This window comes from Dermacentor silvarum, chromosome 11 (assembly GCF_013339745.2).
Source record: "Dermacentor silvarum isolate Dsil-2018 chromosome 11, BIME_Dsil_1.4, whole genome shotgun sequence".
NCBI lineage: Eukaryota > Metazoa > Arthropoda > Arachnida > Ixodida > Ixodidae > Dermacentor > Dermacentor silvarum.
In genome coordinates, this window is record NC_051164.1 from 50,595,664 (window position 1) to 50,659,831 (window position 64,168).

General features: G+C 48.7%; 2 protein-coding genes across 5 annotated transcripts in view; both read left to right on the top strand.

The window, feature by feature from the left end:
* LOC119432577 (putative ferric-chelate reductase 1) overlaps nt 1-23,217 on the top strand; it is a 365,279-nt gene extending 342,062 nt beyond the window's left edge. For all 4 annotated transcript variants that reach the window (XM_049659387.1, XM_049659389.1, XM_049659388.1 and 1 more), the window contains one exon: nt 22,961-23,217. In XM_049659387.1, coding sequence (XP_049515344.1) covers nt 22,961-23,068 — 108 coding nt within the window. In that variant the 3' untranslated portion in view covers nt 23,069-23,217. The remainder of the gene's footprint in view (nt 1-22,960) is intronic.
* Nucleotides 23,218-33,997: 10,780 nt separating this feature from the next.
* Nucleotides 33,998-51,438, top strand: LOC119433003 (defense protein l(2)34Fc-like). Its single transcript, XM_049659397.1, has 6 exons — nt 33,998-34,175; nt 36,854-37,041; nt 38,724-38,851; nt 41,614-41,708; nt 44,311-44,386; nt 51,011-51,438. Exons 2-6 carry the CDS (start codon nt 36,858-36,860, stop codon nt 51,152-51,154), a joined length of 627 nt encoding a protein of 208 aa, XP_049515354.1. The 5' UTR covers nt 33,998-34,175; nt 36,854-36,857; the 3' UTR covers nt 51,155-51,438.
* Nucleotides 51,439-64,168: the final 12,730 nt, after the last annotated feature.

Consider the following 64,168-nt stretch of genomic DNA (forward strand, 5'->3'; position numbering starts at 1 on the left):
GAGGGCAAAGTCCCGTATCGCTTGTGTATGGCCCGAGCCCGGGCCTCCCTTCGCTGTGCGTGGTGCACTGGGTGCATGTTGCGAGGTAGAGGAGGTACGGTGATGTTGCTCCGGATGGCATGGGGTAAGCTAACAGTCTGAGGCGGCGGATGGCTGAGAGGAGCAGATAGCCCCAGGCGTAAGAGGATGGACCTCCCCGCTTCCGTAACAGCCAAACCTTGTTCGCTGGCTGGATAAAATGTGCCTCGATCAGCTCCTCGGCCGTGTTGTGCACGCCTAGTCGTAGTAGGCGTTCTGTGACGTACTGATCGGCAGGCCCTCGCCTGCTTATATGCTTTCTGATCATTGTGTTGATTTTTGTGAATTCCGTTGCGTTCAGTAGTGCGTATGGAATAACGTAAGTTATTCGAGACACGACGAAGGCTTGGACAAGCCGAAGCGTGTCCGCCTCCCCCATGCCTCGTCTTGGTGTTATTCGCCGGTCATGTGGGTAACTTGGCTTTAGTATTGGTGAAGATGCATATATCGTCCATATACACAATGACGTGTCCGCTGTCGATGAGCGGTTGCGGGCCTTCATCCATGATGCTCTGCATGGTTGACGGTGCTGTGCACAAGCCGAAAATTATGCGTGTCGGCTCATAGTGTCCGTCTTCGGTCAGAAATGCTGCTTTCTCGGTGTTGCTTTCGCGTATTGGGACATTGAGAAACGCTTTCTTCACGTCAATTTTCGAGAAAAGTCGCGATCCTGACACTTTGCGGAGTAGTGTGTCGATTCTTGGCATTGGGTAAGCCCGTTTCACAGTTTTCGCATTTCAGAAAACGATAGTCGACGCACATTCTTTTCGGTGTCGATTCGCGGTGTGGCTGGTCCACAACAATCACAGGTGAGGCGTATGCTGACCTCGACTTGCGGATGATGCCCTTTTTGAGCAAGGCCTCGCCCTCTTCCCTTATGAACTTTCTGTTCATATCACTCGTCGTGTATGGTTGCATGCGAACTGATTTCTCGTCGTTGAGGTCAATCGTGTGCTCGCCATGCGTGCATAGACCTAGTTCGTTGCCGGGATTGGTAAAAACATGAATGTTTGCATTAAGCTCTGACCTCATCCTTTCTGTTTCATCCGTGGTGAAGTCTGCCGGTTGCACTTATGAGATAGCGCGTCGCACTTCCTCCGGTGAAGGAAGCTTGGGACTCCATTGCTTGTGGCAACTGTTCGCGGTGACAATTTCCGCACACTGTTGTAGCATCTTCCTCGTTTTGATTCTTGAGCAGCGGTTGTTGTGGGATGTCGTTTTTCTCGCGTTGCATTTCTGGCGCTTCTTGTGAACCGTTTTTCACTATCCATTCAAGCGTATGTGTTCTGTTGGTGTATCGCTCAATGTAATCAAATGTGATGCGCTGTCGCCAGTCAGTCCCTATGACGGCATCGTGAGGCAAGTGGTTGACCACTTTTACATCGATGGTTGCACTTGCGTTCTCGAATTCGATGTGCCCTTGTGTTGCTCCGACGGGAGCTGTTGAGTCTCCGAATGGTCACTTGAGTATGCACTCCGTGTCTGGCACAACATCGAAGTTATGCTGTTCTGCAAACGCTGACGATATCAGAGTCGCCGTTGATCCCGTGTGTCCCATAGTGCTAGCGTCTCTACGCCATTGATCTTCGTGGGTACGAGGATTACGCTATCATCCGAGCGCGCCGTCACGATTCGGTTGGTGCGCTGCTCTCGCGCTGCTCGCTCTTCCTTTCGTCGTGCGGCGGCTACCTTCTCTTCCTCGGTGTGTTTGTCGGGTCTCGGGCAATCCTTCGCGCGGTGGCCCCGCTGCAGGCAGCGATCGCGAATGTCCCCGGGAAGTCTAGTGGGCTTGCTTTCCTGGTGATCATCTCTCGCATCATTTTTTGGGGGACTCGTTCTGTGGGTATCTCTACGCGTATGGGCCGTCGCTTCTCGTCGAAGTCATGCGCCTGTCGAATTGTCGGGCGTAGTTGATGAATTCCGACCCGCTCCCTTTCCTCAGGTCGTGGAAAGCCGCGATCACGGGTCTTGCACCTTCCAATCGCACACCCTGAATTAACCATTCCACGATGTCGTCGTCACTTAGTGCGTACTTGCCGCGTTTTATGCGTTACAGTCGGCTCGGCAATACCTGTAGTCGGTGATGGTTTCGTCTTCCTTCTGTCGCCGTGCGTTTACGTTCTCCACCCATTCGCAAAACAGTGGTTGTTTGTCAAAATCCTTTCGTAGTGCCGCTACCCAAGTCGTCCAACTTTTGAGGCTTACGCCGTCTGTGCGATGCCAAGCTGCTGCCCGTCCACGAAGTCTGGATATTGCGGCGTTTAGCATAGCCATGTCCTTCCATGAACATCTCTCACGCATGCTCTCCACTGAAGTGATCCATTCGCCTACGCTCTCGTCTGTTCCGGAGAAGGTTGGCAGAGTTGCTGTGAGGTCGGGTATTGTAGTGATCTGGATTGCAGCATTTTCGTTAGCCTGTCGCGTAGCGTCGTTGCCGTTTACCGTGTTTACTGGGTTGTCTTGCCATTCCATTTGTCGTTCCAACAGTCGCGCCATCATTTGCATCGTCGTCGCGAGCATCCTGAGTTCCATTGTGCCGCTCGCGTTTGCAGTTCGTGTTGTCGTGGGTGTTTCGGGGAAAAGTCTGCTTCGTTGCGCGTCTCCGCGTGGCTCGTCACTCCCGTAGTCATCGTTGAGTGTTGAGTGCTTCACTTCGCCGTCTCGATCCGCCATGGTGGTTGTTCGGTTGCACGCTGTGCTTCGTTTCGGTAATGGGACGTCGTTCCCTGACACCGTGGAGGCCAGGGACGCTCCGATTTACTTTCGTCCCGCGTCGTTGACCTCGTTCAGCTTTGTCCTCACACCGTCGTTCCTTCAGCCGTGCTGCATGCTCGTCTGTGCCTGTGCCGCCATGTCACTTGCCATTTCAGTCGTTGTTCGCTCGCGTTGAATCTTGCATGTGTCGGGAACCGAGGGGTCGCAGCGGAGCGCCAGAACAAGAGGACCAGCTCAGCAGGCTTTCAGAACGGACTAGCGCGTGCCGTGCTTGCGCCGCTGGCACGCGCCGCCCAACTTTATTTTTCTCGTCAGTCGCAGCCGGCCCCAAGGCGCCGGCCGAGAGCGCTCACCTTAGCGTCCCCGTTTAGCAACGTCGGTGGGTGCTACAGGGCCCCCCGCCCAGACGGAACGGCGAAAGGTACCCGTCGACGAGGCAGAGATGATGCTGTCTTGGTGTCAAGCAGATCTACGGGTGCGCCAGCGACATCCGCGGGGAGCTCCTTGGGAGGCGTCTCGACGTAGGCCGGTTTGAGGCGGTCCAGCGAAACGACTTCTTCGCGGCCATTCAATAGGATGGTGGCGGACTTATGCGTTTTTGTGGAGGACACGGTACGGTCCGTCGTAGGAGGGTTTAAGAAGCGCCTTTATAGCGTCTCGTCGGAGGAACACGTTGGACGAGGACTCAAGGTCCGGGTGCACAAAGATGCTGTGGTCCGATGGTCGAGGTGGTACGGGGCTCATTTGCTGAGTGCAGTCCTGTATAGGCTTTGGAGGTACTGTAGCGGCTGGTGCGAGGGGGCCGAAGAAACGAACAAGTCTCCAGGAAGCCGCAGGGGTGCGCCGTAGACGAGTTCGGCTGCTGAACAGCCAAGGTCGCGATGAAGGACGGCACGTAGGTCGAGAAGCACCATAGGAAGGTGGTCGACCCAGTGCTCTCGATCCAGGCGCGCAGTGAGTGCTGCCTTGAGCTGGCGATGGAGCCGCTCAACCATGCCGTTGGTAGAGGGATGATATGCAGTGGTACGGCAGTGCTTAGTGCCAAGCAGGCGGTTGAGCGAAGTGAAGAGTGTGCAGTCAAATTGCCGGCCGCGATCAGTTGTCACAATGCTGGGGCAGCCGAAGCGAGAAACCCATGCTGAAACGAAGGCTTTGGCGACCGTTTCCGCAGTGATGTCCGGAATGGGCACGGCTTCGGGCCAACGGGTGAAGCGGTAGATCATTGTGAGAATGTTGCGACAGTCATGAGAGTGAGGAAGTGGTCCAACCAAATCAAGATGGACGTGGTCAAAACGGCAGCCAGGGGGCAAGAACGACTGTGTGGGAGTCTTCGTGTGGCGGGTCACTTTGGTGGTCTGGCATGCGAAGCACGAGCGGGCTCACTGGCGAACATCGGTGTTAATGCTTTGCCAGACATACCGCTGTGTAACGAGGCACTGCGTGGCTCGGATGCTGGGATGGCAGTTGTCACTGAAGTGATTGGAACACCGCACGACGGAAGGCAGCCGGAATGAAGGGGCGAGGTGTAGCCGCTGACATGTCGCACCAGAGGGAGCCAGGCACAAACGGGTGAGGAACGAGTTGTAGACGGAGGGAACAGGGATGGTCACGCAGCGCTTGCAGCTCGGGGTCTTCCATCTGCGCACGAGCTATACCTTCCCAATCCACAGTCGATGTAGAAGTGCCGAGGGAGGTGATGCGTGAAAGTGCGTCAGCTGCCTCGTTGTCGGTGCTTTTGATGTGCCGGATATCCGTTGTGAACTCCGATATATAGGCCAGTTGACGAACTTCACGTGCGACGTACTTGGAACAGTTTGTACGGAGACATACACCAGAGGCTTATTATCCGTTAGAGTATTAAATGGCTGGCCCTCCAAGAAGTGCCGAAAGTGCTGGATGGTGGAGTAGATGGCGAGCAGCTCGCGGCCAAAAACGCTTTAGCGAGTCTCAGTAGGTTGGAGCTTCCGAGAGAAGAAACCCAGTGGGCGCCACTCGGAGTTGATTTTCAGTTGCAGAACAGCGCCGATGGCCACACTGGAAGCATCCACCATGAGGCGGGTTGGCACGTTAGTTCTCGGGCGGATGAGAAGTACCGCATCGGCGACGGCTTGTTTAGCAGCCCTGAAAGCAGCGACAGCTTCGGGAGACCAGGAAATCGCAGATGAGGAGCCCTTGGTCGTGCGAAGAAGGTCAGTCAGTGGGTGTAGAACCTCAGCGCAGTGCGGAATGAAACGTCGGGAGAAATTCACTAGGCCGAGGAACACACGCAGCTGGCGGAGGGTAGTGGGTGCTGGGAAGTGTTTCACGGCCTGGACGTGAGAGGGCAACGGACGACTTCCCAGCTCCGAGATGTGGTGGCCCAGAAACTCGAGCTCGGAAGATCCAAATACGCATTTCTGGGGGTTGACAACCAGGCCATATTGTTGAAGGCGTTGAAAGAGTTCCCGGAGATGACGCTCACGATCTTGTGGATTGGGGCTCACGACGAGAATGTCGTCAATGTAGGCAAATACAGCCGGGAGGCCGCGCGTTACCTCGGCAATGAATCGTTGGAACGTATGAGCTGCGTTGCGTAACCAAAAGGGCATTCGCACATACTCAAACAGGCCGAAGGAAGTAGTGATGGCTGTCTTCGGGATATCGGCCGGCTCAACGGGGATTTGGTGATAGGCCTTGACAAGGTCCACCTTACTAAAGATTTTGCATCCCTCCAAATGGCCTGTAAAATCTTGGATGTGTGGAAGGGGGTAGCTATCGTGGACCGTGTGAGCGTTGAGCGCCCGGTAGTCACCGCACGGACGCCAGTCACCCGGTTCTTTCTTGGGTACCAGATGAAGCGGGGAGGCCCAACTGCTGGACGACGGGCGAATAATACCTAGCTGGAGCATGTGCTCGAATTCCCGTTTAGCAATGTCGAGACGCTCACCGAAGAGGCGGCGCGGACGGGCTGCGACGGGTGGACCACGCGTGACAATGTGGTGGGTGACGCTGTGCTTGGGTGGCTGATTTAAATTGCAGGGCCTCGTCACTTCAGGGAAGTCTTCGAGGATACGAGCATACGGGCATGAAGGGATCAGCGTGCGGATGCCGGTGGGCGCGACAGCCGACAGAACGCCAGGAATCGAGAGGCGCGTCTTGCTGTCAATCAGGCGATGGCGGCGCATGCTGACGTCAAGGTCGAAATGAGTCAGGAAGTTGGAATCGAGGATAGGCTGATGGACGTAGGCCACGATGAAGACCCACCGGCATGTGCGCTGCAGGCCAACGTCGAGAGTGAGGGACCGCAGACCATACGTGGCGATGGAGGTAGAGTTTGCCGCGCGGAGTGTAGGTCCATTTGACTTAGAAGCGCGGTCACGCTTGGAGGACGCTTACACTGACCTCGGCACCCGTGTCTACAAGGAACCGCAGGCCTGAAATGCGATCCATGACTATGAAAAGGCGGCCGGGTTGTAAGGCGAGGTCACATGCCGGAGTCAGTGATCTCGCGGTGCGTTTCCCGACCATTCGCATGGGGACTTGCACTGACGGGCGCGGTGCTGGAAAGTGCGATGGTACCAGCAGATAGGCGAGCGTCGAGGACTGCGCGAGCGGCGACTGGGCGGGGAAGAGGGACGGCGGCCGGGGCATGAGGGGGAGCCGCGCTGATCATGGGAGGACGTTCGAAGGGTGTCGATGGAAACAGCGAGCTGGTCGATCCGGGACTCTAAGCGGGCCGTGATTGAGGACTGTGCCGTTGAAGGGAGGGCGGCGACTGAAGGAGAAGTCGCGTCGTGGACTCGATCAGCGAGCTGGGCGAGGCGGTCGAGGGTCAAGTCCTCTGTAGCGGCCAAGACAAGGCGGGTGGACTGAAGTAAGCGCTGCAGGAAGAGCTCCCTCAACAGCGCACTGTTCGAGTCGACGTTGCTTGTGCCCATGAGCTGTCGCATGCTGTTGAGCAGCTGGGAAGGGCGGCGATCTCCAATGTCCTCGGAGGTGAGCAGCTGCTGGAGGCGCGCGCTCTCAGATGCCGTGGTGCGTTCTAAAATACTCTGCTTGAGTTGCTGGCACGGGGCATCGTTCAAAGGTGCAGCGATAACGTCCGCCACTTCTTGAGCCACCTCAGGAGGCGGGTTGCAAAGTAAGTGGCGAAACCGCGAAGTCTCCGAGGTGATGTGGTGCTGATCGAAGATGGCTTCGACCTGGGCGAACCAAACCTGCGGGTTCTGGCGCCAGAACGTGGGCAGGTGGAGCTGTAGAGCTGCGACGTCCCGTGGGCACGAGGTAGCGTCAGGCGGAAGGTTACCTGAGGGCGGGAGGTTGCTGGGGTCGGTCATCTCTTAGGCCGGGGTCACCACTGTCAGGAACCGAGGGGTCGCAGCGGAGCGCCAAAACAAGAGGACCAGCTCAGCAGGCTTTCAGAACAACTAGCGCGTGCGGTGCTTGTGCGGCTGGCACGCGCCGCCCAACTTTATTTTTCTCATCAGTCGCAGCCGGCCGGCCGAAAGCGCTGACCTTAGCGTCCCCGCTTAGCAACGTCGGTGGGAGTACACGTTTTCCAGTTGCTTGTCCGCGTTCGTATCGTTAACGAATCCTCATCCCATTGTCAGATGATGGCACGATCGATGACCAAAAGCAACTTGATTTATTAACGATGCATTCGGATTACATGATCAGGCTCTCGGCGGGCGCGTCTTCGCGCGTCTCGTCAGGTAGCAATGTGTATCCTGTACGTTCATGCGTGCCGCATAAGTAAGTTAGACGCTGTACTATTCAACCGCCAAACTTGCTCAAACCAGATCTTACGTTCTGTACTGAATTATTCCTCAAGATTTTTGATAATGGTAGCCCGCAAACAAGTTTAAATAAATATAACATTCACGCCGCATGGCTTTTATATTAAATATTTTCGGTTTAATAAAGGTTAAAATTGAAAAACAATATCACTGCAAAAACCTAAAATGATGTGATTTCACTGGCGCGGCTATTTACGGACAGCGTCGTGGCACCTGTGCGATGGCATTACAGGTAACGCTATACCTTGCTCTCTATGTAAGTGCTTCGGCGCAGGAATGTCCCCCTTCACTATGACCTTTATCGATGTTGAGACGCTAGTTTTCTTTCACGGTTCGTTGAACATCTTTCTCGCCGTTCGACTGTCGGCTTTGGACCTTCTCATACAATTCGTACGCCTGGTAAACTTGCACGCAGGCACCTTCGCAGTGTTTCAACGCGCTGCGATAAAGATTCGTGTAGTTAGCGCTTTTGTCACCCCCCCCCCCCCCCCACAAAAAAAAAAACTGAACGACAATTACGATACTCCCTAATGCGAAATTCAACCGCAGCTCTATACTCGTTTTCATTTCGCTATATATTGGCTGGCGCGGACAATATGTCTCGTGTGGCACGTTGCAAGCGGAGCGAAGTGTGGCGCGACTGTCTCGCTAATCTGGAGATAGCGACATCCGGTACGTGGGTGACGCGTGGGCGCGATTCATAGCAGCCGCCGCCGACAGACCTACCAGACGACGCACGCTACTCTGGCGCCATCTCGTAGCCATCATCACCACACTACGTTTTTCTTCTCACGCTTTCGCCATACTCTCCTCCGCTTTCCGCATCATGGTTCCGCTGCACCCTCCTCTCCGCTTTCCTACTCGCGTCTTTCATCCCCCGCTGCGCTCCGCGTCCGCTTTCATCTTTTTCTGTGCTCGTTCGCTCGGTTACGCCGCCGTCGACGCTCGCCGTAGGAAAGGGCGCCTAAGAGCGGCGCTCTAAAACCAAGTTAAAGAGCGATGCCTCTTCATGGTGCACGTTTCCGTGTGCGCGACCATATTAAGAACGTTCTAACCTCGTATTGTTAAATTTCTGACAGTCTGGTCCCCAGCGCGCGCATATTTTTACACGCCAAAGCCAAACAATATTGTAAACACAGCGGCCCATCAAGGTACTTGAACTTTTGCCAGCAGTAGTGCGGTAACGTTCTCACTGTGCCACCCATAAATTGCGTTTAATACCATACAATTCTACGTTGCGAATAGCCACTACTTTTTTACGTTAACGTGAAGCATTTTTTTACTGAAGTTAGTTAGGCTAAACATATTTTTTCATATCTCTAATGATGTAGTTCTTGAATTTAGCGCAAACATTTAACTAACACAGAAGAAAGCAACGCGTCGCATTGCTAAACAGCCAGTTGCATTTTTAAAATGATTGTGAGGCATATAAGGAGACAGGAAACGTAACAAGAAAAGCGGACATATGTATTTGTTCTAAAGATATACGATAGTCGATCACTTTTCATGCGGCAAGCATAAGGTTTAATCCAGACAGGCGAGTGCATCAACGATAATGCACGGTAGCCTGTAGCATCCTGAAAAGACTCTCACGTAGGTTATTTGTCATTCGAGAATGATTTGCGTATTATTAGAAATAGCTTATTAAATGTCCATTAAGCAATGATTTCAAGATTAAAACGAGAACCTCAACACCAAGAAACAAGACGCACGACAATCAGTAGGCACCAACCCGAATCTAAGGAACGTTGTGTCATCAGCCTCTTCGGTAGATACGTAGTCATAGCCTTCAACTTGAGCATGCTTCTCCTATATAGTAAAAGGTAGGCGCTCAGGCAAAAGTTGAAATCAATATTCTCACAAATATAAAAAAAATAGCATGCTCTGAAAACTTATCGCATGCGTACGTGATTGACAAACAACCCCTTGCAGTTATTTTTTTTTCGGATTTCTGTCATGGAGAGGAGTTCTGTTACCGCAGAAACAGACCTTTCTGTTAAAGGTTAGGTATTTCAGAATTTTGCTTTCGTATGGAAAGCGATGATAATTTCTTATCCTAATTCATCAGAAGCATTTTTTTTTTCATTTTATGGAATACTCTCCAAGTGACCGATTTAATTTTACGATGTATTCCAGCCGCCAGCATTTTTATACACCTTTATGTTTGAAATCTAGAGTTTTTAACTGTAAAAACTTTTAAAAAATTCCAGGACAACTAAGCACTTCCACGGTCACTGGATAAAACAAAAAAGAAAAAAAGTCACAGGCCTGCGCGGTACATGCCACATAGTCGCAGCGTAAACTGGTGGAGCGGCTCAAGACTAGCTGCAATTTCGGCACCACGCACAACAGGGTCTTCGCGGCAAAGTCTCTTCGCCTCGTTTTTAGCAGAACGATCTGAACGGTCCGCCCCGCGTCGACGGTGAGCTGCGGCTTGCTCTCTGCAGAGCAGTCTGCCGAGCCCAATGATGCCTGGTTGTCGCCGCGCCCGTAGCTCTACGATTCGCTTCTTCAGCAGCGGTTCGTACCTTGCGACGAGACGCCATAACGTGTACCGAAGAGGTATCCAGAATACGTGGTGCACATATGACATCCCTTGACCCGTGGCACGGTACGTTGTTGCATGATTGTTTGTTGACCTTGACCGTGGCATGATTGTTTATTGGAATATTCAACATGAGCTGGTGACAAATAGTCACCTAGCCTGCTTGAGTTAACCAGGTCCACTTACATGCAGCATGCAATTGCTATATGCAACTTACATGTCGGGCACGCTGCGTTTGCAGTCACCTTCAGGCGCGGATCCAGGGGGGATGTCCGGATGTCCTGACCCCCCCCTCAGATTTCTGCATCGCCCCCTCGCTGACAGGGGGATGGCCCTGTCGCAAAAAAATGGCCACCAGCATTCTTCAAAAGTATTTTTCGCGAGTACCAGTGGTATCAGCCATGTAGAAGTAAAGCTAGCTCGCTCACAAGCTTAGTTGTATTCCTTAGGAGTGTGGTGTCGCGAAGTTGCCGTAGTTATTTTTTCTCATGAACACCTTGGACCTCCTGGCGCCTGCCGTGCCTTACTCGTCCCGTCGGTGGTGTCGAATGAACAAGGGGACGTCCCTTTTGCCAAGCACGCCAAGGTCCGCTCGAGCGCCTTCGCGCCTGATTAACTTAGTTTCCCCTTGGGGTGTCAACGGTTGCCTTATTGGCTGTCATCGGTTCCGCGACCAACCCGCTTAATGAAAGAGATCTCTCACTGAAGTGTTCATATATAAATAATAACAACTAACAGCTAAACTAAGAACTACGCATAGGCAACTTTTCTTTAAATGTAGCACTCATTGTCATCACAGTTACACGTTGACAATATCAAGTACGAGCACAGTGCCGTTCGTACGCTACAAGTTTTTCATTGTAACTTCGCAGTTTTATTGTCCTACATTAAGCATAGGAGGCTCAAGCCCGGCGGATCCGTTTATCTGAGTGAGCCTAGAGCCACGGCTGCGAAGTGGGGGAGCGTGACGTCAGCGGCCAACGCCAGTGCGCGGGCCTAGGATGGCGTCGCGTGGTTAGAGAAACGGGAGCAGATGCGCGCCTTGTGTAAAAGGATGACGCCGCGTGGGAAACAAAACATGAAGACGCTGGCTCGCACTCTCGGCTAATACGCCACATCGTTATTCTTGTAGGTGGCGTCGTGAGTCTTCATACGCAGTGATTCGCATATCGTAAACAACCAGCGTAGGGGTTGCTGTGTTGGAGCGGAGCATTACGCCCGTATTCAAGAACGTTCCTCTAGTCAACACACAACCACGACTCAAGAGAGAAGATGGCACCGCCATCCCTCCACAGAAGTGGTCACTGAGCTTCATGATCATTCACAGGAATTCTTGAGAATTGTCGCGTCTTTATCAGTCGAGAAGCGGCGCTGTGCTCAACAAGGTAGAGTGGAGTAAGAGCTTCGAGTCGAGGGCTGTTTGAGAATACGGGAGTTAGTCCTCCAAAGCAAACAAAGGTGTCTCAGCCGAACACAAAGAATCTTCTTAAGGAAATCAAGGTGTCCCAACAGAACTCCAAAGACGGACCCGTGCTTACGCATTTATAACGAACCTGCAAAAGATCATCCCAAATTTTATTTTAAGAAACAATACAGGCTAGATATACCGGGTGTTCAAAATTAGGCTTTATGGCTTTCTTAAAATTATGCACTGGGAGGCACATGCAGACCACCTGCGCAAATCAGTTATGGGGCCAGGCGGACACAAAGTGAGATGATAATTATCGCTGTCAGCAGCCCAGTTAATCAAAATTGAATAACTAACTTTTTATTGTCTGCAGTAAGTGTGTATGTTTGTATTCAAAAGTTAGAGGCAGTCGTGTTTCTACACAGTTTCACTTGGAAGAATTCTTCTAGCGTGTCTTTGCTCCGAGATATCCAACTCCAAATTTTAATTGCCGTTCGCATGATTACGCATGCAATTTTTTTTTTCAATCAATCAAATTTTTATTAATTCACAAAAAGGTTTTGCAGATAGAAGTATACAGAAGGAGGTCCCATAGTAAAAACTGAATTGGGACCTCCTAGAGAGTGAGGATCGGCGCAAAGCTCCTCCCTGATGTGACGCGGCTGTTGCGTGCGGCGTTTAGTCTGACAATGGGGCGAAGGCATTGGCAAAGATAATAACTGTCCACCTTCCCCTCACGGCTGGCGAAATGAAAAAAAAAAATCTAAGAACCCGTAACCGCTGTCGTAACACGCGACCGCGCAGCCTGTAAAGATGGCGGCAGCTGCCATGCCGAGATAATGGCGCGAGCGGAGAAGCCGAAGGGCAGTACGCGTGCGTAATGGTGACTAGACGACCGGGCATGGTCCTTGTCTGGGCTACGCAAATAACGTGACTGCTGATTTCCAAGTATTGTAAGTTTTATTGAAATCAAGAGCAACAACTGCACCATCAACAGCAGAAACCTTTTCAGCTATGCTAACGAATATTTCATACTGCCGCTTTAAGTTTGGTGTTATCATGCACAAATCTCATGAAAACATTCCACCCATCAAGATGTGAATGCCCTAAAAATGTCCAAAATGCCTCTCTTCCACAGCAACGCAAAGCATAAACCGCTCTCGCGTCGACTCGATTATTCTGCGCAGTACGACAATTGAAATTTGGAGTCGGATATCTCGGAGCCCGGACACCCTAGAATAATTCTTCCGACTGATACTGTTTAGAAACACGACTGTCTCTAAGTTTTCAATACAAACATACGCACTTACTGCAGTCAACCAAAAATAATTGTTCAATTTTAAATTATTATCATCTATCATTATCAAATTATTATCATTATCAAATCATTATCATTATCATTATTAAAAATAATTATCATCTCACTTTGTGCCCCCTTAGCCACATAACTTATTTGCACAGGTGGTCTTCGCGTGCCTCCCAGTGCCTAATTTTAAGAAACCATAAAGCTTAGTTTTGAACACCTTGTATTATCAGGCGCAGCCGCCAAGCACATGGTTGTATTGGGTAACGTCCTTTTCCTATAAGCTCGGAGAAACCAATACCTAGCTTCGCTACAGGTCTTCTTCCTCTTTCTGGGGTTTTACGTGCCAAAACCAATTCTGATTATGAGGCACGCTGTAGTGGAAGGCTCCGGATTAATTTTGACCACCTGGGGTTCTTTAACGTGCACTACAACGCAAGAACACGGGCGTTTTTGCATTTCGCCTCCATCGAAATGCGGCCGCCGCGGCCGGGATTTGATCCCGCGATCGCGTGCTCAACGCCTGAGCTGACTGAGCCACCACGGAGGGCTACAGGTGTTGCTCTAGCCGTATAAAACGCGGGTTTATCGTGAGCAAAAACGGTAAATTTCGGTAAATAAGAAAGGCTACTATCATCATCATCATCATCATCATCATCATCATTATTGACAGAAGCTGACCCCCCCCCTCAGAAAAAAGCTGGATCCGCCCCTGGTCACCTTAACTAGATGGCACCACCATACTGGCGTAGGCTCGGGAACGCATTGATTTCGCGCCTCGTCTGAATCGCTTCTCGTCGTCTGCACCTGCGGATGCTGCGTTTGCAGGCATCTTACCTAGATGGCGCCACCATACTGGTGGAGGCCCGAGTCGTCTCACCCTGCGTTTGCCTTAGGGTATTTTGCGCGGCCCGATAACAAGCGCTTGCGTGGCTCAGTGATAGAGTATCCGGCTCCCACGCAGCGGGCGCGGTTTCGATCCCGGCGGGAATCGGGTGCTTTTTTCGCGTTTCCGGCGAAAGCGGTTACACGGCGGACGCCGGTGGCGGCATCATCGCGACCCGTAACGGCTAATGGAATTAGCCCATAACAGCTTACGCTGCAAAAAAGTCACAGGCCTGCGCGGCACACGCAGCACAGTCACAGCGTAAGCTGGTGGAGCGACTCAAGAGTAGCTCCAATTTCGACACCACGCACAACAGGGTCTTCGCGGCAATGTCTCTCGCCTCGTTTTGACGAGAACGTTCTCAACGGTCCGCCCGGCGTCGACGGCGAGCTGCGGCTTGTAATGCTCTCTGCACAGCAGTCTGCCGAGCCCGATAATGCCTGCTTGCAGCCGCGCCCGTAGCTCTACGATTCGCTTCTTCAGCAGCGGTTCGTACCTTGCGACGAGACGCCAGAACGTGTACCGAAGAGGTATCCATAATACGTGGCGCACACCTCACGTCCCTTTAACCGTGGCACGGTACGCTGTTGTTGTTGTTGATGATGATCATGATTGTTCATTGGAATCTTCAAAACGGGCTCGTGGCAAATAGTCACCTAGCCTGCTTGAGTTAACCAGGTCCACTTACTTGCAGCATGCAATTGCTATATGCAACTTATATGTCGGGCACGCTGCGTTTGCAGGCACCTTAACTAGATGGCACGACCATACTAGCGGAGGCTCGGGATCGCGTTGATTTCGCCCCTCGTCTGAATCCCATCTCGTCGTCTGCGCCTGCGCACGCTGCGTTTGCAGGCACCTTAAGTAGATGGCGCCACCATACTGGCGGAGGCTCGGGTTCGCGTTGACTGCGCGCCTCCTCTGAATCGCACCTCGTCGTCTGCACCTGCGCGCTTGCCTAGGGCGCGTCTATAGGGCGTTTTCCCGCTGCCTGATAGCAAGTGCTTGCGTAGCTCAGTGGTAAAGAATCCGATCTGACTCCCGCGCAGCGGACCTGGGTTTGATCCCGGCGGGGACCGGGTACTTTTGTTCGCATTTACAGCGATAGCGGTTATGGTCACCGGCGGCGGCGGTGGAGGCGGTGGTAGCGGACACGGTCGCGAACCGAAACGGCTATTGGAATGAGCCCATAACAGCTTACTCTGTAAAAAAAAAAGTTGCGGCCTCTCGGGTCAGGTGGGCTGCAATGGGAGCGAACATGAAAGACGTAGTTGCATTAGCAGCCGCTTGGCTGGCCCGAACTTGTAGTCGAGGGTGGGATGCATCGGCTTCCACGGGCTTAGCGTTCCTAGAGCGTTGCTGAGGCTTTCTCTACGCCGATTCCAGACAACACCCATTGACTAGTGGCGCCACGGCGGGTCATGCTGTTTTCGATGCACGCGGCAGGCCGCAAATTTTTCATCTCGGTTTCAAAGTCGCGTTGTGAGGAACAGAAAACGGAGCGCGCCGGGAAAGGAAAACAGCAGCGCCGGAGGAGGGTTCTGAAAAAGGGCGATGGAGCGCAGTTGGAGATTTGAGGGAAAGGGCAACGGCGTAGCACGTGGAGCGTTCTGGAATTGGCTGCAGCACGCTCGCAGCGCCCTCGCGCGCCTTCTATTGGCCCTTTTCGCGGCTTTCCCGTGGGTGCGGCCATGTTTGATCACGCGGTGACGCGTCCATTGCTCGCCTCAACTGCCTCCGTGTGTACAATGGGTGTTTACTATGGATGTGTATGACGCCGGTACAGCTTAGAAAACCTCGGCTTCGGGAGATATCGTAGACGGTGATGGGTGGACGTTAGGAAGATTTGGCCACAGCTTCAGAGAACATGCAAAAGCGCTTTCGGAGCTGATTAAGCTATGTCCAACCGGCACGAGCAGCGTGTGTGGTGAGTGTTCTAAAAGTGGGGCTAAATATGTATTCCAAGCTTACCGCTCATCAATTGAAGCAGGAATAGTGTGCTTTGCTCTTCGTTCTTTATTTGGCAAATATTTTGAAGCAGCGGCTTGTCACGTTTCTGACTCAATAAGGTTCCTCGGTGCGGTCACTAATTATTTTGTCCCTAATCTCTCACGAGTGTGCTCATTTCCGATATATTTGTTCCTGCTGCGCAAAAGGCTTGAAACGTAGCTGTTTCGTACATTCTAATAACGTGTAGAAAATATGTATTACCGCTAGTAACTCGCTTACTCTTGTGGACTGTCACGAGACATTCAGATCCGACCAAATTCGTGCGCTATCGGTGTAGTCCGTCAATTATTGTGCATATATAGTGCGTATATTTGAAGTGTGCGCCGATTCGCTTATTATTTATAGTTGGCGACAGAGTGTGCGTAAGTTTCCGTGCATGTTGGGGTAGATGTGTGTAAATATTATGCGCGAAACTTGCTGTGACAGGAAGCAGCATTACTCCCTTTGCATTGTTTAACGAGCGTTACTCACTTTTGCCGACGTACCGGGGCTGAAGACCTTTCTTTGAAGGTCAGCCATACAGCTCTGGCACATGAGCGAATTTCTGTATCCAGACGGAAAGTCGTACATCTCGATGTGCCGGTAACACGTACGGACTGTTGCAGCAGCGGTCCGCGAACTTGGCCACACAGATTCATTCCATCCCTTAGTATGCCGCCGGTCACTATTTTTGCAGCCAACTACTCCACACGTCTTCAATCAACACAATTCAATCCAGCACGATTCGAGCACAGTGCGTTAGCGAAAACTCAGTAGCATTTCCGACAGCTGATCGCACAGAAGCAAGGTAGAAACGGTAATGGTTTCGTATTCGTGCGCTGTCGCTGAGGCCACGAGCGGCGCGCCGCCGAACGCGCCATCTCGTTTCTCTACAACAAACTGCTCCGCGAAAAGGGTCAATACGTCGCCGCGTGGGCTCGGTGCTTCATTACGCATCGCTATGGGTGACGATCCACCAGGCCCTAGTCGCGGGCGAGGAAGACCGACAAAGTACGCCGCGGCGAAAGAGGCTAGAGCAGCTCGATATTCCGCTCGTCGTAACCGCCGTCGGGAGGCAGCGGCTATGGATGAAGCTGCGGCAGCAGACCGACGAGAGCAACATGCGGCCCTCATGCGACGAAGGCGTTCTGGGAATGCAGAATCGGTGGAAAGAGAGGCCGCTGCCGCACGTGCAAGACGAGACGCCTTGAGAGGTGAAGGTACCGACGTTGGCTCCTGACGTTGGCGCGCGAGCGGAACGAGCTTCGGAGGGTGCTGTCCAGGGGCTGTCCAACTAGGCTTTCGCTAGAGTTTACTGTCTATGCTCCCCGTGGGGAGCAGAGTTGCGCATCTGATTGACCGCGCCGCTCGCGCCCCATTCGCCAAATCTGGTCACATGTGCACAGAGCATCCAGTTGAGGGAAAGCCAACTTCAGAGCTGCGCCTGCACCGTAGAGTGTCTGTGGCATGCACTTGCACCCGCTGCGCCACCGCCTTCGCGGAATGAAGGCGCTAGCAAGCTCGGCAGCTGAGCCGCGCCGTATCCTGCATTAGAAAGGAGTGGCTTTTCTTCTCTACACAGATCCGTCGGCGGGCAAGATGGCAAACCTAAGTGCAACTCTGCTTCCGTAGGGAACATATACAGCTAATTTGGCGCCCGCGTTCACATTCTTAGGAAGTTCTAAGCGTTCCCTGTAATTTTTTTTTATCCAGCGGCCGTGGAACTTGTGAGTTGTGAATGGAAAATCATTACTGTCCAATTGTACGCTGCTGAGCGATTCTTCGGCTATGAACTCCTCGCGTGGCAAGCGAGCGCGTTGAGACGCTTGGCGCGTTTTGAAGTGGCATAACCGAGGCGTAGTTAAAACTCCAACGAGAGCTTCCGCGAATAAGGAACCCGCGGATATAACGCACCCTTTCGCGAGCGAGAGTGACGTGGTGTCGCGGCGATGCCCTCTCCGCTAACGCAGCACCTGGCGCACTAACTGGGCAGCAGGTGTCCCCTTTCGCCCGCTCTGCTCCGTCGAGGTGCGCTCGCGACTTGGCGTCGTTAGGGTGCCTACATTAGGGTGCCTACATGCAACGCCGCTTGAATGTAGGCTCCCTAGGCGTCGTAGCCAAAGGGAATTCAGGTGTCATTTCGCTGCTGCAGGCGCCGGCTTTTTTGCTCAATGAGTGATTTGACACTTTCGCATCAAAAAGTTGCAGACAGCACATTGTTATTCACTCTTCTGAAACGTTGCTGCGCTATAATGCCACATGGAGAGGTTTCGCGACGTCCAGCCGCTTTACGGTCACAGAAAGTTTATAATTATTGTGCATGATATAAATATAACATCATGGTACACTGCAGCATCCAAAGTAAATTAGAAGTTATATGTCGCATTCTGGAGTGTTTTGATAGTGCTTTGTTACTCTGCGCTTGTTACTACTCTTTAAAAAAATGACTATAGAAAACCAATTGTTAGCCTGAGCGACAACGAAGTTCGTGGACAATAAGAGTGAGCAACATTAGCGACGGTATTGTTCTCAAACATAACATTACAAATCCTCTGCGCGTGTTATTACACAACGCCTAATTAGTCAGTAAAACTGCCCATTTGAGAGTGCGTGTTACTTACGTTGCTATCACTTCGACCTGTTGGTGACGTCACTTGAAGTAGAATGGTGCTGCAGATTTCCAGAGGAAGATGACAAAATGCGTGCAGCTTGCACTAGTGGTGCAAGGCTGGAGTGAACAGCGGAGCTGGTGATCGATCTAGCTTCTTCCAGGGTTTACTAGGCTTGGCTAAGTTTTGCTAGGAAATGCTAAGTGCTGCTAGGCACGGTATTCCGAATCGGCTCGCCGCCGACGCGCAGATTCTCGCTTGGCCGCGCGACGCGCTTCAACATCGGCGGCTTCTTCGGGTTTCCGGATCTTCTTTGGTCGTCCCATGTCAAGGCTACATGTAGTCGCCACAGAGTCAACGCGAGTTGTGCCGCCGTCGCGACCGGCTCCGAGCTTTATCTCCCCGGTGACGTCACGGCCAAGCTGCACCTCCAAACTTGCCGGGGCGTGGCTGGTCGAAACCTGCCGATCAGCCGCCATAGGCGCCTGCTGCAGTCACGGACACCGCGCGCGTTCGGCGCGAAAGCGGGGAAACGGGGACGGCGTGGGCAGCAGCTCTGCGCGTTGCCTCGTTGGTGCTGCTACACTTTCTCTCTCTCTCTCTCGCTCTCATTTTCTATTTCTCTCTCCCGAGCATAACGCATGCCGCGCGCATGCTCTCCTTCCCTCTCCTTAACGTCCCATGTCAAGGCAACATGTACATGGCACGGAGAGAGAGAGAGAGAAAGGCGAGAAAGTGGTAAAGACTGCCGACGCTGCTCCACGAGTGTCCCGTTCTGATCTCGTCGAAAACCTCCGAGCCGCCCCCAGAGGCACCGGCAACAGTCACCAACGCCACGCGCGTTCGGTGCGAACGCGGGCAAAACGCCGACGGCGTCGACAACACTTCAGCGCGTTGCTAGTGCTACTGCATGTACAAGTTTATACAGCTGATAAAACTACTATCCTTACTCCGTATAGCTCGCTACTAATTTGCTATCGCAATTGATGATTCGCCGTTCGGCTGAAACTGCGACATTTTTCATATAATTCCGCATTTGGTGCCGCAGCTAAACGTCGCCTCCCCTCCCTCCCACCCGTCCCTACCCGGCCTTTCGTGCGATGGAAGAAATTGGGTTTGCTCTCTCTCTCTCTCTCTCTCTATATATATATATATATATATATATCGGGATTGTAAAAGAGGAAAGAGACGCTTAATTCTGCAGCCGTTCAGGGAGCATGGCGCAAAACGCGTGTTTGCTGTCCGCCGTGCGTTCACTCCTCATGAAAGCACGCGTCCCTCGCACATACAGCATACGGCGCGCGGCGACGATTGCATCGCCGTTGACGCCATACGGAACCTCACGGCGACGGCGACAGCGACGGTGATGCCGACAGTAGAAATCCGCTTTAAGTGTCCATATAATTGCTATCGCAATAAAAACTACCACTTGGAAGAGTCATTGTATTTTTTTTCTCAATTATTCAGAGCGGATAGCTTATTGTTTGGGGGGGGGGGGGGGGGGGGGCATTGGAGTGGGGGAGCCAGACGCGTTCTTTCTCATTTGACCGAATGCTCGCAAACGGGAATTCCCGTTTGTTAGCGGCGGGTTGGCCACGTACCCAAGCGAGAGGCTGCAGGCAAGCGTCGTCACTTTGGGGGGGCCTCTCCGATTGGTGTGCGAGCGCCAGACAGGGCAGCAAGGGCCGGACGGCAACATTGTCGTTGTTCGCCGCCTATCAGGCGTTGTCTGGTTCCCGCAGCGGCGAATAAAAAAGAAAAAAAATTAATCAGCAGACACTCTTAAGACTGCTTACGTGTGAGAATGCGAAAGCATTATAGTCTCTGGGGTGAAATAATTTCGATTAATGTTTTGGACATGCACTAAGGACGTGGCGTCGAGAGTTCATCGCAGTACACAGAGCACCGATGAAATCCGAAGAGCAAGTGACGCACTGGAGGCAGCGTGCTCATTTTACACACTCTTGACGTGGCGCCACCTCCTTCCCATTGGCTGCTCCGTCACATGCCCAATGACGCACGCACTAGGCCACACCTTTAGCCAGCCAGAACCGTCGAGCCGCCTTGGCGTCGGGGACGCGTACTCGCCTCGCACCCCGAGGGCCGGGTTCGATTCCCGCCCAGACCGAAATGTACCGAATTTTATTTTCAAAGCCATTAATTTACTGTGTTTACAGGAACCTCCCTGAGAAATTTGACATTAATCGGAACATTTTTTGACGCGTTTTTACTCCTTGCGCCGTCAGCCATTTTTGATACCACCTTTTCGTCACAACGCCGACGCCGGATATAATTCTTTCGAATTAAAAGAGTTTTGCAGAAGTTTTTCTTCTTTCCCTTATTGCTATGGTGTAAAGCCCAACTACAGCCGGAAAGCTCTTCAATTAAAAAAAATGTGGTTGATCCCTCTTATATAGGAATCGGTATAGAACACGAAAGTGAAACGTGTCTTCACAGAAGTAGTGTAATGTTTATTGCACATTGATATATAATGTCTATTGGTGTTTTGTGGCTAAAGCGCCCTTAGGCGTTGATGCACCCACGCTGACGCCTGGTGGCACGTCTCCTCCATCACGACTACCAACGTCGATGACCATGAGCAACCATCGTGCATATATGGAAGCTGCACTACGCTGCACACGCTAGCACAACGCGAAAGACGAAGCACGTAACTGACACAATAATACAACGCGCAAGACAAAGCACGTAACTGAATCGTCACCGAGTCAAATCAGCGCGTACAGCGCGTCGTAATTGCAGCCTCCGCGATCAACTTCAGAAACATTTTCAGAGCTAATTGCGGAGGCCACGCTTTGTTGTGCTGAGTACGGTGAACGCCACCTAGGTGGCGTTGGTAGTGCTTCTTGATGCCAGCGTCCCTTCGAATGCTGGCATCGAGGCGTCGTAGTGCTGAGACCACCGAAGCGTTCACTGTCGGTGCGCGTTAGTGTCATAATGCAGTACTTCTCTTTTCTGCTCGTAGGCGGCGGCACCGCCCCGAGCAAGAGCGCGGGTACACGGAGGAGTGTTAGATATATAAGGCGCGTCTGTGTAGCTCTCTGTAAATGCGTTTGTGGCGCAATGGGTTAAACGCTCGGCGATCTATCGTCGCGGACCGAGAGGTCATGGGTTCGATTTCCAAATTTTGCATGTTTGTGGAACTTTTTCTTCTGGTTTCTTTCTTTGTATTATGTTCTATGACGTATTTCCGTGACGGAAATACGTCAGTGAAGTCTTGGTGGACCCCGGCATAAAACACTTTCGTGTTAAAAATCTTAAAGGTTTGATTGAGCCGTTACAAGTATTTGCCTTTGGTCTTCCAAAAACAAGACCGCCTGCGTTCAAATTGCACGGGACGCACCAGTCTAAGCTGAGTTGACTGTAAGCGCTCAGCTAAAACTTTATAATAGAGATTTTAAGCGAAACGTTGACGTTCCGCTCTGATCCGACCGGCGTCGTTTACACGCAGCCACTCAACCGGAGCGCTAGTGCGCGTGCGCACGACGCTAACACCGGCAGCAGAAAGTAAAACGCTGTCCACTCTGCGCTACAGAGCCGATTGAGCAGAGCGTCACAGTGCGTGCGCTTGGCTTCTCTTTAGTCTCGCACCCAAGTTGACTGCGCGTCTCTCGAGACTCCGGTATATGCGTTTGTTAAGACAACGAAATCGGCGCGGTTCTCTGCAGAAACACGAGCGCGCGAAATGTGAGCGGAGCCGCAAGCTACGTTCTCCTAAAAATTGGGGAGCCTACATGAAAGCGCTGTTTTAGCATGTAGGCTCCCTACTAAAAAATGGCCGCGTATCTGCGTGCTTCGCTGCAAATGTCGTCGAAAGACGATAGTCTTCTGCCGGCCGTACTACATGAGTGCTGATCTGATCCGCGGCCACCCGTGATGCTGTTCTCGTACCATTTCCGTCCTGGCATGATAAATGCAATGGAAGTTTGTTTGAACAGATTTCATTTTACCGCATTATTTCATCAAGCGGCCATTTATGTTTTGCCCTGCCTCAGACAGCGCTTCCTTTATGTTGAATCGGCCGCATCTGCCTGGCATTGATAAAATTGAGGAGGCGCTGCGTGAGACATGGACGCCATCTGGCAATACACCGGGAAACATGAGCTTGTGCAGAGGGTTTCCTTCCTCCATGGCAGAGAGCGCTCGTCGGCACGCAGTCTGGGAACGTCGTTCGTCGGCGCGCATAGCATGGCATTTTCAGCGCAGCTTAAGAAACTAGGGTCTTTAGAGTTACGTATCTATGTATTTTATATTAAAGGAACGCACCTCCTAATACTTACTTAGTGATGTTGCGCCTCAGATATGCGTAATATTTACTTTGTGATCGATAACGTTCACAAGTATGAACAGCCGTACCAGTTTAAGTAGTGTGGGCGGTAAGCAAGTGGTCCAACTTTGGCCAGGTGGCTGAATCGGGTGACAGACAGACAGACCAAATTTTCAGCGTTTAAGTTCCCCAAGAAAGACTATCGTCTTTAAAATGCAAGTTGAGCGCTTTAACAGCTAGCAAGGAGAGAATGTCGAAGCAACACGCTCCGGAGGCCAACGAATAGGTATAGGTGTAGGGAATGTGTGACGTATGCGACCGAGTGAGCCTGTGCTACGCTAAACTTCGTTCCTTCGCGCGTATCCAGGAAGGCGAGGGCTTCCGGAAGATTTTGCTGGCCCTGTACGCCGTCGTGTCTCTGGTGTTCGCCGGCATCTTGTGCGGCATCGTGTGCACCTCGGCGCCACCGAAGTAGTGATGACGTGCGGATTCGGACGGCTGGTTTCCTCGGCGTCTGAATAAACAAGCTGCGAACACTTTGACGGGGGTCTAGCGACGCTTGCGCTCCTGGGATCAGGCTCTCAAGACTCTCTCTTCGCACATTTTCATAATTAGCTCTCTTACTGTGCGCGTTAGAAGGCGAAAATAAATGTTTACTATTTGGGAATCTAATGACGAGTGGGAGGATTTTGCGGTGTGTATCTATAGAACACAATATGAGAACACCCTTACTCTTTGACGCTGTGAACGCCCCTGTCCCGTGCATTATGGGCATGTTAAAGATGCCCTAGTGGTCAAAATTAATCTGGCGTCCCCCACTACGACGTGCCTCGTAATGAAATCGTGGCTTTGGCGCGCAATAACCCAGAATTCAATTATATTGAAAAAGGGGCGACATGAAACCTGAAAATCTTGAGATGGGGCTTGTTTGTCACTACGCTCACATCTTTTCATATTCTTAAGCGCACTAAATTTCAGATAAATCTTGTAACCTATGCAAATTGCTTTATTCCGCATTAGCGCGAAACTAGTGCGAAGCTCACTGAACCGGTTTAGTGGGTTGCACGGTTTAGAAAATCGCAACTTATCCACGGTTGCAGAACGGAAGTTCTTATTGTACATACCTGAAGGACAGTATTTGGCGCCTATATACATGTCCTAAACGACAACTTTATTGCTGGTTATAGGCGCCTAAAACACAATATCTTAGTGCCTAACCATCTCGTCTCTAGCCTCCGCCGTCTCTAACGCTCGATAATGAGGAGCGCTGCGGTGAGCATACGGGCCGTGCTGCCGCGCTCCCTTTTCAGCGTATCACGTGACCTCCAGCACTGGGCGCGCGGCTAGACGGCGCCACGTCAAGCCATGTCAAGCCAGCAGACTTCTCGGGTAGTCCTTTCATGCACGGCCTTCGTCCTGGCCCCAGCAGTGGATCGCGTGACCTCCAATACACGATGTACAGTGCACGCATGCGCCGTCACACCCTGGACAGCACGCTGGCGCGAACGAACCTCGAGTGTCCGTATATTCGGTATTGTCATAAAACAGTCCAATGACGAGACAATTGAAAGAAGGATGCAACAAAGTGTTGTTGTGACGCGACGGAGGAGTTTTAAAACAATGAAATGACTGTTTTGACACAATGAAATGCTGTTGTGACGGAAAAAAATGCTGCTGCGACAACGAACTGGTGCTATATCAATGAAGTGCTGTTGTGACACAACGGAGTGCTGTTTTTCTGACAACGAAGTGCTGTTGTGACAGAGCGAACTGCTGTTGTGATAGGACAGGATGCTTTCGTGGCACAAGGAAGTGCTGTTGCGTTGTTCCTTGAGTCTGTGTCCCGTAATTGCGCTCTCTTTAATGGATAGTATATATAGATGTTGGTGCCTTTTGGTGGTGCCGACTACATCTTTTCACAGAGAACAAATATATATAAAATATAAAGAACAAGCCGGCAATAAACAAAACAAACGTAACAAAACAAGAATGTCAGTCAAGTGACGTAAATACACTCAAAACAGTTCACAACAGAAATTATATAAAGCATAGGGCTATTTTATTTTAGTAGGCCATGTACCAGCCAGCTCACATGAGCGTAATACTGCAGTATAATCACGTGTGTTTCTTAGAGTGCAGTTCTTTCTTGGAAACACTTGTAAATAGCATTGTTTACCCTAGTCACAGATGACGACACGTCGACATGTTTTAATTGGATGACTACACATGACGTCACAATCAGAATTTCTCTCACACAACGTCCCGCTTGTATTGAAGAGGAAGCTTTAGCTCGGGCCCAACTCCGACGCGGCCTATTCAAATACACGTAAAACGCAGAAACGCTTTTCTGAGATAACTCCTGGACCGGTTATAATGAAATTTGATGCATTTGAAAGAGAACGTTAAATTCCAGTGACTGTTGGAAGAGAAATTTCAATTTAGGGCTTGCATTTTTTAAAAAGAACTGTACAAAATGGTTAAGCTAAAAAAAATAGAAGCACGAAGTTTAAAAATAAATCGCTCTGCATCAAGAACAGATACCGCGGTTCTGTACGCGGGATCCATTAGATAATTCAAAGCGCACAAATTAGATATGTCGATTTATATGTTACGTGAATTCATTACGTTGTGTACAAGGGGTCTGCAATTTCTGTATTTCCATATTACAAAATTTTGGGGGATTTATATGTAACATATCGATTTTGTCCGCTTTAGATCTACTATTAGGTCCAATTCACGGAACTTTGATGTCATTTTTCATTGCTTAGTTAGTGTTTTAAACGTGATAGTTTCATTTTCCAAAATGTTCAATTTTTGCTAATATTTAATAAAAAATTGACAGCGTGAATCAACAATTCGCAGCCCAACAGTCACTTGATTTTCATTTTTTTAATGCCACAAATCTCGTCAAACTTTGTGCAGCGGTTGCTGAGAAAAACGACTTCTCCTTTTACATTTAGTTAGATAGGAGCACCCGACCTAAAGCTTCCTCTTAAGAGCCAGATTCGGTATGTCGCGAAATCGCGAAGCCATGCTAAAGGAGTCCAACTTCATTTTCGAAATTTCTTGCACTTCCCAGTGGGATTGCTTATAGTCTATTAGTGTTTGTGTACAATAAGCTCTGGGAGAGTGGCGGGTACTTGAAGAAATACTAAATGCAACTGAAGTAGCCTTCCACACCACATCACCTCCGTCACCTGCCCAACTACGCCTTCGAACATTGTAACTGCTTATCCTTCTGCAGGAAGTTATGGCGTACTGATTAAGTTATTTGAGGCCCACCCCTTATGCAACACCTCCTTAGCAGGGGCATACAAGGCAATAAAGTGAAACGAAGTTACTCCAGCAAAAGAAGTTATCAGTTCTTGCTCTGTCGTGCTTAATGTATCAGTTGAAGTGCACAGAGCAAAAGTGCATGAAGGACGACGAAGGGGGTGAAGACACAGGCCTTGCCCTTTTGTGCAACACTCCAGTTACGCAGTGCCAACTAGCCCCCACCAGTCTGTTTTTAAAGTATTCACTCGCACTTGATCACTCGTGCTGTTACGTATCTTACGTTTTGACGCGTAATTTTGTGGCAATCACGCAGGAATAGCAGCCGCCGTCATTATGGCCCATGATCTTTTATTGTATGCTGCAAATCTATTGCATTGCTTACGGTATACTGCGAATTTTTTACACTCTTTTGGGGCCTACCTCTTCCCCAAACAACAATTCTCATCACTCTTGCACGCATATTTACCACTCTGCACTCGCTGTTGTCTTGTCGGGAACGTTCTGTCACGTTGATATATACGTGCACGCTGTTTGTGAGCCTGGATGTATGGGGGCGCATTGGTAATCATGCACGGTAGAATTTTTCAGAAAGATGAAAAAAAAATTAAGGAGAGGTAGACAAAATTCTAGACTGATAAGCACGCATAACTGCGACGATCATGTGACGTCACCCCAGCCATATTCTTCGTTGGCCCGTTAGGCTCAGTGGCCCGCCAAGCTCGATGGGCAACGTTGGTTCACCGCACCGAATAAACATCGACGAGCACTGGTGCTCGGGGTCGGTCATCGTTCACCACCAGGACGCTGCGTGTCGTCTCTGGGACGCAACTTGCCTCGATACCCCCCTCCCCCCCCCCCCCCCCCCCTCGTTCACGAGTCCGGGGCGGATCGTGGCAATAACATGCCTTGATTAGCTCAAGCAGGCTAGTTGACTATTCGTCACCACCACGTTACGAAGGGGATGCCAATGGGAATCGTAGTCATCGTTATCATGCAATCGAGGAATAGCTTCGAGGTCAGTATCTTTGAGAATACTGGGGTTATACAAACACAACAGTTTCAGTAGGTACTTACTAATTGCCCAACGTTAGGGCACGAAAATTGTCACAAGTAGTTGTAAATTGACTCTTATATTATACAGTTGCTCCATGTAGCAGTGCCAGTTAATTCTCACTCAGAAGCTAGCTTGTGTATTTACTTTGCTTAAAATATGTAGCCAATTCTACTGTATTGCATCACATTTGGTATTCACATTCGCAACTTCTGAACGAAGCGTTATTACATTTTTTGTAATAGCAATTTAAGTACTTCGAAATTTAAACTTTTAGGTGTTATTCAAACAATGTTTTTTTTTTTCGAAATTAGTTTATGCTATGTGATTCATTTTCTTACATCCGTAACATTGCAGTTACCTTCTCATGCATATATTCAAGTAAACGTTTGTCCCTGTGGTTATCTTTACCCACCCAATTCTTGCCCAAGCCCCCTTGTGGGTATGTGCCATTAGTTTAAAGGACAAACTATTAACTAAGTTCCGACAGGAAATAGGTCCTATGAAGTAATGCACCGAGATATAGCGTGCAGAGAGAACAGGTATAGTTGTTGCCTTTTATATATGGCACATATGGTTAAATATTGGTGCAGCTTCATAGGGGAAAGAATGTGACTTTCTTACCACTAACTCAATCTTACGCGTTACCAACATTAAAAAAAAAAGCTGGCAGATCCTACGCCTTGTGGGAATCGATGTTATGCAAAACAGTGTGCGAGGAGCCTACCAAGTTGACGAAATCATGAGAGCGTCAGGACGTAGGCGGCGGTTTCAGGGCCTAATGACACGCATGTCATGACCTTCGTGTGATGAGTCCTCAGGAGTCCCGTTAGCTACGTCTAAGGCACCTTAAGGCAACAGCGTTAGTCATGCTCATGACTATGACTTCGACCACCAACATTTAGCCTTTTCCTTCACTTAGTACCACATCCGAACCCATTCCATTGGTTTTTGAGCGTTAATGTTTTTTCGCTGAGTCATGGTCATGACTGACTTCTACCATCATCCTATAGTGTTTCCTTCACTTAGTGCCCACATCCGAACTCATTCCAGTGGTTTTTGAGTGTTAATCTTTTTTCGCTGAGTAATTGTCATTTTTGCTCAGTCATGGTCATGACTATGACTTCTACCATCATCCTTTTGTATTTCCTTCACTTAGTACCCACGTCCGAACCGATTCCAGTGGTTTTTGAGTCCTAATCTTTTTTCACTGGGTCATTGTGATTTTAGGCGGCTGTTTCATGACCTAGATGACACGCATGTCATGATATTAATGTCATGACCTATCACTTATGTTCGTCATACTCTGTTGTCATACTATGCCAATTTTTGTACATGCCAATTAACGAAACGACCATGAGAGCACCAAGACGTACTCAGATAGATAGATAGACAGACAGACAGACAGATAGATAGATAGATAGATAGATAGATAGATAGATAGATAGATACCCGGACATATTAACCTAATTAATTCATGACTTTGTCCAACTCAATTCAAGAAGCAAGTTAAAGCCCTATTTCTATTTGATCACATGGGACATTTTAGCCCCTGAGCCAATTCTCGGTATTATCTTGTGCATTATGCTGTATTTTATTGTGTATTATGTGGATTTATTTCATTATGTGTGTGCATATTTATTAGGTTGGACTCAGAGTTCCGTTCCGAAAAAGGAACTGCATATTTCACTCTATTTGCATTGATGTATTGTATCTGGGTCGGTATATGATGTGTAAGCATCTGTAAATAAGATTTGCTACCTACACTGTCAGGGTGGCATAACCTTATCGGGCTCTCTCTGGGCCTTTTTTGTGCCTCCTGCGCCAATTTATATGAAATTATCCAATAAAAGAGAAAGAAAGAAAGAACGAAAGATAGATAGATAGATAGATAGATAGATAGATAGATAGATAGATAGATAGATAGATAGATAGATAGATAGATAGATAGATAGATAGATACTATCAACGTGGCAAATGTTCACCAAGAAATCCTTCGCCTTTCAACATTCCGCCTCCATTTCAGCCTGTGAGAGTGGATGTACGTACGACGAAGTTGTTGTCCACGTTACACAAGCGCTACCGCCACAAGCCGTAGCACCGTCAAAGTCAATATAGCGTCCACGACATCGTTTGCGCCCTTTCTGTTGGTGCTTCGACGCGGCGGTGATGTTATCAAGCTTCCGACCGCGGAGCTCCCCGCCTAAATTTTTACCTTCATATGGTAAACTCTGCTCTTTTTGCAATGAAGCACAAACTATGGATCACTCCGTTCTTTCGTGCCGCCGCTTCTTTTCCCTCCGAAGAATGTTCCTCCTATTTCCAACTATAGTAAACTAGGGTTAACGCTTACTACACCAAATATTTTGTCTTTTGGTGCCCGTCAATTAGGCGCACACCATGGGTCCATAATTACTGCTGTACACAAGTTCATTGAAGCGTCAGCTGCTTGCGGTGATGAGATAGATGCAGGTCGCGGGTGCAGTCTCCACCGTGGCGGCCGCATTTGGTGGAAGGCGAATTGCGAAAACGCTCTAGCGCCTAAATGTAAGTGCATGCCACAGAACCTCAGGTGGTTCCATTGATCAGAGTCGGCTGCATTTAGATGGGGGGGGGGGGGGGGTGGAGGGGGCGAAATGCAAAAGCGTTCTTCTGGCTAAATTCAATTCAGATGCATGCCAAAGGTTGTCAAAATTGATCAGGAGTCCCCCACTACGTCGTGCTTCATAATCAGACTGTGGTTCTTGCACATAAAAGTCAAGAATTTGTATTTTTCGAGAGTTGTTGCACGCGTTTAAAAATATATGGTTGTTTGGAAATTTGGCTGAAAGAAGGATACGCGCTAGAAATAACGCGAACAGAAGGTCTGAAGCCACAGCCAAGAAGATAGAAAAAGCAATGTCTTGGCGATCAGTATATCATATTTATTATGCATTCCACAGAATGAAATTCAGGTAACAGGGATAAAAAAATTCGCTGCATATGTGCTTGCTTCGCTGCAAATGACGTCGAAAGACGATAGTCTTCTGCCACCCCTATTACGTAACACCCTTTCTTCTCCCCCCTACCACCCCTCACGCTCTTCCCCTCCCCTCTCACTCCTCCCATGATGGATGCAATGGAGGTTTTGCTGAATTCAATTCAAATTTACCGCGTTCGCCCTGCTCTCGCGCCATCTGTTGGGACCTTTTATTGATGTTGGCCCAAAGCCGGCTACACAGCCCAGGCTTCAGCCGGTTTCTTTTTAATGCATAGCGTCTCTTCGACACCATTTCTAACACGTTGATTTTTCATTTACTAACGTGAAAACCAGTCCTATGTGTATTCTTAATTAAATGAACGCTGCGGATCGTGGTTATGTACATATATTTTGCCTGAAATAGGCCTGAGGTTTCCTGTGCGCTGTATAACGTTGACGTGTATGACCCCGTGTCACCAGGGCTATTAGCTTAGTTGGTTTTGGTCGGGCGGTTGACTCGTGTGACATACAGACAGACAAAGTTTTTCGCGTTCAGGTAGCCCAAGAAATACTATCGCCTTTAAAAGAAAAATCACGACCCCTTTCACTCCGTGAAGATGGTCGAACAGCGAAGCAGTAAACGGCGCCACTTGCGGGGGATGGGATGCGCCGGTGTCCACGCGGGCGTTCCTCACGCTTTTCTACGACGTTCCCAGACAAGACTCCTTGACCAAAGCTCTGTATATGCAATCAACGCTAACGTGAACTCCTCTCACACCCCACTCCTCCGATGACCTACTTTTTTCCTACGCCGCCATTGGTTGAGCGCCTCGCGCTCTCCCCCTCCAACGTGAGTATTGGACGGCGCCACTTACGTCAACACCCCTACCCGTTACCCTTTTCATCGGCACCCTCTCGCGGCATTCTCACAGGGTTGAGCTCTTCTTTTCCTCTCCCTTCCCGCTAGGTCACGTGGGTTTTAGGGAACGGATGACGGTACAGGGTCTGCAGAAACAGCTTCGCTGTAAACATCTGTCATACGACAGCTTGACCGGTCCATGTACCCGGTCAGATGCTAGTTGACAGCAGTGTTGAATTATCGCATTTATGACATAAACGATAAACAAAAAAGAAAATCCTGAACGGGCGTAGTCAAATAAATACAAAGGTAACACTATGATTGACAATCATCCCCACGCCACCCCAGAAAAGCTTCACAGAACAGAATAAGCACTGCCACGCACAACAGAAACGGAAACACGTTGTTCAGCTGTCACATTCCTGTGGCATCAGAAGAGTATAGCTGTGCCAAAGATGCCAAGGTTAGTGGACGCAACACGTTGTTTTGTCAGGCGCTCAAAGCTTGATTCGCCTGCAAAAAAAAAAAATAAATAAAAAAATAAAAAAATAAAAAACAAGACTCGTGAGTTGTGTATAATGTGACACCGCGAGTGTGCCGCTTTGATCTGCACATGACGCATTCCGATGGGCTGTGTGGCGACATTCCTCTTTCTGTTTGGCACGATGTAACCGTACAGCTATTTCCGCCTGCATGCGGTAACGTGTTCCTCAGCGAACGGTAAAAACCGTGCGTTATACATACTGGTAGATTAAAATATCACCGAGAGTTCCGAATAAGTCGTAGGGCAGCAAGTGTAATTCGAATGTTAACAGCGCAGGTGTCGTGCTGTTAAAGAACGCAGACTTGCTCACTCGGCAAGACTCGCGTGATGACCCACTGGTACCATGACGTATTTTTTTCGTAAATGGACCATCGCTCCGCACCAGTGCAATACGTTCAACATACAATGCCAGTTTGTGCAATCGACAGCACAGCAAGGGAGCGGCGTGAGACTCGTCGCAAACATCGAGCGTTAGTTCACGAAGTCGTTTTCGTCGAGAAAACTGCTCGCAGTCTTTCCCACGAACTGCTGATGCGTTTTATTTAACCAATATTCTCGCCTCGAACAGGAGCAAAATTATTGTTCAGTCCCTCAAGCTCAGGCAATTGCCGCGGATCATGCAAGGGATCACGCATTCACTTCGTCCACCTGCCCGGTGGTAATGATGGCGAGGCTTGGAATGCAGCTGGGGCCATGAAGGGTACGCGCATTTGCATAGCAGAATTGAAAAAAAGGTCCATTATCCGTGAGCCTCCGGAAAATCGTTGAAGGAACTGCAGCCCTTCTACTAACATGCAAGTCCTAAGGAGGTACATAGAATGGCGGAGAGGGGGCAGGAAGAAGGGGCAGGGAATGGGTAGAACCGGGGCAGCGACCCCATAATTCTGCCAACACTTCTGCCTTGATGTGATGTGTGATGTGAGGCAATGCTAATGCTCAACCCTCTCCTAGGTTAGGAACATTGATGCACAGCAACGCCCCAAGCAAACACGTCTCCCTGCGTGTTCTGTGTAGTACGCAGACAATACAGCAGTGGTGGATGCAAGGTAACATTTTACATCAACTCACCACTTTCTTACTGAACTGAACGTTGAAGAAATTAAACATTCGCCGTCAACATCACCGCTAACAATCGTCATATCAAAGCAAACAGCACGGAAAGCTTCGTTTACATAGATTCCCACAGTGTGTGGGATCCGCCTAATTTTTTTTATATTATGAGCTCTAACGCAAGGACAGCTGCATCATCCAGCGACCACGGCAAGGAAAATCAAGGAGGGTTCTCAAAAGAAGGCTCCGCTTTAAAATATGTAGTGTTAAGGTCGCCGTGCGCTGCCTGGCGGCGTAGTAGCTATCTCAGCGAACATGTCCGGTGTTTCTTCCTGCGGCAGGAAAAAAAAAAAGACGAACCACAATTTCCGTCCTGTTAGAGGCGGATGTGAGCGCCGAAACGCAGTCTACATATTGTCTAGGAGGGCGGCAATGCACAAAAACACACTGAAAAAAAGGAGAGTAGATGACACATACGCTGAAAAGAATAGACGACTCATGGACACTTCTTTGTGTTGGCTTTTTAATGTGCTGTCCCCCTCTCCTATTCAATATAAGCGGTGCACAGGCGATCACTTTTTTTCTGCAGTCGGCTGTCTCACGTTTGCTGATCGCGCTTTCCTGCCGCGCATTATTTTTTTACGCGGTACGTTTAAGGTTTGTTCATTTTTGTTTCCACCAACAAGATAAGTTGATCAAGCGAAACCTTTTTCAATTTAAATTTTGTTGAGCCATTGCCTGCTACGCGAAGCAGCTCCGGGAAGTGCGACCTCACTCGAAAACAGACATCCCAATCGTCACTTGCACTGCACTATCTTTATCACGAGTTTGTGCGCGCCTCAGTTTGCGTTCATTTCGTTGTCCGGCGCGTCCCTGTCTTCACGTAACCTCGGTAAGTGCGTTGCCCGCCGGATATTTTAGCGCACGTGTCAACTTTTTTGCCTGGAATTCCCGAGCGTACTGACTAGCAGAACACTAAATGTGAGTAATGCCGTGGCATCCACTTTCATGATTTATGTCTCTAACCAAGCAGCAGCGTAATAACTATTTATTTTTGCCGTACCCCGCTCAAGCGCCCGATAGAGTATAGTGCCTACGTGTTGTGTGCGACTGTCGCAAAATTCTGCGCTTTAGGCGGACAACGCCCAAACTCTGTGGCCGACGTTTGAAGTTGCTTCCGTATACGCTAAAAGTTCTATCCGCTTGTGGGCGTGCCCACTTTTCCGTGCGGCGTCAACACTGTTCGCGTTTCGCATGTCTCTGCTTCAAGGAACAGCGAAGCGCTGCAGTAACCGAGCCACTTTCCGCTTGTTTGCTGAATCGTATACTCGAAGTTAGATGTTTCATCGGAGATATTTGACGCAGCAGTAAACGAAGTAGGCGTGTTTCCGAACGAAGTTTAGCAAGGCTGCGCTTCGGAAGCTATATGCATAGCGGTCGAGTGCAGCATTACAGCGGTCAGTGAATGGGCCAAATACCCTGAATAGTGAGACAGGTAGTGAATGTGGCGCTGTCAGATGTCTGTAGTTTTTGGGAAATGCACGACGTAGTGTAGTTTCCTTCGTGGACGCCGTGTGTTCCGCGCAAACGGTCAGTGCCGGCAGCCGGGATAATTTCTTAAATGAATTCCTCCCGTCACATCACCTATTAGCTCTCGGAAGGTTAGGTTAGCTATATTAGGTCAGAGTACACCTGCAGGCTCTCGGGCACACCTGCGGGCAGTTTGTCACGGGAGAAATTTGTTCCAGAAAGTCTCCCGGCTACCGGGAGAACACTCTGCCTTATTTGCGCAGTGGCTATGGTGTTCGGCGGCTGAGAACGAGGCTGCTTGTTCGACTCCCAGGTGCGGCGGCCGCTTTCCGATGAGGGTGGACCCTATTAGTTGAACCTCGTCGCAACTTACTTTTTTTAGTCTTTGTGCTTGCGAAGGGTGCCCGGATAATTTGTGTAACTTTCATGCGTATTGCCCACTTTTTGTATTATCTATATATTTTTAACCTTTTCGCTAATTTGCACTACATTTTATGTAACACATTTGTACCTTCATCATCATCAACTTGTTTATTTCACCACGAGATAACACAAAGATACACCTTGTGACGTTGTGCCCTATCACGCTCAGTGTGGGCTACAACGCGCGAGCGCTTGACATAGCGCTATCACGGGTTGATTAGTGGCTCCGATTCGCTCCGTCTTCCCGACTTAAATTGAGAGGGTTCTGCAGTATAGTTTCGATCATGGCCTCCTTCATCCCCACTTTCTCCCTCTCCACCAAGCTTGTGGATGAAATTGGCTCTCGAAAATCTGAACAAACCGGTGGCCGCCTTCCGCGCGAACTGGGTGTCATTCATGCTTCTGCAAATGAAAGCCGGCCGTCCCCTCAGAAATTTATGCTTAATTTATCGCCCCTCGATGCGCCGTCGCGCTGGTTTCGGCATTGCCGCTGGACGCTTACACCAGCCATTTCTCACTTTCTGCGTGCAATGGCGCTATGTAGAATATAAAACGACGCTGCGAACTCGTTCTCTCTTATCTTCAATATTTCATTCGTTGACACGGCGTGAAACTGACTGACGCACTGCGGGCACAAGAGCGTGGCCACCGTCTGTCCTTATCGCTTTCGGGCGCGCTGAACTCGTGGACGGGACAACACCAGGCATGAAGGGGCGATGTTCGAAACAAGAACGGCGCACAACCTCTCCCTCTTTAAGTCGGGAACACGGCGCCGATCTTCGCCGCTGTCCAAGCTGAGAGAGCACTTCGCCACGCGCTCACGTTGCTGTAGCTCGCGCTGATTAGGCTTTGCCAACCCCTCTAGTAAAACCTCATTAGATATCTTGTACTACTTCTTCCCGTAGATTTATCAGGATTTAGAAAGTATTGCAATGTAATCCGAAAGGCTTTATGCGTTTGAACAAGTACATAGAAGTTGATATGAGCAACCATCGTCGTACGTGATCATGGCGTGCTGATTAGTGGATATTGCTCGCGGGTCTGGATTTTTAACACATCCCTGGCTGAACTGCAAGAAAGAGCGAGCCGAATTAAGCGAAACTCCGTTCATTCGTTGTTTTTTTTCGATAGTACTATCGCGGGAGATGTGAAAGAGCATGTGTCGGATTGCAGCCAACCCAACCTGTGTCGAAGTGTGGTGGTCGCCGTCAAAGTGGAAAGAGGCGCCGTTAAGTTCATCAATGGTACGCCCGCCCCACCGGCACATTTAGGATAACGGAAGCGCCTCGTCGGCAACCGGCAGATTTTGCAGACTGGTGCTGATGCGCTTGAGTGTATAGCGATGAATACCGCTACTGTGCTGGCATACGGGATGTTCACTTCCAAGTTGTAGGAATCTTTAAAACTCGCCTTTGGCAGATAGCATAACTCTTATCATTGAGCTATTCGAAGAGGCGGACATCACTTACCAATAAAGTGATTTCCGCCTTACCAATTTACCATTACCAATTTTTAAGTAATTTCCGGCGGATATTCGAATTTACTAATTCTAGCCGGCGAGTCTGAAAGGCGCATCGACTTGAAATGAATTTCCAGGCTGACCCTGATTTCTAGATACCTCACGAAGTGTGGGACGATATACATGGGCATTCCAGCTACTTTGGTACTTCACTGCATAAAAGAGCGTTTTGTCTGAAAAGTAAGTGGACCAGCAGAGCGTTTTTACGGCGTGTTTGATGGCGCATATCTCGAAAGTACTGTTATCCTCGAAATTCATTTCAAAAGTATACGCCAAACAAACTCACCGGATACAATTCTTTAATCGGAATATGTGCCGTAGAGTAACTAATTAGTTAATTAGCGGATTTAGGTTAATTTTTCGTGTAATGTTCGCTTCTCTGAACAATACAACTCAAGGACTAGGCTGATATCTGCTGCAGCGATTTTTACAAATTCCATAAAACTCAATGAACATCCGGTATAACGGCACGAATGTGAGTTGGAATGAGCGAGGACTGATCGGCCACTGTCCGCTGCAGACATATGCTGTCCGTATCGTAGAAGCAAAGCGCGCCGTGAGAGCATGGTTGTGGAGCGGAAGAGGCGCCCTTTTCTGCACCCCTGCAGTGAGCACATCCCGATGCGCATCGGCGAACTTTATAGCTTCTCCCTTTCCACTTTGTTTTTGGCGGCGACCATCGCGTATCGCACCAAATCGGATTTAAACCTATCCAAAACACGCAACCAATTTCACTTCCACACTGCTAACAATAATATACTTTCAAGTGTGGCAGATTGAAACCTTGGTTTATTTATGGTGGAACGTCGTTGACACGACTCTGCATGATACGTTTTTCGGGATAATACGTTTTTTGCTCATTTCCTGGCCAGCGTCTTATAGAAGCAACATAATTCGGATAATACGATTTTCGGATGACACGTTTTTTTCTGGTTACCGTAAGATCCTATCATCGAGATTTCAATTTATTTATTTTATTTATTTGTATTTATTTATTTATTTATTTATTTATTTGACCTCTTCTCCCTGTTGTGGTCTCGCGTTTTCAGTGTCATGTCGCTGCGAAATCTGTGCTTCCTGGTCGCGTTGATCCGTGGAGCTGTGTGTCTCCCCAGCGGAGCACCGACTGCCGCCTGCGGTGACATGACGCCCCAGCATGGACCCAACGCCAAGGCATCCAGTGACCCGGGCAACCTCAAGCTGACTGCCACGGGCCACGACAACCGAAGTGCCAAGGGTGAGTGGATGCACGCTGCGCCTTTCCCGACGAAAGAGACATATCGGTGTCATTTGTCTCTTGATGTTGACCTTAGTCCGTCGAGCCTCCGCAGTAAGGCTAGCGTTAATGCTCTGCCCAGCTCGACGTCGCGAGATTCGAGCCTGTCCACATTACTATGCGGGCGGAATGCAAAAAAACACTCGCCTACCGTGCACTGGGTGCACACTGAAGCCTAGGAGGTGAAAAGTTATGACGTCATGCTACTTTCACCGAAGTTTCCGTTGCCAAGCCCGGCGTGACGAAAGCGGTGACGTCAAAATCACTGCGGCTTACAAGGACTACAAGGACAACAAGGACATAAACATCACTTGCTACGCTGCACAAAAAATGCACTCTAACAATTTAATCAAATGTGCCAGAGAAGAGCTGAGCTAAGAGACAGCGACAGACACGAAATAAGTAATCTCGCGGTAGTAAAACTAAGTTCACGTAGTAGTGTTCTCATAATGAATTGGAAGTTTCAGAAACAGCGCACTCAAGCCCCTTTGCGTGCCCAAAAGCCCACGTCCTGCCTGTTTGCGTTGTTTGTACTACTCCTTTTGCGTTCTTTTCTACGCGAACGGCGCTTTTCGACTCCCAACTTAGGGTGCGCAAAACCAAAACTCCGCATCGTCGTCTTTGCCATAACGAGCGATTCTACGTGCTCTTCCACCTCACGACCAGTCGGCGTCGGCAGCCATGTGCCCGGTTCGCTTGCTCAACCGCTACAGATTCAACCACAGAAAGGACCACAATGTTAATACTAGTGCGGCGCCTGAGTGCGTGTCTGAGGAGTCGCAACAAAAGCCGCGCATGCGCACTGAACTTAAGCTCAGCGGGACTAATGGTCAATAACCTCAGTGCAGCAGGACTTCTGATTGCGTCTGTGCGAGTTCCGTGCGCTTGATGTCTGTATCTCCATTCAAGCCGGACGTCGCTGGCGTTACGTTAAAGATGTTGGGCAACTCCTATAGCATTAGCTTGCTTTCAGTATTGTATAAAATATTCAATAGAATTTCCAATAGCCGGTGGACCATAAGAGCTGCAGAATGGATACCAAGAGAAAGGAAGCGCAGTTGAGGACGGCAGAAAATTAGGCGGGGTGATTAAATTAGGAAATTTGCAGGTGGAAATTGGAGTCAGCTAGCGCAAGTTGGGGGTAAATGGAGATCGCAGAGAGGGGCCTTCGTTCTGCAGCGGACATAAATATAAGCTGATGATGATGGTGATAGCATATATGCTTGTTTTTTTTTCTTTCTTTGAAGTTGGCGCGCTAAAATTTTAGTTGATTTGAGGTTCCCGAACGCAAATTGACAAATCCAAGTAATAAATCTGATTTATATGGAAATTATGTATTGATTAAAAGGTTCTGATAAATCAGGCAATGTTTTAAGTCCCAACAAGCAAGTGGCTGAGGCTTCAAATGGCCAAATAAATAGTAAGAATTTCAAAGAAATTGCCGGGCACGTGATAGGAAAGGGAGGCAGATGTGGAAAGTTCCCCCTCTCTCTGTCTTCTTGAGATCCCCTGGCACCAAGCTATAATTGCTGATAAAGCTGCGAAGCTATCACATGATTGACAATTTGAGCGGATGCTTTGTCTACACCGCCAGACCTCCTCGGGGAGCGCGATGACACATGTCTAGCCGTTCTCTGGTGCAGTGACCTTGGAAGGGACCTTCAAAGGATTTCTGATCAAAGCAGTGGACAGCGACGGAACGGTGGTCGGAAAGTTCACACCGGACATGCCTGACATGGCGAAGGGACTCGCATGCGACGGTCACAGTGACGTGAGTAGTGTTTTCTTTTTTGTAGAAATGAATTAGTACGGTCTCATATGCAAGATACGAAGCATAGTCTATCACTTCGAGTGATACAATCTAAGGGGATCATGTAGAGACGACTATGGCTTCACCAGCGATATCGCTACGTTCTGCAGTGCTTTTCTTGTGCTTTTTTTGTGGATTTCTGGGTGGCTCGCTGTGGTGGCGAGTGGCCAAGGCGTTGCCCGTGGGCGCGGGATCGAATCCCGGCCACGGCGGCCGCATTTCGATGAGGGTGAAATGCAGAAACACCAGGGTACCGTGCATTCGGGGCGCATTAAAGAACCCCAGGTGGTCAAAATTGACCCTGGGTCCCCCACTACGACGTGTCTCAGGTTAAGATCCTGATTTTAGCACGTAAAACCCCAGAATTTATTTTAAATTTTGCTGCTTGCTTGTACGTTTGACCACAAGATTGGCCTTCAGTGCTAAGAAAATGTTAGTTCAGAGCACGATCACTACGATGGAAACGTATTTCCACAGCGCGAGCGTGCCCACGTCGACCTCTCTGCCTTTCTTGATATTCATTGACGGACGCCTCGATACACTGTAACGTTTCGCCCTGTGAGGGCACTGAGTGCATGTGTAAGCTTTCTCAACGGTTCTTGTAATTGGCACGAGACTGCCATCTCTGGAGCAATTGATAAGCGGAGAGCATCATACGGGGAGTATCTGAATAAGCGTTCTTCCCCGTAGAGTGCTTCGCGTTTGTAACAAACGGTTCGGTATTAAGAACAAAATTGAAAAGCATCTATGAGTTTGAATTGTCTTTAGGTCTGCAGAGGGATATGCATGCATCTGCCAAGGAAAGCTGTTGCCGCCCTTTCGAACGCGTCTCCTCGATCAAACGCTGGCTGCTGCTGAAACATCCCTTGTTCGACTATACTGTTGATTATCTCTTCCCATTCCTGTGAAAGTCTGTCTTGCCTGGAAGCATACCAGCTGCTACTCCACAAACGCGCAGCGCACTCCTAGTTCTTCAACGAAGCTGTGCCTTCCTGAGTAATTGCTAGCTGCTCTGTAGGTCTGCAGCGTTTGTCTACGATTTCGAAGTACGGCGTTCGATGCTATTAGGCGACCGCGCTCCAAGCTTCTCGGGGTACATTCAGTTGGTCGTTTCCGAGCACTCCAGGGTGCTATTTCTCGGCTGGTTCTTTCAAAGCACCACACTCCAGCTCATAGCGAGCGCGCTCTCACTTTGTACCTAGGAGCACGACCGATATGTGGCCGAGGTCCTGTCATGTGGCTTTTGCAGCTTCCGTTGTTGACGCGACGTCAGCCGCTGCAGTCACGGCGGCATGACTCGGCGCCTACGAACCTTGTTAGTTAACAACAGAAGACTGGCTCACGTTGCTTTTTCCGGCCTCCTATTGCCTGCATTTCTGTCGCTTCGATGAACAGTGAGCTCCGCGTCGTCGCAAACCGAGTCGGAGCGCGATCAGCCGAACCTATACCATGAGAACCGCGTTTTCCTCTCCTGCCGGTCTTGATGAGTGCGCTGCAGAGTAGTGCAGCGGCTGCAGTCTATAGGAAAGTGCGCGCTGAAGAGAATGCAAATTACCTTCACTCGTTTCGTTGCGACAGCAATTCTGCCGACGCTCTAAAGGCGCCTTCGCTCCGTGGGCCCGTTGGCGCCGCCGCCGTCGCACCGTCCCGATGTCGATGGCGCGTGCGGCGTTCGAAGGTCAGAGGGCCTCCAGATACGTTGAGTGTGTTTGGTTGCGAAAGCGACGAAGCGATGTGAACCAACGCCAACTAGAAAAAAAATTTTTCTAGGTGGCATTGTGTAAACGCACCGTCGGCTCAGTGTCGGATCCAGAACAGCCTTCGGCCTTTCGCTGCTGGCATGAACGTAGTGTGCACATATGCTATATGCAAGCACACTAACGCTCCTGCTTGCTCCTCCGTGTATGCAATCGTCGGAGCGGAAGGAACAGTAAACGGCAAGCTAACATTGTGTAATATTTTAATGGACGCTGACTGAGATTGCAGAGGTCGCCCTGCCGACCACGACTACCGACCAAGGAGTGACTCACGGCGACCGATGTTCACGCCGACAGGCGCTATCTGCCAGTCGCCACACCGAAATGTTTCGCGGTTGGTGCGCCGTAAAAATGGCCTTCCTGAGCTTCTGATTGGTTCAGAAGCTTTGCGACTGCAGTCGTGTGACTGAAAAAAAATTAGTGACTGACTCCAAACAGAATAAAAATGAAAGCAGGCTTTTAAAAGAACAAAAATAAATGGCTGCCCTGCCTGTCCCGTTACAGTACCACAGGCGCAAAGTTCTCGCCATTCGACTAAAACGACCATTTGCGACTGCTTGCGACCCTGCTTGGTCACGCGACCTCTGCGATTCACCGGTGTGAATGAAGCCTAAAACGCCAACAATTTTTCATTACTCTCATACCGCGCACCAAGAAGGCGCAATGCCTGCAATGCCAGTGGCGGAACTGATCATAACGCCACCGTTGTGAGACGCCTGGAAGCTACCAGGGCGCTGTTCTTCCTGCGCAGCAGTGGTTGTCTTGCGTGGCGCGTCGCGCCATGCCACCCCTGCGTATAATTAGAGCATCACTGAGAAGTTATCAGATGGAGTTCGCTATGTTATCGCTATCGAAAGCTTCCACTTCGGGCAAAACGACATTTTTTTTGTCCTTTTGTCGCTTGTTTACTCTAGTAAAATGCTCGTCCTCAAGAAAATGTTCGTTCTTGGCGCCTTTTTATCGCAGAGTGCCATCACTCACACGAGCAACGCGGAGAAAGGTTCTGTCTCAGTCACGTGGACACCTTTGGACAGCTACAAGGGAGGTGACGTCATATTCAGGTAAGCGAACCTGTACTGTCGCAAATTTCTGCTATTGTCACTGCTGCCAGCTGACATAAACGTTGCGCCGTAAGAATTTGCCCGTGTGCACTTGCACAGCTGGTGAAGAAATAAGTTGTATCGAGTACCACGTAACTTTGCCAAGAATTGTCCGTGCTCTGTCAAGCGAACACTGAGTAATTTTATGTACCATACCCTCTGCACTGCAGTCCGTGTATTGAACGCGCTCAAATATTCAGTTTCTCTATACGCTGGACGAGAAATGTACTGGCCGAATCCATACATTCTTTTATTAAAAAAATTGCGTTAATAACCTGGTAGTGCAAGCTCGAGTTGTTTTACGCGAGGGTTATTGAAAACGCGGAAATAGCAAAAGCGATAGTGCTAGTAGTTATGTCACGCGAGATAAAGACAGGTGGAAGATTAGTAGCGTAGAGATAGCGCAGAATGACAGCAGCACTACATTTACAACGAAGACCATTTTTTTTACCACCAATTTCATCAGCCGATCAGCGCATTTTCTTAAAGCTATAGCTTTCTGTCGCTAACTTCGGCTCTGGGTATGTGGTATTGGTATCTGGTCACTCTTTACCGATCCTGTCTAATGAATGAGGTAAGGGTACATAAAATGTACGCAGTCTTTGCAAAAGTCGGCAGAACCCATCTCACGATGACTGTTGACAGCACTGCGTTTAGCATTGAATCAAGACAGCGATTCAACGTATCGCGACCGTCGAAACCAGTTATGTATTGGGCGTGTGCTGCAGCGCGACTCCTTTCTAGCTGCCCTAAGAACACCTGGCGCTAACTAGCGGCGCCGCCACGAAGCCTGCGCGTGGCTTTTGTAATGCATGGCGCGCCGGTGCGCGTGAACGCTGACGGACGCGTAATGCTGCAACCGTGCTCCTTTCTCGTGGTTCATTCTGCGCTGTCGAGAAATCCGCACGCGGCGTCCAAGACGAGAAGCGCCAGTGCCTTCGAAAGTTGAGAATGGTTTCCTCGCGTGCCGCACACCTCGTGGCACATACTCAGCGACCCAAGTTGGCGAGATGTTCACTGAAGAGCGGCACGATCCCATTGCATTTGTGGTGCAGCCTGCTAAAGCATCGGGTTGCATTTCTTGAGGAACCCTTGTGGGGGACGTGGGTTCCGGAGCCCAGCATCGGAGGAATTTAAAGGATTTTATTCGTCATTGTAGATGGATCGGCACCTTCCGAGTGGCACGTACTTATTTACCCAAGTTGACGTCGAAGACGTTCATTGAATAGCTGCGCACGGCTACTGGCAGATATCCAGGAACCTCGGTAGTCGTCAGTGCCTGGCTGTGGCGGTTCCAAATTGAATGGAACGGGCTGCAAGAACTTATATTATGCCGAACACTGGCGCCTGTTGAAGGACTTTCAAGGTGTGTTCCAATTCCGACGACCGTTCGTGACAGTCTTGGTGGATGGGTAAGAAGACCGGTTCAAGCCCGTGTAACGGGGACGCGTCTGCAACCGCCTTGACGACGATGATTTATTGGCATCGTTCTTGAAACGGGATGTGGCAAAAGGTTGCCCGGCTTGCTTGAGTTAATCAGGTATGCTTTACATGCTTTTCAAACCAGCATTTTTGTAGACATCTCCTTAATCTTTTTTCTCTTCCTCAAAACTTCTATATCCACCCTGTACCGCTACATATGTCTGTAACGGATCCGGTGATATCAAGCTCTTCCCTGCTTTTATTTTTTTCTACCAATGCTTTAGACGCTTCTGTTTCTTTGTCTCGTATAGTGGACGATAGAACAACGGACTTCTGTTAACGGGGGCTAACTAGGTATATTGTACATGGGGTACGCAGGAATGGGTGTGGTTACATGGAGGTAGTGTAGAGTGTTTAGAGAGGGGGCGGCCAACGAGCAGGAGGGCCAGACAACTTTATTTTCGGTCTGCTCCAAGTTCATAGAGGAGGAGGGTTGCCACGACGGAGGGTGCGGAGGATTCATAAGGGGCGCGTGGCCACTGCATTTTAACTATATGCGAGTACGAACCTGCATGCGCGAACAATGTAGCTTACATGAAGCGCGGAAGGAAACGTGGCTACGTTTTTCGGTCAGATGACCTTTGCGTCAAGTTTTCAAACCTTGTGCTTAGGTGGCCATCTTGTTTGGACAGTAAGTAGCCTGCATCGCTTTCATCTTCAATGCTGTCTTTTATGGCCTTCGTCACCATTAGAACAAGACTCTCAGATGTCCGCTTAGACATTTATTTTGCCCTCTACGGCGAGTATTGGAACACGTACGGCCCTTGTTGTTAAAAATTAATTCCAAGGCCTCCGCTGTGAAGTTTCTTACGGGCCCCGTGCTGGTTTCAGAGGGTGAAACCCCACATATCGTACCAAATCTGTTGCGGCCTCATGAGCTTGGAGGGTTTCGTTACTGAATTCTTACTTGCGTATTTCCCGTATTGCCAGTTTGCGATCCACCGAGCAGTGCGTATCACTTCCTGGTTTCTTTTTTTCGTACACCATATTTATAGTGAGTAATACATCGCTATCACAAATTGCAGTAATTCCAGTTTACTAATGACGTTGGAATCGCACAAAACTGCTTCTATTGTTTCAGGGCCACGGTTGTGAGATCGAAGGAGGACTACTATCTCAACCTGGAGTCTTCTGCTTTGAAGATTGAGGAGCCGATGGTGAGTGCGAATGAGCGAACTTCAAGAACCACTTCCTGCGTGTTTTTCGCGCTGCCCGGTTAAGTGTTCTAGAATTCTATACTTGCTTTTCATTCTAGCATTTTCGCATACATATCCTTAATATTTTTTTGTTTGGAAGCTTCTCTATTTATGGCGTTTTCTTCGAAATAATTGTAGATAAATAATTATTGCAGGAGAGAATTGATGCCCTGTTACCATGCCGTCAGGGGGCGAGCGTCACTGCCAACGGAGACTCTCTCTCTCTCTCTGCATTTCCTAGCGTCCCCACTTGGCGTTCATTCCCTGCCTTCTCCCTTACCGGAGACGAGGAATGATGATGATGCCTTATTTAATGTCGCAAACCCACTGTGGGGGATAGGCCACGATAAGGAGGCACAGCGGCGTGCGAGTCCCGCCGCCTACTTTTTCTTCCCTTCCTTATTTGCTGCATTTGCAGTGGCGGCATTGCGCCTTGCGCATTAGATCAGTCATGGTGAGTGACGTCGATAGCACAGCGAAAGCGCATTGGTGGGCGACTAGAATGACGCGTAAGCGAAATAGTGCGTGACCCAGTAATACAAATCCCACGCCTGTCCCGCATATACGGAATTTTGAGCTCGACATGAAGCACGAGCTACTTGTAAATGATAAAAAGCTGCTTTTAGTTTTCTGGTTCACTACAACGACTGTAATTAAACAAAAAAAAGAGAAAAAAACATGTAACCAGCCTCACGTAGTGCTGGGTTCATTAAAAAGATGAGGGTGTTACTACATCATACCGCACGTTGTTTTATTGAGACGCAAACATGGCCATACTGCACAAGCATTAAGTTGCATTACCTAAATCTAGAAAAGGTAGTCGTAGGATGCGTAAAGGCAGGACGTTCTTATAGAATGACTGACACTTGTTGAGCGGGAGTGATCTGCCTTGCCCGTTCGCTCAGGAACTGTTGCATCTGCAACAGCCGCTACTCCCGTGTAGCAGAAACGTCCTTCACAAAAAATTCAAGGAATTTTGTTACGCTTCTTTTGAGCATTTGTTGCGCTCAGTATACTTTATGTAATTGGATGTCTTGTGTGTTTTAACAGCAAAGCAGTTTAAGCTATCCGTAAAACTGTGCTCGCCGACCGAGAAAACATCGCCTAGCGATGAGTCGCCTGGGTTGTGTAGCAACCACCTCGCGGAGTGCCGTGTGTTTCGCCTCCTCTCCGTGCCACGCACATGTTGCCTTGACATGGGCAAGTATTTCAAGGTCCCTGTGGCAAGTACATGTACCATTGACATGGGATGACCAAAGATCCGGACACCAGACGAAGCTGCTGCTCATCTTGAAGCGCGTCGTGCGGCCGAGCGAGAACCTGCGCGGCGGCGGGGAGCCGATTCGGAATACCGTGCCTAGCAGCCCACTTAGCATTTTCTAGCAAAACTTAGCCAAGCTTAGCAAAATCTGGAAGAAGCTAGGTCGATCACCAGTTCAGCTGTTTAATGCAGCCTTGCACCACTAGTGCAAGCTGCCCATGTTTTTTTTTCCTGCAGTGATTCGAAATATATGGCTTTCTTCCCTAAAACAATGAGGACAGTCTCCATCACGTTTTGAGAACCAAATATTCAAAAGTTTCGAATAGTCGATTCTGGGGTCGAATCGAATAACAAAGATTAGATTAGTATTCGAAATATTGAATATTCGTGCGCCGCTATAACATATCAAAGGAACACTTCACTCGCCAAACAAAGAAAATTGTGCAATTCTTACATACTAGCGCACGAGAAATATAGGGCTTAATGGGTGCGGCCTGGAAGGATTTCGCCGGGCGGCCTTTTATGGTTCTGATCTGTCACTAAGACACTGTAAGACATCTGTCTGATGTGGCCATTCGCTGGTTGTTCCTTTTTCGAATTTTTGTGCCCCAAAAATTGTCTTACAGTAAACACCAACTCGTCCGAGAGGTCATTTTTCAGAAGCACTTATTCTCAGATCGTGTGAGAGCAAAAGATAATAGCTACATCGCACACGACTCAACCAGTCAGCCAGGCGTATATATATATATATATATATATATATATATATGCTCCACGCGCAAACGAATACCCTGTCAGCGCGTCAAGGAACTGGTAAGTCACCACCAAAAAGCGAACACTGCAACGGACGCCTTAACACAGTATTCTATCGAAATTTGAATTCCGATACGATTGTCTCTATAACACACATGGAACCGGTAGAACCATCGTCTGCATGTTATTATGCTACCTTGTTGTAATTTTTCAAAGAACTTAATGAACATTTGGTTTGTGGCAGCCTTTAATCCCTCCAGAGCCAAGCTCAGCATACTACGATAAGCCAAAGTGGCTGAACGAAGCCGCTTATTTAAGTGAAGCGCGCGATTGAGCAACAAGAACAGCGACGGTAGAGGCACATCACACACACACGATGGCTTGGCAACGTTGTGTTCGTCAGGGTAGCAAATGGCGCCAGAGAATGAGGGACAAGCGAGGGGACCGAGACTGTACCGCAAGTGGCTCCAGTCTCTCTTTGCTGGTCCGTACTGTTCTGTGGTGCCGTTTGCTGCCACGATGAACGAACTCGCGCAACAATACGTTCGTCCATAGTTGGCTCTTGTGACCCACTAGCGCATTTAAGTTCGACCTGTGTAACGAACTATTCCCAACCTTCGCCCTTCTCGAAAACTCGTCCGTTTAGTGGGATTCACACGACGACGACGAAGAGGAGCTGGAATTTTCGCAGCGGACGGCGTGTAACGCGACGCGTACGTCATCAAAATGTGCTGCATTCGCCGAGTCTGGCCTTTCCCGCTGGCAGGCACCATTTTCTTTTCCGTCCGTTTGGCGGTGGTCTATCCTCTATCTAGCCTATACTCGGCATGGACTCTGTCAACACTTGCTACATTGGTTTGGCTCGATCGACTAGCTTATCTGGCGTGGAATCCCGAACGCGATACTGCAAAGGCAAGCTTTTCTGTTGATTGGTCGGCGATGAACGAAACTGATAATCGGAGTGAGGCCTAGAGAACGAGCTCGCCTCCATTGCTTCGGCAAAGCGCGTAAGTGCTAGTGTCGAGAATATGAGTTAATCACACGGCCGGAGCACATTCCGGCCGCGTGATTGCCGTTTTGCCCGACGGCTCCTGCGTCAGGTGACCACGTGACTGTTTGGCCCGTGGAGCAGGCCGAATTGTACCATTATGAATTTCAACTTCTTTTTTTTGTGCAAGTAATGTCCGCTTCTTCGATTAGACCAGCTCGTGAAGTAGAATTGTGATATCTGCCACAGGCACCCTTTAAAAATTTTGAGTGTTCGCTGATACACTCGGTATATACCAATGCGTCCTAATAAAGAAAGTTGCTGTTACGCCCGAAAGACGAAGCATCGATGGCGATACCATTTAGAGGACAGCTGAACGAAGTTAGGATAGTTTTATCAAGAGGGTAAACTTGTAAACTTAGGCATACTAACTAAATTGACAAGCGTGGTGGCACGCGCACAACCAACCATAAACGCATCTCATTCGATGACCGCGGGAACTCGCTGTCAAAACGCCGTAGTGAGAAAACGCGGCAGCAGCAGCGAACGAATTAGAACTTCGAGCTGCCGCTCGCATCAACGCGAACGGCGAACAAAGGCCTCTCCCTGCGATCTCCTGGGTTAGTTGGAGATCGCAGGGAGAGGCCTTCGTCCAGCAGTGCACATAAAAAAATGTAGGTCCAATCCACGCTGGGAAGGTGGATTTTAGCGAGGCTGTTGATATTCACCAAGAAAATTGCTAAAGAAAAGAATATGCGTTAAAATGCAGTGTATGAAATTTATTTTATTGCACAGCATTCACCACTGCTTTGTGGTCACTGTGGTATACGCTTATGTTTTGTCATGATTCTTGAAACGTTCTTGGCCAAGGTCCGCACACCTCGAAAGCAAACACGGCTTGCCCGGGGAATGCACGAGCGAGAACGTCGAGGGCACTGCTTTTCTTTGCGGCGTTCTGTACGGCGGAGATGCGCGACAAGTCGTCGCGGAACCACAGGCGATCACACGCGGCACAGGAGAATCCAAATGAATTTCGCCGTCGCTGCCTTGAACGTGGCAAGCTTGTCGGCGCGCTACTTCAGTCGCTTCGCAGCATTCTCTGCTTCGCGACGCTCATCGTCGGCCTGGCGGGCTTGTCGCATACGCTTGGCATGTATAGCGGCATATGTCGAATCCTGCTTATGACGCGCTTCAGCGGGGCTGTTCTTTTCTTCGAGCTTTATATTCCCGCTCTTCTTCTTGAGTCTTTACTTTGCGTGGTCTCCTCATGAGAGCCTGGGATGAACTGAAGGCGTTGCTAGACCGGTTTTCTTTTTGTTATACATAGCTCACGCACTGGGTGACTCCCAAATGGGCACTTTGCCAGACGTGCAGTGCTTGCGCCGCGTTTATTTTTTTCTTGGAAAACAAGCGCTCGGTTGTGCAGGCTAGACCGGCTTCTGCGTGGCGAAGATATGACAACGAATATATGCTGTTTTGTGCCTTCAATTGCTGACAACAGGGACCTTATCTGTCATGTTATTTTGATGTTTGTTTAGTACTTTTTATTTTTAATTTTTGGCGGAAGTTTTTTGCTGGGCACACGAAAGAACCGTTGGTTGTTAGAGGTGTATAGCTTCGCTATAAAATAGGCAGATGATGAAGCCGCGGAAACACCGCGCAGAGCAGACTGTCACCGTCGCAGGTGGCTTACAAGATACACCGGCCGCGCCCGAAGTATAACTCCCCCCCCCCTCCCTGCCCTCCCCCCCGCCCCCCGGGAGCCTTGCGCGCAACGAAATACGGCGCGTTTCCTCCCTGCTTTCCTTCCTTGCATGCGCGACATTGAGCCGTGATCACCGGATCACCCTCGCATGGTTTCACTCGCACGGCGAGGATTTTAGCGCCTTGAACTTTACACGGAACCTCACGGCGACGGCAGGAATAGTTGTCAGCGCATGTCAAGTGCACTTCTCCCCCCCCCCCCCCGTCTTTGTGAGCGCTGCAAGAAACGAGAGATGGTCACCTGTTAAGCCGGTGAACACCTCGCGAGGCATATAAAAAAAAAAACGCTGTATTTGCATCCACGAAACTTCTATGGCTCTGCGCAGCCCTGAAATTTGATCATTGATATTGTGCTGGAATTAACATCCATTTCTGCAATTTTACCTTCAGGGTCTTAATTGCGCTACGTGAATGTGAATTCCGTTCTCGGATCTCGTTAATTACTGTAGTAAAGAATCACCCTGCAAACAATAGGTTCCATACAATACATTGGGTTAGATACGTACACTGCGCTGTCTCCAATACAGCTGCATATATTGGATCTGTGCGGATATCACCAGTGCCGCAATTTAGCTGCAGTTTTAAAGCGAAGCTTAGTACCTCTACCAGCCAAGGGTTCTGTCGTGTCCGTCGTTGTAATCAAAAAACGATCCTGACGAACCGCTAACAATTGCAGGTATAGCAGTATAGCTTACTTGAATTCAGGCATTCAGCGTACAACTAAGCACTCGTTTTCGCAAGAAAAACCACAAAAACAAGCTTCAAAGTGTGAGCCAACATGATGGATGATAAGGGCTGCGGGCAAACAACGGAAACAGGCTCGGCGCGGTCCGTAAGATTAGATTGCAGCTGTTGCAAAGCTTATGCAGCTGCTTGAAAGAGGGTTGACGTCATTCGAAACCCTTCCAGCCTAGTAACTGCTTCGGTTCATTTTCTAGACTACCCCACTATGGGGTAGTCCAGTAGTGTATATCACACCGATCATAAAGCAGTAGTGAACATTGTTGTGAAGTAAATAATAATAAAGGCCGTGGTTAAAGTTACGTTGTAGTGGTGAAATATCAAGTGCGCCGCAGTCACCGTGAGGGTGGCGTAAAAAGCTTCGCTTTCCAACCACCTTCACAGGGTGGATTGGCGGGCGAATTTTTTATTCGGCGGTCTCCATTGTACACTGAGTGATCTCTGCGAAGGTATTGCTTCAAATCGTGGTTGCCTCTGCATAGGCTTCGCGGGTCTTGTGGTTTTGTTTTGAAATGCCGCTGTTTTCAAGGTATGTCGCAGTTCTGTAATTAAAAATTAAATTATGGGGTTTTACATGACAATACGGGGCACGCCTTAGTGGGGACCCCGGATTAATTTTGACCAGGTAGAGTTCTCTAACGTTCACCCAATGCATGGTACACAGGCGTTCTTGCGTTTCGATCGAAATGCGGCCGACGCAGCCGGAATTTGATCCCGCGCCCATGGGCTTGGTACCGAAACGCCATGTCCACTAGACCACCACAACGGGTACCCTGCAATGGCCAAACACATTTCCGCCTTAAGGAAAATTAGGGGAACTTCACCTTTTTTTTTTGGTCATAAAACTACATTTGCGTAAACATATTTTGGGTTAGAGCTTAATTGATATATTAACTAGTAACTCGGCTGAACTATCCCCAACTGAAACGGCACTCAGTCGTCGAAAGCTATATGCGGTAAGGTTACAATGCTTGAATCGGTATTTCGAGGTATCAAACTGAGCTTAGCGTATATGATACGACGTTAATAAGGGTTTCCTAATATTTCCTGACTTTTTTTTTCCTTTTTGTTTACGCAGACAAGCGACCCAAACAATATTGACGGAAGAGAGGAGTCTGGTAGTAGCTCCACGTCGCGCTCCGAGATCACCGTCTGGCTGGCTGTCCTAGTCCTCAGCGGTGTCGTTTTGAACGCGCAACATCGCCGGTTGGCGTACCCTTAGGAGGTGCGCTGGACGGATACCGGTCAACAGCGTGCCGCCGGTTGTTTCGAAGAACCTGTCGTAGATTTCGTGGCTACGAGTGCGGCCCCCGTACAACGTACCGATCGTAGTCCTGTCAATTACCGGACAGGTATACATGCGCACAGACAGTCCGGAACTGTATTTTTGCGCTGATTGAACTAATATTTTTTGAACGTTATCCTTGGCGCTGTGCACTCAGTGTTGGCGCGCGTGCACGTCTCTCGTTATTTCTGTTGTAACATTAAAAGTCTGAAATTCCAGAATTCTCTCGATTGTCTGCTACTTGAACACGGGAAACCTGCAGCAAGGTTTTACAAGGCTTTACGATACAAACGAGCAGAAAAATGTTGATTTGAGCAATAAAATTGACAAGACGAAGCTTTAGCTCGGTGGCAACTCTGAATTTTATTCCAAAACACGTTAAACGGCGAGATGCTCTTGCGAAAAAGGATAGATTTGAATGAAATTTGTTGCACTTGAAAGAAGTAAAGCAAATTCAAAAATTTCGTAAGGTTGAAAAAGATACGGATGCACCAGATTTTAAAAATCCGTAACTGCACACAATAAACAGATACCTCAGTTCTGTAAAGTGTTTATTGTATTGAATGGGTGTTGTTGACATAACTATACCAGTCATTTATAACCGACTTAGAGCTTTACTTACTTAGAGCTTCGTCTTAAGAATCGGTTAGCATGTGCACGGACAATAAGAATAGAGACCACACCGCCATGACACTTGCAAATAGAACAGAACCAGGGAGTCTCTCTGCAACGTCTGCTTTCTGTATGTCGGTTTCACCTCACAGCCTCTCCTCTAGACTGCTTTAATTTCGGTGCTTTTAAGTGAAACCTCTTTATAACGAAGTTGAAAAGGGAGCCAGGATTGGTTCAATATATTCATTACTACGTTGAATCCACTATTGCAGGTACTACAATACGAATCTCTCTCGGGGTTTGAAGGCGAATTTCACTTACGTCGTTATATCCTGTATACCGAGTTTCGTTATAACGAGGTTTGACTTGTAGCGTCGTCACCCGCCATGGTAGCTCAGCGGCTATGGTGTGGCGCTGCTGAGCTCAAGGTCGCGGGTTCGAGGTCAACCGCTGCGACGGCCGGACCTAAATGGGGACTGAATGCGATAACCTTGTCGTGCATTGCACTGGATGCGCTTTAAAGTACCCCAGGTCGTCAAAATTAAACCGGAGCTCCCCCGCTATGTACTGCTACGAATTGCGTCAGACGGGAAAACGGAGAAGACAAGTACGACGAACTTCAGGGTTCCTTGTCGTGCCACTGTTCGCGCCTGCGCAGTGCATTAGGAAATGAAATTTGTGTGTTCCTTTTGTCTAGCTCGTTATACCGTCTTGCGCAATTAGTAAGCAAAAAATCGCCTAACTAGGCCGATAAGATGTTCTGCCCCGCCCCCACCATGGCGCGCCTCATAATCATAAAGTGAACATGTTTTCGGCACGTACAACCAGATTTCTTTCTAAAATCTAATATCGCCACGATTCGCTACGCACCCCTGGATATATTCCGTGATGACAATGCTTATTCAGATGGGGTTACATGCCGGAAATTCTTTCACGTTTGAACCGCTTATCCTCGGCAACAAGTTGAATCCGGACACGCCGTAAGCGAAAGTGTCATACACGAGCGCGAAGTCCTGAAATATGACTCCGGCGCTATCCGAGCGCGCAATTTCAGTGTAATGGCAAAACGTAAATTGCTGTTGACGAATACCTTAACAGGTGGAGGGGAGGGGAGGGGTGTGTGACGCGGGTGATGACGAGTTGCAACAAACAAGCTATTTGCTTTTTTGCGGCGTGGTCATTACTGTATGGATTACCAGATGGGCAACAGACGGAGAGGAGACTCGCGAGTCGCTCCCGACGAATCACAAATATACCGGGTCTTTGTTTCTTTTTTTACAAGCGAAGCTTGTTTTTGTCTAGCCTGAACGTCCGTGTCTGTTCGCAGAAAATATCAGCAATGGCTCGAGCGTTGTCGTCGTCTTCCACAGCTGGCTCGTTGGCACCCCTCGGCTCAACCACGCGAACGCGCTTGTGCCACTGCTCCCCCGTTCATTTTCCACAGCTGGCTCCATTGCCGCTCATTATTACAGCGTAGAATTTCACCTCTGTCGTCGTAAAGGGGAGGACGCGTTCACGGGGGTATGCGCCATTCATTGTCTTACGTGACGGACAGATTTATATTTCTAAGCAATTTCACTTTGATGAATCGCAAGCGTCAATGGCGGGCGGGTGCTGCTAACCACGCCGCCGAGCGAACTCGAGACATCGATCGCTAACGTTTGTGGTTCGACAACAACGTGTCACTCATCAGTGTGACCCGCTCCGACGAATAGCAACACAATGCCTTGAAAGTGTTGAATGAACGTTACACTAATAGTGGAGAAGACCTTGGTGAACTTATAGTATGCGGTACGTTTAAGGTATATTTAATCGATGGAAAACGGCCTGCGTTCAGCACTGTGAACGAGTACACATACCCTGCATTTGTTCTGATTGTGACAAGCTTCGCTTATCATCGACCTTCACGGAGTGGAAGGGACGACGTTTTTCAAGCGAAGCTTGTATTGGCTCACTTGTGTCGGAGTCAGTGTACGCGGAAAACTATCATCAGCATTGGCTCGAGTGTCGTCATCGTCTTCCGCAGCTGGCTCGTTGGTGCGCCTCGGGTTGTGCTCGGCACGCACTCGTGCCACTGCTCCCGGGTTCGTCGTCGTCGTCTGCGCACACAGCTGGCTGCGTTGCCGCTAGCCATTCAAGCGTTGAATTTCCCTTCTCTTCTGTCGTCGTAATCGGGAGGCCGCGCTTACGGGGTCATGAGCCATTCATTGTCTTAAGTGACGGGCTGATTTAATTATGGAGCAATTTTGAAGAATCGCAAGAAGCAATTGCTGGCGAATGCTGCTAACTACGCCGCCGAGCAAACTCGAGACATCGAACGCGAGCGACAATGGCGGACTGCGGGCGTACCGTCCGTGACGTCGTTCTATCCGTCACAGCCGAACGTGTGTTTAGCCTTATAATTCAGAAATACTTCAAGGAAGCCTTGGAATTAACCCAGTGATAAACACCGGGGCCGCACGTTTCAGCTTCGCTGGTTAACCATCTTCACAGAGTGGAAGGGCCGACGAATTTTTATGTTAAATCTTCTCGGACGGAAATATTAAAAGTGCGAAACAATAAAACAATCGCAGATGATGGGGCCACGCAAGAGGCCGTGCTTCTACCAGAAAGCGCGCATTCGTGCATAGCGTTCATAGCCAGCGTTTCTCTGCAAACATTACGGTTACATAAACTGCAGGTGCCAGGAAGCGCGAAAAGCAGTCGAGGACCTTTGAATGCTATAGTGTTCCACTCTTAAAGGCAAAGCTTAAGCGTACTCCAAATTTTGGTGGTGTGCCGGTCAGCGTCGTCATCGTGTTAACTTATAGTTAATTCAGGCACTCGAGCCCCCGACCTTCGGTGCGAGTCGTACTATCGAGCTTGCGTGGAAGTCGAACCCATCACATTTAGCGTTAAAGCGAAGGTAATTAAGGCACAGTTAATTGATATAGAGGTAACGAAGGCATTCGAACCCACGACCTTTAGTGTTAATTAGGGCGAGGATAGGTAAAACATAGTTAATTAAGGTATCCGCAATTAAGGCACTCAAACCTACGATATTTGGTCGATAAAAAAGTAATAAAAAATAACGCATTCGAATGAGGATGTCAATGCATCTCTTGAGCGCGCAGGCTTTCGCCTTCACCCTTGTCGTATGCTAAAGTGATACCTCTGTCACACTGGACGATTTAATGTCATTCTAACTGAATGGCATTAGCATCTAATGACATTATTCAGCTGATACACAGCGATATTAAATGCCATTCGAATCGAATGACTTCCGCAATCGAATGAGTTCGAGAAACTCATTCGGCTTAGCACTCGAAGCGAATGTATACCCTCTACCCCAGAGACAAGGTAAAATATGACATTGAACGTTCGTAATTTGAGAAGCGTTCATGTAAAAATGTAATTATTTTGCGTGTTTTAAGGTATCTGTAATTTTAACGAGAGAAAAGCTGTATGTCAGGCTATCAGAAAATGTTTTTACTCTCCACCTCAGTGAGGCAGCATCGCTTACCCACATGCTATGGGAATGTAAAAACCAATATGCGACAAATAATACCGTGACCCTCTCGTCGAGATGGCACGCCGCCCTGCGCAGCTCCCAACTCGACGACCAACTCTGGGCTATCCAGCAAGCGTGCGAGGCGGCGAAGAGGCAAGACCTCGATGTCCCCACGTGGGAGGCCTATAGGCCAAGCCAACTGAACTGCTGGTTTAAATAAAAGTTGGTTCCTCCTCCACCTCAGTGACGTCTGGCCGCAGTCGCTTTACGAGTCGGACATACTGTAAACAAACGGGCACCTGTGTGCACATACAAAGCAAGGTACACAGCAACTATCCGCTTCACCTGCTAAAACTGAGCGTCGTCATTCAGCACTGCCATGTCAGTCATATCGTTTGTGTTCAATTTATCGGCTATGACTACTAAGCTGGCTAAGTCTTGTCTTGGCCTATTGTGGCCAGACATTCTGAAATAGAAGTTTAAATGCGTGTTATTTCAGTGGAGCGACGCCCCATATTTATTTTAAAATGAAAATATTGGCTTTTCAAAGACTCACCAATACCTTTTTGTACTTTTCTTGCCAATTGTATTGGAAATATCACTATTGATATCATGACCGAATGGCATTATTTTTTATTGCGATAGCAATTATATGGACACTCCAAAGCGGATTTCTGCCGTCGCCGTCGCCGTGAGGTTCCGTATGACGTCAACGGCGATGAAATCGTCGCCGCACTCCGGACGCTGTATGTGCGAGTGAAAGGGCGCGAGGAACGCGCGCTTTCACAGGGAGCGAACGCACGTCGGCGAGCAAACGCGCGTTCTGCGCCGTGCTCCCTGAACAGCTGCAGAATTAGGCGTCTCTTTCCTCCTTTCCGTATATAGAGAGCAAACGCGAATTTTTCCGTCGCGCGAAAGGCTGTAGGAGGGAGGGAGGGAGGGAGGGAGGGAGGGAGGGAGGGAGGGAGGGAGGGAGGGAGGGAGGGAGGGAGGAAGGAAGGAAGGAAGGAAGGAAGGAAGAAGGAAGGAAGGGAGGGGAGGCGACGTTTAGCTGCGGCACCAAATGCGTATTTATATAAAAACGCCGCGCGCGTTCGGTGCGAACGCGGGCAAAACGACGACGTATGGTCGAAAAGTAATAAGAGATAACGCATTCGAATGAGAATGTCAAGTAATCTAATGAATCTCTTGAGCGCGCAGGCTTTCGCCTTCACCCTTGTCGTATGCTAAAGTGTCAATTCTTGCCATTCGTTACCGCGTTGCAGTCGTATCAAATAAGTAGTAGCGGCCTGAGGATGGCACGATAAATGACGACGATTCAATTACGATTACGGCCGTCCTCGTCAGTGTAACGGAAAGGACCGGACGGGACGGATAAAGCATAACCACTTTCGAGCTGACCAGGCCCCATCTAGAGTTATGGTCATAGACGAAAACTTGCAAACTGCCGTCTAATATTTTTGCTAGTTACTTAAATATACTATAGGCGATCAGAAAAATTGAAATGTAACGTCGCCATGCTGCGAGCGTGCTACATTAACTTAAATTCTGGAGTTTACGCTAGGCCAAGACCACGATATGAATGATACGAGGCACGCTGAAGTGGGCGCCACCCGACTAATTTTAACCGGCTGGATTTCTTTAGCGAGCAGCCAACGCGTGGTACACGGGCGGTTTTGCATTTTGCCTCCATCGAAATGCCGGCGGCCGCTGCCGAAATTTGACTCCGCTCCCTCGGGCTTCGCACCGCAACGTCATAGCCACTACGCCAGCACGGCAGCTATACCTGTGATGGCCGAACAAATTTCCACCTTAAGCAAAATTACAACAACTTCACCTTTATTTTCTACCATCATGTATTGTGAGTGCAAGAGCCACGTCACGATCACGTGAGGAGCCCCCACCTTCCTTTTCTTTTTTTTTTCCCCAGCATGGTGTAAATCGAGTGGCAGATCAGCTCCTTCTGCATCGAATGATTCACCGAGGTCCCGTGCTATAATCGGTGACGACGTAGGCAGTGCGCCTTGCGTATAGAGGCCTTTATACAGGGTGTTTCATTTTAGCTGCACCAAATTTTTTTTTTAATTGCCTATGGCGGATAGCACGATTATAATCCTTGAACTAAACTACTCGGTGAGGCAGCCATATTACTTCCACGAGAAATCAAAACGCCCAATTGAATAATTAACATAATTACGCTAATTGAAATTTTAATTATTTTACGGCACATCTTTCAATCGACGAATTATAGCCGCTGAGTTCGCAAGGCGTGTCCACTTGGAACGAATTCTCAGGACTGAACCAGTTTCGAAATAACTTTGAAAGTGTCCGATTAAATGCGTGGGCGTTCCAGTTAACTTTTTGCTTCAATGCGTAGAACAGCGTTGTTATTTCTCACGTCGTGCGAAAACCACGATCTGATTATCAGACACGCCGTAGTGGGGGACTCCGGAATAATATGGACCACCTGGGGTTCTTGAACGTACACGTAAATCCAAGAACAAGGGTGTTTTCGCATTTCGCCCCTATCGAAATGCGGCCGCCGTGGCCGGGATTCGATCCCGAGACCTCGTGCTTAGCAGCTAAACACCGTAGCCACTAAGCAACCACCGCGGTTAAGGAAGAAGAGGAAGCTCTTGTGGCGTAGTAGATGGCAAAAAGGTCGAGGGGCAAGAAGACGAACACTGACCATAGGAAGGAAGACAAGCTGACACGAAAAAGTGGAAACTACCAGCTGGTTTATTGTCAGATCAATTCACATTTACAAATGAACGCAGCATTGCATTGCGACTGCTCGAACGAGCGGCGACTTAAATCGGCACATCCTCCGAGATCGCGTCCTTACATTTCTTGCTCGTTATATATTTGAATTCGTGTTGTCTGCGTACTGGTGCATCACGGGCTTATGTAATTTCGGCGTCAGTGAGTATGACTGAAGGCCACGCTGAAGGCTCACTTATGCTCATGTAGGATCTCCAACGCCTGTCGAATTACCCTTGTAAATATATCTATATTTCTTTTTATTTATTTCATACTGCAGACCTTTCGGTCCAAGCAGAGGGGCAATAGAATGCATACGAACAAAAGAGAACAAATTACGAACAAGCAAGTACAAATTTCTATGAGGAGGAGGGAAAGGAATTCAAGCCTTAGCTGCTTTCGACATGATTCTTGAGTGGGTACGGAATTGTCTGTCATAATTTAAGAGGGAGAGTCCAGTCTTGCGAATTTACTTAATATAAACCTAACTGCCTTTTTTTGTACTTTATCAAGACGCGCAACGTTTGACTTAGTGTAAGGATCCTACGATATGCATGCATACTCTGACTTTGGTCTAATAAATGAAAAATAACACAGTAGTTTTACATTAGGAGGGGCATTTTTCAGTTTGTGTCTTAGGAGGAGGAGGAGGAATAAACTTTATTTGTGTAGCAGATTTGTGAGACCTAGGCGTCTCTACCTAGATGACGGCCTCAAACACTTGGGCTCTGGCGGCATCTTCGGCCTGCTGGATTGCCTTAAGTTGGTCTTCCGGTGCAGAGCTGAGCAGCGCGGTCTCCCACTGCTCTCTGGTCTTGTGCGTTCTATTCTGTATGGGTGTCCCAGGACAAGCACAAACCATATGTTGCAAGTCCGCCCTTTCTTGACAGAATCTGCATCTATCGGTGTAAAGTTCTGGATAGTAGCGGTGGTAGGCCACCGGGTTCAGATATGTTTCTGTTTGCAACAAGCGCCATGCTGTCGCTTGCCGTCTACTTAGCGAGGAGTGTGCCGGGGGGAAACGGGCCCTGCCCAATTTATAGTGTTTGGTTATCTCTGTAAAGCTGGTCATCCGGTCTCTCTCCGTTCCCAGTATTTGCGTGTTACCTGCTCGTTCCGTCAGTTCTCGAGCCAGGTTGTGCGCAATTTCGTTCCCGGGAAGGGAGGAGTGTGCGGGTGCCCATATGATGTAAACTTTTCGATCTTCTCGATAATTGGCTAAAATTCGTAGCGCTTCCGGCGAGATTCTTCTTTGGCATAGTTTTTGACGGCGGTCTTGGAGTCGCTGACTATGATGTTGGCCTCCGTGGAGGCTATTGCCAGTGCTAAGGCAGCCTCCTCCGCCACCTCAGCCTTTCCTGTTTTAACACTGCCACTAACTCTGGGGTCACTCTCTAGAGAGATTTTCCCATATTTCCCTTGGAATGTCTCCCCGCAGTCCGTGCTGTGCTTCGTAGGATATTCCGATGTCGTTTAATATGTGTCTGCCCGTCAAACTCTGCGTAAGTCTTTCATACTGCGCCACTCTCTGGGCCTCAATGTCTCTTAGGAAACAGAGTTTGCGGAAATCAGAAGAACAAATGTCATTAATGTGCATGTTCCACGACAATGTGGAAGTCAAAGTAAGACCTAAGTATTTGTAGTTGTTAGTCACACGCAGAGCGGAAGAACCTAGAGTATAAAGAAAAGTTGGTTTTTTTTTTTACGAGTAATACGAGAAAATACGGATTTATCAGCGTTAACAAACATACCGCATTCATTACACCACTTTAATATGTTATTTATATTCCTTTCGCGGACAGTCTGATCATTCTGACTAGTTATATCACTGTACAAAATACAATACTCGGCAAACAGTCTAATTTGCACACAGGGAGTTATGGTTTCGGCGATGTCATTTTAATACACTAGAAACAGTAAGGGCCCCAATACACTACCTTGGGGCACCCCTTATGTCACTGGAAGAGTGGCCGAGCTATGTTCACCAATTGCAACGTACTGAGTGCGTTTGGTCCGGTAAGCAGTAATCCAGTTTATGAAAATGTCAGGTATGCCAATGATTCCATGTTTGAAGATTAATTTGTCGTGCGGAACCTTATTGAAGGCTTTTGTGAAATCTAAAAATACTACCATTATTGTCGAGAGATAAAGGAAACGAGTCACTGATACAGGAATCACTGATACCAATTGCGCTACCGTCAAATAACCCTTTCTGTAGCCGTGCGTGTGAGCACATTGTTTTCAGCCAAGAATTCTTTTATATAGTTTGCCACGATGTGCTCCAAGAGCTTGCAGCATTGTGATGTCAGAGATATGGGACGATAATTTTGTAATCTTATTCGATCCCCCCCCCCCTTTTTTTAAATATTAGAACAACTCGGGCCACTCTCCATTCATCGGGCAGTTGTCCGGACAGCAGAAAAGTAGAAATAAAAAAAAAAATATGGGGTTTTACGTGCCAAAACCAGTTCTGATTATGAGGCACGCCGTAGTGGGGGACTCCGGAAATTTGGAACACCTGGGGTTCTTTAACGTGCACCTAAATCTAAGTACACGAGTGTTTTCGCATTTCGCCCCCATCGAAATGCGGCCGCCGTGGCCGGGATTCGATCCCGCGACCTCGTGCTCAGCAGCCCAACACCATAGCCACTGAGCAACCGCGGCGGGTCGAGAAGTAGAAAACAATTCTTCATTGAATTTCATGAAGAAAGCTGGCAGTATGTTCAGGATAGCGTTTTATAAAGATGTTCGGGATTTCGTCAGGACCACAAGAAGCTTTGGTGTTCAGGTTTACCAACATGTTGACAATTCTAGCATAAGAAATGGAACCCACATCAAATACCTGTTTCACAGGAAGCATAGAGTAATGCAACGATCTGACACTGCAGACACACTTTGACAGTGCTCATTAAAACGATGTGCTAACTACATTATATACATTATATATATATATGTATATAATGTAGTTAGCACATCGTTTTAATGAGCACTTTCAAAGTGTGTCTGCAGTGTCAGATCGTTGCATATATATATATATATATAATGTAGTTAGCACATCGTTTTAATGAGCACTGTCAAAGTGTGTCTGCAGTGTCAGATCGTTGCATTACTCTATGCTTCCTGTGAAACAGGTATGTGATGTGGGTTCCATTTCTTATGCTATATATATATATATATATATATATATATATATATATATATAATGTGTGTGTGTGTGTGTGTGTGTGTGTGTGTGTGTGTGTGAAAACAAGCAGAAAGGGAACCGAGGGACCCGATTTTTATTAATCCTATCATACGAAGCCAACACGCAATGACACCAAGAACAACATAGAGGAAATTACTAGTACTTACTAATTGAGTTAGAGAAAATGATAAATTAATGGAAATGAACACGGATGAAAAAACAACTGTCCGCAGGTGGGGAACGAACCCACGTCTTCGTATTACGCGTGCGATGCTCTCACCATTGAGCTACCGCGGAGCCGTTTTCCCATCCGTTTTCTGGGTTACTAGTATATATATATATATATATATATATATATATATATATATATATATATATATATATATATATATATATATATATAAGCGAAGCTGAAAACGTCGTCCCTTTCACTCCGTGAAGCTCACTTGTGTCGCAAGTGTCTGTCTTTTATATCGCGCTGAGTTACTCGTTCAGAGTCAGTGTACGCGGAAAACTACCATCAGCATTGGCTCAAGCATCGTCATTGTCTTCCGCAGCTGGCTCGTTGGTGCGCCTCGGGTTGTGCTCGGCACGCACTCGTGCCACTGCTCCCGGGTTCGTCGTCGTCGTCTGCGCACACAGCTGGCTGCGGTGCCGCTAGCCATTCCAGCGTTGAATTTACCTTCTCTTCTGTCGTCGTAATCGGGAGGCCGCGCTTACGGGGTCATGAGCCATTCATTGTCTTAAGTGACGGGCTGATTTAATTATGGAGCAATTTTGAAGAATCGCAAGAAGCAATTGCTGGCGAATGCTGCTAACTACGCCGCCGAGCAAACTCGAGACATCGAACGCGAGCGACAATGGCGGACTGCGGGCGTACCGTCCGTGACGTCGTTCTCTCCGTCACAGCCGAACGTGTGTTTAGCCTTATAATTCAGAAATGCTTCAAGGAAGCCTTGGAATTAACCCAGTGATAAACACCGGGGCCGCACGTTTCAGCTTCGCTGGTTAACCATCTTCACAGAGCGGAAGGGCCGACGAATTTTTATGTTAAATCTTCCCGGACTGAAATATTAAAAGTGCTTAACAATAAAACAATCGCAGATGATGGGGCCACGCAAGAGGCCGTGTTTCTACCAGAAAGCGCGCATTCGTGCATAGCGTTCATAAGCGTTTCTCTGCAAACATTACGGTTACATAAACTGCAGGTGCCAGGAAGCGCGAAAAGCAGTCAAGGACCTTTGAATGCTATAGTGTTCCACTCTTAAAGGCAAAGCTTAAGCGTCCTCCAAATTTTGGCGGTGCGCCAGTCAGCGTCGTCATCGTGTTAACTTATAGTTAATTCAGGCACTCGAGCCCCCGACCTTCGGTGCGAGTCGTACTATCGAGCTTACGTGGAAGTCGAACCCATCACATTTAGCGTTAAAGCGAAGGTAATTAAGGCACAGTTAATTAATATAGAGGTAATGAAGGCATTCGCACCCACGACCTTTAGGGTTAATTAGGGCGAGGATAGTTAAAACATAGTTAATTAAGGTATCCGCAATTAAGGCACTCAACCCCACGATCTATGGTCGAAAAAAAAGTAATAAGAGATAACGCATTCGAATGAGAATGTCAAGTAATCTAATGAATCTCTTGAGCGCGCAGGCTTTCGCCTTCACCCTTGTCGTATGCTAAAGTGTCAATTCTTGCCATTCGTTACCGCGTTGCAGTCGTATCAAATAAGTAGTAGCGGCCTGAGGATGGCACGATAAATGACGACGATTCAATTATTACGATTACGGCCGTCCTCGTCAGTGTAACGGAAAGGACCGGACGGGACGGATAAAGCATAACCACTTTCGAGCTGACCAGGCGCCATCTAGAATTATGATTATGGACGAAAACTTGCAAACTGCCATCTAATATTTTTGCTAGTTACTTAAATATACTATAGGCGATCAGAAAAATTGAAATGTAACGTCGCCATGCTGCGAGCGTGCTACATTAACTTAAATTCTGGAGTTTACGCTAGGCCAAGACCACGATATGAATGATACGAGGCACGCTGAAGTGGGCGCCACCCGACTAATTTTAACCGGCTGGATTTCTTTAGCGAGCAGCCAACGCGTGGTACACGGGCGGTTTTGCATTTTGCCTCCATCGAAATGCCGGCGGCCGCTGCCGAAATTTGACTCCGCTCCCTCGGGCTTCGCACCGCAACGTCATAGCCACTACGCCAGCACTGGCAGCTATACCTGTGATGGCCGAACAAATTTCCACCTTAAGCAAAATTACAACAACTTCACCTTTATTTTCTACCATCATGTATTGTGAGTGCAAGCGCCACGTCACGATCACGTGACGAGCCCCCACCTTCCTTTTCTTTTTTTTCCCCCAGCATGGTGTAAATCGAGTGGCAGATAAGCTCCTTCTGCATCGAATGATTCACCGAGGTCGCGTGCTATAGTCGGTGACGACGTAGGCAGTGCGCCTTGCGTACAGAGGCCTTTATACAGGGTGTTTCATTTTAGCTGCACCAAATTTTTTTTTTAAATTGCCTATGGCGGATAGCACGATTATAATCCTTGAACTAAACTACTCGGTGAGGCAGCCATATGACTTCCACGAGAAATCAAAACGCCCAATTGAATAATTAACATAATTACGCTAATTGAAATTTTAATTATTTTACGGCACATCTTTCAATCGACGAATTATAGCCGCTGAGTTCGCAAGGCGTGTCCACTTGGAACGAATTCTCAGGACTGAACCAGTTTCGAAATAACTTTCAAAGTGTCCGATTAAATGCGTGGGCGTTCCAGTTAACTTTTTGCTTCAATGCATAGAACAGCGTTTTCCTTTCGCACGTCGTGCGAAAACCACGATCTGATTATCAGACACGCCGTAGTGGGGGACTCCG

Coding starts and splice junctions, on each gene's coding strand:
- LOC119433003 (XM_049659397.1), top strand. CDS start 36,858: ATGTCGCTGCGAAATCTGTGCTTCCTGGTCGCGTTGATCCGTGGAGCT. Junction 38,852..41,613: donor CATGCGACGGTCACAGTGAC/GTGAGTAGTGTT, acceptor TTTTTATCGCAG/AGTGCCATCACTCACACGAG. Junction 44,387..51,010: donor TGAAGATTGAGGAGCCGATG/GTGAGTGCGAAT, acceptor TTGTTTACGCAG/ACAAGCGACCCAAACAATAT.